The sequence below is a fragment of the Trichoplusia ni genome, chromosome 6, assembly GCF_003590095.1.
Source record: "Trichoplusia ni isolate ovarian cell line Hi5 chromosome 6, tn1, whole genome shotgun sequence".
Lineage (NCBI taxonomy): Eukaryota > Metazoa > Arthropoda > Insecta > Lepidoptera > Noctuidae > Trichoplusia > Trichoplusia ni.
This window is the reverse complement of record NC_039483.1, coordinates 4232649-4304737: the sequence shown is the minus strand read 5'-3', so window position 1 is coordinate 4304737 and position 72089 is coordinate 4232649. Positions and strand designations below refer to the sequence as shown.

Here is a 72089-nt window from a genome sequence, read left to right as displayed (position 1 = left end):
ATTGAAAATGATGCCACGGGTACATAAAGTCGGGATTAAATCCTATGTGTTAATCCAGGTTATATAACTATCTAAGTACCAAGCTTCGTCTAAATTCGTTCAGCGGTTTTTGCGTGACAGAGCAACAAACATCCATACATACAAACTTTCGCGTTTATAATATTACTAGGATTGGCGAGTAAAATCGTGCGAGTAATTGCTGCTTCTAACAGCTCTGTATCAAAAGTGATATAACTACGCCGGCAATGTATTGCAATATTCCCGCATCGTTTAAATAAGCTTAAGAATAGTTTAGATTGAGCTTATCATATAAATCTAGACCTATTATGGTCGCCGATTACTTAATATAGGTACAAGTTTTTTCTTTAATTTTATGTTGGCTATCAAAACATTAATAATGAAAAATGTGTTTTAAATATCTATACATGAATATGCAATTTCTAACGTATATATTTTTCTAGCCCTTTTTGCTCACTAAGGCAAAGAATATTTCAATCTTTTTTTGTTATTTTTACGTTTAACTCAAAAACAAACAAGTTCTTATCAATGGCTTGTAATATAAAATAAATAAGTGCTTATCAAAAATTAATATCGTATGGTTTTAACTCTCACATTATTATATACGTTATGACGTCATACTTTACCTGAATTCGTGGACTTTGAAATCAAAATAAAACTTAGTATTTTTCTATCAAACAAATACAAATATAGAAAACCAACTGTCTCTTATAACGTCTTTATTTAACTTCAATAGCTCGTTTCCTGACTTTGGCAAGGATGAAGATGTCTGTTTTGACGCTTTGTAAATTATGTGTATTGATATTAAGATTAACATAGTTTTAAAAGCGTTAATATTAAGTTTTGTATTATTGTAAAAAATATAAAAAACTAAATCAACTTTATCACAAATCTAACTTATCATTTGACTTAAACAAACAAAGGCACACACTATCAAAGACTAGGAAACCAGACACACAACAACGCCTTCCCAACACGAAACAAATATAAATAACATTACTAGGGGCACATAAATCATAGATGCATGAGAAAGGTCAACCGTTAGTTCTAAATTCCGAACCTGCCACGGGTAATCGCGACTGCTCAGATACGAGTGACTGTAATAAGCCATTATCGAAGTACTAACCTTTGATGAATCGTTTAGCGGTACCCATGTAAGCTAGCCGCCTATGTAGGGTTGGGACCCGTTAAACATAGATCTAGTGATGTGTGCGGAGGTTTGTTTTTGTATCGATTGTTTTGGTTGGTGATTTTTTTGGGCTGTGTTTTTGGAAATAAATTGAGACGTTGGTTAAGGGTTAGTGTTTATTTTGGAAGTAAGTAAAAGTTAAACTTACTAATAGACAATTGATAAATACAAAACAAAGAAATACTTTATATGTAGTTGCTAGTTTTTTTTACTTTTACAAACGCTCCTCAAGGTTGTAGTAGTATACAGTACACTACGTCAGAAAATAAAAAGAAAACATAAATATCAAACTAAAAACAAAACAACCAAAATCAAAACAGATCAATACTAAATTACTCTCAACCAAAAAAAAACATCAAAAAATCGTAATCGATAATACTACAAGTATCGATAATCGATATCCGCGTAGCCCAGCCCGCGACAGGATCAGGGATACGCGGCCAGTGGCGCAGTGGGTCGCCGGCCGCTCGGAATGCGGAAGGCCGTCATCTGCGCTACACCCCGCGCGACCATGGGATTTGTCGAACCCACGATAACTGTACCGGCGATCATTAGATAGCCCTTTGTAGTTCATGCTGCCCTGGTACCGAGTGCGCGCTCAACTACATCAGATTTGATAGGTTTATTCATGTACTTCAGGTATTTTTCCATTTTAAATGAAATCTTTTGTGTTTTTTTAACGCTATGTTATTGACTATTTTAATGTATTAAAGAATAATGGTCTTGCTTATAATGATCATTTTTTTTAAGACAAGTGAAAGGATTTTAAAACAAATACAATTAATGTAATGTTATGCGTAAAACAAGTGCACTTTTTAATTATACAGGAGTCAAGCTGTGTAACTTTTGAATATCGAATAAATTATATACCATGCTCTTTTTTTAAGCCACAAAAAAACGGCCAGTATGATAATTTTAGCTCTCATTAATCGATTATAAACAAAAGATAAATTAAAGTTCTCGATTCAACATTCGATTCGAGTTCAAAAGGTGAAGTTCGAGACCTTTGACCGTCTTGTTAAGATCTTAATGCACAGTAGTCTGCAATAATTACTTTCCGTTAAGTTTTATTAACTATATTTGGTAAAATCGTGATTTAATGTCAGTTGGGTTGAATGCCGCGGCCACTAACAGGTGCCACTTGACCTTTCATTGTTGAACAACATTTCACCGAGACATTGATTTTATGTATTCTTGAATTTGGGCCAAACTTTTGTTAAGGCATTTTTGTATTGTGTTACTTCCTTACAGATTAAACGGAGTTGGCTGGCAGAGAATTGTGATTTTTCGAAGTTAGGAAAATCAATTTTTGTATTATCCAATTTGAATCTTGACCTCATAGTTCAGTAAACTGGCAAATTAACTATTACTTATCATACCTCTAAAAACGAAACGAACTAATCCTAGAAATAAAACTAGCTACATCCAACCTATTTACCAAAAACCTCCTTTTGACCTTCACATTTCTAATCCATTCACACTTCAATCTCAAGACACATCTCATAGCTTCGTTCCCGTGTGTACCGGTATTTAACGGTACCTATATAAAATCATTCGTAGGGCAGCCGATAAAAAATGGAGCCTGTCGGTCCTATCACCCAAAAAACTATAGTCCTGTTACGAAGGGTTAGTGACCTTCAAGGGTGGAACGACCTATTTAGATCGAGCTGTCATTATGGGATGGACAGGACAAGCAAGGTATATCTATTTAGATATATTTCAAATGAATTTTTTTGTTTGGTGTGGAATTTTGTTGCTTTTTCTAATTTGATTTGCTTTGATTTATTTTGATTTGAAATGCTGGTTTAATAACAGTTGAAAGTCACAACGATTATAACTGATGTTTGTGAATTGCATGTTTTGATTCTAGATAATTCTACTTATCAACTACGAATAATGTTCAAAATGCAATTAATATGGGAATCTTTAAAAATAACGTAACAAACGAAGCGAGATAGAAATATTAAAATAAATTTCTTAGCTTCTAAATGGACGATACAATTCATATACATGTCAATTGATGTAAGGCTTTAAATAACCACTGCCTAAATAAAACAAATCTAATTAAAATCTACAATATTCATTATTCTTCAAATGACATTAAGATTAAATTAAAAATTAAGTAAAACAATGCAATAATTACAAAACATATTTCCCCAGTGCCTTATCTATGAAGCTATTAAACTTCTTGGTATGTGTATTATTAAAATCTAGTAAACCAAAGAAATAATGAATTCACAAGACCGATATTGTAGCAGTAATGTAATATTGACGACTATCGCCTTAGCACAATCTTAATTAAACAATCAAAATATTAAATAAACCGTTTACGAAAGGACTAGAACAAACGAACGATTTTTATAAAATACTATTCGGTATTTTGACAAATATTTCGTCAATTCCGATGCTTTTATATCGAATGAAATTTTCTTCAAATCGATATTGGTTATCGATAAGGAGTAGTGATGATTGTAAGAATCGATTGTTAGATTAAATCTTATGTAGGTTAGTGCCAGCAAGTGACAAGGATACATTTAATGCTCTATAAAATGAATGTAACCTTCAGGACATTTCTTGAACGAAGTATTTTAACGTGTTTGATACAGGATGCTCGAATGACATAACGTAACGAAACAACATTTTTGTATACTTGAGCGTTATTTATTGAAGTAGACAATTGAGTACCTAATCAATATTTTTCAAAACGAATTAAAATATTTTTTAGTTAAATGCCCTAATGTAGTAATATCACTTGGCTACAGAGGCTGTTCCCTTATTAACATATAACAGATACATAATTATACGAAACAATTACCCATCACTCTCGATTGCAAAGCGAGTACAAACGTAATCGATATAATTATTAATTCAACGAAAATGATAGCAATTACTTATACCTTTTATAAAGTCGCATACAATGTGTAATTCTGGTACTGGCTTTATGTAACAAAAATAACCACCACCTGCCCTTTAAAAGTCGAGTTATGTAAGATAAAGATATTTTATCGATGGTCCGTACTTTTTATCTGCAACTAATTTCAGCTTTAGCTCTGTTCTATACCAAGGATGTAATTTAATATGGCTGGAGGCTTAACACTAACTCTTAAAGCGAGATCCTTGTATTTGTTAGAAAGAGACACCGCTCTACTTCATATACCTCTGTCCCGCTTCAACAACTGCGTTAATTATACTTCGAGATTCAGTGTTGTTGTTATCTTTACTCGGCTAGCAAACCCAAACGACATTAAACATCTTAACAAATGAAACGAATTAAAAATGGCAATTAGCAGAGACAAATGTAGAGTTGATCCATAGACGTGACGTATTGACTTCAGGTGACAATTTGAGAGGGAAATAAATTGTCTTTGGACGTTCCAAATTTTTATTATCTGTATTTAAAGTCGGTTTGACGTAATTGGGTTGGAGAGGAAAAAATAAATAAAGAAGGCTGTATGCTGTAGAGTTTTATACAGGTGCAATTGAGTTCTTAAATAGTGTTCATTTTAAGTCCTATTTTAATCTCTTGAAGCGTGTCTGGTATCTCGTTGTGTGTATAAAAAGCGGGAAATATATTCACTTATCATTTCGTTCATGAGTACCTAGAATACTTAGTAGTTATGTGTTGATTTCCTTTAGCCGTTTATTTAAATTAGTGCTCTGTTTTCAAGATAAAGTTTTGTGGTTTAATTTTGTAGAGACTGTGTATTTTGAAGTTGCATTGTTACATTTTGTCGTAAAAACTATTTAATAATGATATACAACGGTTTTAAACTAACACTATAGAAAAATCTTTATCAGCATATGTCAATATATTTGTTAAGGATTTGTTGATTCCTCAAAAGAGGTATATATATTTCTACACGTTTTATGTAAACGATAAATAGGGTACTAGGTAGGAGTCAGCAGTAGCAAGAAATAAGTAAGCCTCTTATAAAAGAATGGCTTAAATTATTCTTTTATTTTCTCGTTCCATTGCATAAAATACTTTTAGAAGACCATAAATATAAAACCTTAGTGCAAAGTCTAGTCTAAAACCAAACTTAATTAGTTATAATTAAGAGGACTTAACAATCATTTAAACTTTAATTGTGTAGCGTAGGCTTGTAGTGCATTTTTTATGCTAATTCCGTTTTTATATCTCAATTTAGACTTGATCAGAAAATACCATTCATAAAAACTACGTTTTAGTGTTTGTAGGAAAAATAAAGGTGAAGGTAGTTCAATATTTTGTGTCTCTACCCCGCGTCCTTAAAACTCGAAGTCCGAAGTCCTTTAAGAAATCAAAACAGAGTCGAGTACATTCATTCTGGTAACCAAACAACTCGCTTATGAGAAACACATACAACGTTGTACCCGTGCTCGTCTAATGTTCCCGAAATAATACCGTGGAGCGCCTCGCGTTCGATCAAACGCTTTTAGTCCTTTACCGGTCCAATAAAAACTCCTATTAATTGCGTAAGCACATGTAATAAACTTTTGGATTGGTTAAAAATAACCGAGTCAGGCGCACCACCGATCGCCACAGTATAAATTCTTAAAAAACATAAACTTCACAAGCGTGTACAGCCAAACGGTTATAAATGACATCTACAACATTCGAATCTCGAACTATTTCCCGTCGAATACGAATCAAATTGGAATTATTTGAAATTTTGACATATGACTTTTTGAAGCTAAAACTGTTCCTGAAATCTATGATTCGATTTCGATTCTAATACACAAAAAATAGAGTTTAGTATAGTTGTGATGGTTTCGTGTAGTTGCATCGTTACAGCGCGAGTGCGGTGCGGCTAGGATATAGGTCATTGCTCCCCTAAACCTGTGGAGTAGTCAGGGCAGTTCACCTCCATGTTTAAACTGCCCAACTTGTATGTGCTCTCTGTACAGGATACCCGGCATTACGCGGCCTCGGACGAGTGACCATCCTGCGTGTGATAACATCTAGTTATAGGAACATTGCTCGGTCAAATGAGGGCTATATTTCTTGGAAACATTATGTCTTGGAGCACACGCAACATATTTTTATGTTTACAACCTTTTTTAGTCAAATTGTTGTTAGTGTTAAATCACGAATTTATGATCTGTGTATGACAGAGTGATTATCACATTTTAAAAATTGCTTATCTATTAGTTCATGGTAATACGAGAATTCTTCATTTGAAATCAGTCAGATAAACTTTTTTTAATTTGAACAACAACAATAAAAAAAAAAATCTTTGAATATCAGTAATGACAATTAGATTTTAAGCCATTATTATTGCCTAAAACAAGAACTACACAACAACAGTGGCTTTGCACTAAGGTTTTTTTTAAAAGCTTAATAAAAATTTTAGACGTAATTATGTAATAAGATTGTTCTAAAACTATTTGATAACCTTTTCGTACTATATTATGTCAATATTCTAGGTTACAGATCGTTGTAGTTTCAATTTATAAGGTTCAGCTGTTTTCTTAAAAAAAAACAATTTAGAGCATTATATTCAACTTGAGTCTATTGACAAACGGATTATAAGCTAATCCCTACTAATATTATAAATTTATGAAAGTAACTCTGTCTGTCTGTCTGTCTGTCTGTTACGGTTTCACGTCTAAACCACTGAAATGATTTTAATGAAATTTGGTACAGAGATGGAGTTGACCTTGAGAAAGAACATAGGATAGTTTTTATCCCGGACTTTTGAAGAATTCTCTTGGAAACGCGATATAACCGACATCGACGTGGGTGAAGCCGCGGGCGAAAAGCTAGTATTTTATAATCATTAAGAACTTGGCGGATTTTTAAAAGTTAAGGACTAGCTTTATTGTGTTAAGTCTCTTTAGCAGGTATGCTTATGTAAGATACATTAAAATGATGATTCATTTTGAATTTACGATTTCCATGTCTCAAACATTCTTTAAAAAAATACAATGTAATTAGCTCTTAATTTGTAACAATTTATACAGTATTCAATTATAACAAGATCAATTCTATAGTCTAAACTATAGACAATCTTAGTAGGCATTGACCATAAACTAACATCTTTTGTCAAGTATTAGGCATAGAAAGACGCTATAGAAACGTTAAATTACTGATCTAATGAGTCTACTTGTACCAACACGATATTCCCATGAAGGCGAACCAGCAAGGAACTCTATAGATCACTCTACAATTACCTCTTTAAGCAAGATTGTCGCATAATACGACGTCCTGAAAGCAATAGTTTTGATCAACCTCTGAGATACTAAGTATCAGACTGTTAACACGTCTATTTGAGTCCATGCCTTGTTAAATGAGTAGTGACTTACCTAATTCCGTACTTACATTAAAAATATTTACAATGCAGAATGATTAAAATGCATATTTACAATGCACAATGCACTATTTTAGCAGAACAAAAATACCTGTCATTTCTGTTTGTTTTTTTTCACTTGGCAACCTAAACTCAAAGTGACATTCGATTTTTTAATTCAAAGTCAAGAAGGTTTGACGCAAAAAGTTTAGATATGTTTCCGGGTGTGAAATGTGGTCGGACCATTTGGTTTCCAACGCATTTGGCGATAGAAACAAAAAATGGGATAAGTCCGAAGCGGTTTGAATTATATTTTTGGGATTCCGTCTATAAAATCAAGAGTTTTATTTAATAACTAGCTGAAGTTCGCATTTTCTCGATTTATACATATATAATTATCGAATATCAAGATAGGTTGCCATTTGAGTATTTATTACAAGAGATCAGTGACATTCAGTAAATCTTTGAACAACGCCATCTATTGGTAGATGCAGTAGAAAATCTCCAACAAAAATTATAAGATCTTAGATCTTATGCAATATACCTCAAAAAATTAACCTTTATGCTGTTTATATATATGTGCTAACTGCAAAACTTTGTGAATTACGAAGTGCTAATGATAATAAGAATCTGATCCATCAGACCAAAGAGATTTAAACCACTCCGACTCCACTACACCACCCTTTAAATGATTGGCAGATGTTAAATAGTTGCACCATTCCGTGGCCAAAAAAAATCAATTTTCAAAAACACAAGCCCCTTTTCCCCGTCACTAAGGTATAATTACTCGTGTAATAGTTCGAATCATTAAACAAGTGTTAATGCATCACCTTATGCAACACAGGCTGCGTCTGTAAACAATGGCTGGTGTTTACACTTCCGAATACAGGGCCGTCAAATACTAAACTAGATTTCATACAACAAATGTGATTTCACACAACAAATGTATGTTACGCAATGCTGTGGACCCGTGGATGTTGATGATGGATTATAATCTATTCGTGGACATTGAAGCGGGACTGTCTTAAAACTTAAATCTACGCAACACTACATCTTAAAACAAGATCAAATTAAAAAACCTCAAAAGGTTAACACTTTCCGACCCCACAACTTTTAAACGACCCTACAGATGTTGTCAAACACGTCTAAGAATACTTGCACATAAATCACTTATAATACAAAATGAAATAAATTGATATCGCTCAAAATGTTCGGGATTTGATGCCACGGTAAGTCAGACAGACCGACAGGCAGATAGACAGACAGACAGACCCGCCAAACTTATAACACTCCTTTTTCTGCTTCTGGGGCCAATAAGAACTTTCTAAGTTTCTCCTATGCTTAAACAATTGCCGATCATTTCATAGTTTACCACAAAAGAGAAACGAAAAAAAACAGCCACAAGAATACATACAAATTCAGAAAAACATTTTGAAATCAGATCTCATAGACAACAAATCTATAACCTCATTCCAAGATACCGTCGAGAGCATTCTATTTTTATATTCCCGCCAAGATTTCCGTCAACTCGCGCGCAACCCTAAAGCCGTTTCGTAATCATAAACGTTTCCTTGTACCATAGCTGTTTTTGCTACAAGTATCACGTGTGTTAGAAACGCGTGAGAAATGCATCTTGTATTCTAATAAGCCAGTCGCTTCCTCTAGCTTCTAGCATATAACGTTACATATCTATGTTGCAATATGCAAAAACATGTCTAAGTTCACAGACTCTTATTCACAAGGTTGTGGACCCTAAACAATATGTCTGGCTTTTTATTACCCGTTGTTTAATTAGTGCTTATTAAGAAAGTGGTGTCTAACCTTATAATTACAGTTGGGGTCAGCTTCCCGTCTCACCGGATACAGCTGAATCTTTGTTTTAAATAAAGCGTCAGTCTTAATGATCTGTACATGTATTTTACTTAGGGTTTACTCACGGGTATTTATCGGGATTGCCCGACTAGTTTCGGACCCAACCGGAGTCCTTAATCATGAGCTGACGCGCGTTTACGGTGCAGTATGACTAAATAAAGTCAGATGGACACGAAATATACTATACTAACATTAAAAATTGTTTAAATACGTTTCAGATGTAAAATATCCTAAAAGTATAATCGCAATATCAAAACTTAATCTGTTGTCACGTTTCGTTCGTAAAATCATTTTTTATTTACAAAAAACATCATCTGCTGCGTGAATCGTTAATCATGGCGTTTTTAAACGAATCCCGAAAAAAAAGATAAACATCTTGTCTATGGGTAACGCGAAAAATTAAAAGGAACGTGCGTGTCCGTTATAAATGATTTATTGAATGCGAACATTTGATCGTGTTAGATAAAAGGTAAACTTTATACTTCTCAAACTTTTGGGTTAAAAAGGTATTATAAAATGTAAAGGTCAAAAATAAAAACACATGATAAAGAAAATTAAAATTAATAATAACAAGAGTTAGTTCAAGTGACATTACTTTGAAAGCTTAGACGCATAGATCATATGAATTATTAATATTTTAAATACAAAATATTCTTCAAGGATTAAAAGGATTATGTGACATATTTATATAGGAGTATACAAACAAAATACCAGCGTACATAGGTACGTCCCTATGTTGGTCAAAGAACAAAAAGCTTACACAAATATTTACATTATAAAATATTACGACACGAAATAATTTAATGAGAAGATTCCTATCAACACTAAATACAGGATAAAGAAAATAGAATACCAAGGAAAGAATAATGCCTAGCTGTTAATCTAGATCGGATCTAGACTTCCTAGGTATGTGTGTAACACTGACTAGAATCAAACAAGCTGCAAATACCAAACTAATGTATTTACATTATGTTTCCAATTTTAAAAAGCTGTCAATTATTTTTTTTTAATTTATGTGCTTGGCTTCATGGTATATACTTATTCTACCTTTTTTTAGATTAATAATGTGCATACAAGGTTTGTTGGTAAGGTTGAATTATACATGGGTACATTTAAAAAATCCATAGACTGTACAGTGTGGAAGTATGCAAGGCCTCGCCCTACGGTTGGACAGTAATGGCTGAACAAGAAAAAATAAAATATTTAACAAATATTTAAAAGCATTGACCGAGCGTCTTTAATATATTAAAACTACTTATGTTTTTACGTAAGAATGTACAATAAAAATAATAAGCCATCAAGTTTTAAAGTTTCTAACCGGTCAGGAGCGAGTCGAACTCACGATAGTAAGGGTTTCGTACGAGAAATCGAGAAGTAACCGTCAAATTCATGACGTTAACGACGAATTCAAAGTCATAACGTAAACGGTACTTAACCTCCATTTTATTGTTAGAAAATCTAACTATCACGGTTCATGAGATACTGTCGGGTGCCAGACGAACTTACAGATAGAGATGCCTCAGAACATGGAACTCCGACTTAACCCTTTAGGTGCGGAATCCTAAAAACAAAATTCATTTTTACAAATATATTTGCAACTGGTTCAAACACGCCTTTTTTTAAAATACGGTAATTAATATTTATTTAACCTTTTATAAAATTATCCATAATATTATAATCACGCTATTTCCCCATCAAGGGGAACAAAACTTCAAGAAAATTTAATACAATCATTAAATATATTATTAATCTTTATTATATTGTGTAGAGTCCATTAAATGCAATTGACCTTTTAAATATACCAAATTTAAAATGGGTGAAAACATTTCCTTGCCATTCTTGAAAAAAAAATCTATTTAATCTACCGAAAATATTGACAGACTATTAGTAATATCTATATTCGATTAATCTCTTTTTTTTTTGTTTAACATTTAGTTTTTGACGGCTTTTTTTAACGAAGTTTTTGGGCAAAAGCTCACCAAGATTATTTAACCTTTTTTAAGTACCTAAACAAATGGAGTTTAGCTACGTAAACCCATTTTAAACTCGGATTAAGGTGTATTAACTAAACTCCGAAGTACCAGGATCACATAGCTGTTAAGAGTTGTGACGTAACCACGTCGCGTATTAGGAAAAACGATAACATTTTCTTGTGTCATAATGGCTATTGCTATTAGGCCAGAAATCATTGTTATGACACTTTAATATTTACTTATAAATATATATGGAGGTGTATATTATAATAGGTGGTAAATACGACAGTTTATTTACCTTGCAAACGAGGGGTCAGTTTGAAGTAACGCACTATTTATTATTTATAAACAGAAACACTCGACTTCACATGACTACATAAAAACCTAAATATACCTCTAATTGTATTTATATAATCATGTAAAAATGTTTAGATTGTATCTAATACTGTTTATATGATTATTTATTTACATAATAATATACAATAAGCTCTCCTTAAGACATATAAAATAATGTTTTATTTTCTCTAAAGCTAACAATTTCAAATAACACCTATAATAGTAAATATTTCTATAGTATTCAAAAGAATGTAATTTACAAGAATATACATATTTTTTAATATTATACAAAACAATTATAAAGATTTTATAATATTTGCAATAGAACAACATTCCACGGCGTATTCTATCTATGGACAGGCACATACTGCCAACATTATACATATTACGTAATATTCTTATGTTGGTAATGTAACAGTCATCACATTTCCATAGACGTAGCAAGGTGCGTAAATAAAAAAACTATAGATTCCCTTACAACTAATGGCGAACGATTAGTACCGATTACGTATGTTTTAAAGATTAGAAATTAAAAACAGAATAACAGGTGTATTAGGCACAGGTGGCAATACTTTGCACTTGTAGACTGATTTAAAAAAATAAGGGATGTACTAGAACAAAATTATATGGAGACGTTGGATAAAAAAATCACCTGTCAACTCAATAGTTTGTGGAATAAAAATATTAAATAAATAAGTTTTAGTTTAATATGTTTTTGTGTGTCTGAAATTCACTTAATTATTCTGAATCGTATATGTTTTCAAATAATTCCAACAGCAAAAGCATTTATTATTTTCAATTAAAATTGTAAATAGGTTTCCTGGCAGTAAAATTTAATTCAAATTAGAAATTTCATTATTTCTCGCATTATTTTTCATCGAAGTAGAACTTAATTGTACTATTAGTAAATTATGACTTATATGAAAACTACAGATGTCAAGAGGAAAATGTGTTGCCATAATTGCGATTCTGTATGGATGTATCTGAATACTACATAGTACTACATTTTGCAAAACAAGCTGTCACAAAGATTATAGCTTAATTAACGCTTGAGACTGGAATCGGGTAATTATAAAACACTAATCTATACTAATATATAAAGCTGAAGAGTTTGTTTGTTTGTTTGTTTGAACGCGCTAATCTCAGGAACCACTGGACCAAATTGAAAAAATATTTTTGTGTTGAATAGACCATTCATCGAGGAAGGCTTTAGGCTATAAACCATCACGCTGCGACTAATAGGAGCGAAGATACAATGGAAAATGTGAAAAAAGCGGGGCATTTATAAATCATAACTTATATCTTCTACCCACGGGGACGAAGTCGCGAGCAACAGCTAGTACTGAAATAAAAGAATGATTCGGTTAGTTCTTATTAAAAGTATATAAAACGTGAAATTTTGTGTTATTTAACCAAGCTGTCTTTTCTGCACTCTTTTTTAGATTTAGCTTGCTTTGAGCTTTACCGACTTTTTTTTAATTATTCACAATTCAAATTAAATAAAACTGCACTTAATATTTTTTTATTAAAAAGAAACAGAATAAACTCCAATTTACAAAAAGACGTATCGCCAAATAGACCTGACTGACGCACAGCCAAAAAAAACAAAAAAGATCAGAATTTAAAATAAGAACAATACTTGACGTCCGCTCCTGTTCCAGCCAGTGGCACGTGCTTACAAGCATATGTTCTACTATAATTGCAGAACTACCTGCAACTCACACATTACTTTACACATCCCATAACCCTTATTTCAATTCTCTACGGTTCATATTCGCTTGATTGGCTGTTCAGTAAATTTGTTACTACTTAAACTAGATACTAGATCACCTGTACAAATTAATGTTTGAATGTTGTGTCTTATGATGCCTTGGTATTAGTGGGAGGCATTTGCATACCTAATCGACTTAATAATGAGAACTCTTGGAATTCACACTGCGAGTAAAATAGCTAAACTTCTTGAAATATTTTTTGTAACAACTAATTAAGTATGTGTGGTAGAGTAGAACTAAAAGAATGATATTTTTTCTCTTTATTTATTTAGGGACTTTTGTACAAAGATACATGGCAGTCCCATTGCACCCGATAGAAAACAATGATGTTTCTATTTTTGCTTTTAAGTCGGTTATGATTGATTTATTCAAAAATAGAAATATAATATTAATAATAACAACCATTTACTGTCCCACTTCTGGGTGAAGGACTCTTTCTATTTAGAGGGAAAATGAATAAAAAAATGATTGCTGTAACACTAATAATGATGTATGTTATAAACATGTCATTGCTGCAAAACGAACGTAACAGATTTGATGAAACTTACACAGATATCACATGTACACACAGAACAATTGACTTCTTTAAGAAAACATTAGAACCACACAATTAAAAAATAATGAACGTTAATGAATAAACGTTTAATCGTAATATTCATAACAGGGTGATACAGGCGGCCATGACATTTGCGCGCGTTTAACAGGCGTCGTCGAGTACAGCCCAATGTATCCATAACCTTATTTTAAAGTAATGTCGCTGACAGCGGCGATTCGCTGAAAAAAAAAACATTTAATATTCTATTCCCACGATTTTATACACTCACTTTTCTTGTTTGTTTGTTTGTCATTCCGGCTGGATTCTTGCAACTCAATTTTGAGGCACTTGCCGATAAGCTAGCATGCTGAAATTTTCAGGTTAGCTCCAAACCCGATGACAGTGCAATTTACAAATATAAACGATTAACACAAAAAATGTGGGATTTAGATATTTTTGAACTATTAATTAATTATTGTTTTTAAATTAAATTAATCTACAATGAACTTTCTTTCTTTTTAATTTAATTAAAACCTTTGCAGTCACACATAAAATCAATCGGTTTTATGAAACTGGGTTTTAAAACGCGAGATCAAGATGTTTAATTTAATTCGGTTTTAATCTTGATTTTCTTTATTTATTAATTATTTTAGTATGTTAATCGATAATTTATCGGTTTTTATTCTCTTAAAGTCTGTTAAACTGTTATTAAAGTAATTATAACAGTGTGCAATCGTCTGAAAACAGTACTTAATGTTTTATTATGGAGATAAAAAGCATTGGACATTCGTTAAAACTTTGGATGGCCTTCCACCACTTCTTAAGTGACACTGTTGCATGTGTGTGAGCGAATCGGCGTACTACACGACGTAGAGTGCCATCTCTCTTTAGTAACTGCAAGACTTATATTTAAAGATTATGGTAATAAGTCCCTAAATTGATTGAATTAATTAAAAAAATGATATTTTCCAAGTTTTTTATTTTCAGTGCTCTGCAAGCATTGACTCTGTCAAATGTTATCTATCTTCTAAGTACGATCTATAATTGAAACAACTAAATAGTAAATAGTATGAATATTGATACTCAAGCTAAGGAATCCGGTTATATAATCCCAAAAAACTATAAAAATCAGGTTCTAATGCAAATGTAAGCCCCTGGATAATGTTAGAGTATTAGTATTTTAAACCTGTGTAACAATCTAAGTACCTGGGGAAAAGTGGGGTTATCATGAGTTCACTAATAATTAACAAATTGAATACATTTTAACTCTCGGTCAGTGACTTAGGTGTGTTAGTTGGTAAAGCGACTAGCGCTTTAAGCTAGATGCAGGTTCGAGTCCTATCTGGTTTTTTTTCGCCACATTTTTTTTGTATTTACGATTTTTTTTACAATATTACAATTTAAACGTACATTTCTGTATATCGAATCAATATTTACCCTTTCCACAAAATACAAAGCTTTCTATTGATACAAAAACATCAAAATCGATACATTCTTTCAAGTGATTACTTCCTACAACGTAATAAACTCACAAACAAGATTACAATATCATTCAAAATAATACAAAATTACAGCCAAAATCAATCTTCATTTCAAATAACTCCATTTTATTTAAAAAGATTTCAAATTAAAACTGGTTAAACTTGTAATTAAATTAACTTCGTTACCCTTTAATATAATTTAGCCTTTATCAGAATAACAAAACGTCGCAAACAAGTGTTAACAATGCATTGTAACAAGTCAATGAACCGATTTTAAATAGTTTTTTCTTTTCGATTTATTTACCCGTTCCTACTTGATTGTCGGCTATTCAACTCTACACACAACGTGTTAGATAAGGAACAAAACGGTTTACTTATCATTACTTTACATATAAAACGCTTTTAATTATTTACAAGGCAATATTGTTTTAATATTTGACTGAAAATTGTAAGAGTGATAAATTATATGAAGGAACTGAAATGATTTTATATTAATGATGACTAATCTTTCCCACATGTACATAAAACTGAATTAAAATCGCTCAATCCGTCCAGGAGCTATGATCCCACAAACGGACAGACAGACTCGTCAAACTTATAACACTCTTCTTTGCGCGTCAGGGGTTAAAAATTATCAACTTTCAAGGGCCCTTGTACCTCTTATAAGATATCAAAATTACCATAAAAATATATGCAAGTTATTGTAAGTTATTCAATCCATCACAGATTAAAAAAAAAAGAAATAAACAAAAACCAATATGGCCGCGACTATACTAGGAAACGCGAATTTAAATCAAGACAAGTCAATGCTAAACTCGATATAACTTTGTTAAATGAAGCAATACACTACAGCTACTGTAGTTAAACTAAAATACAATGTGACAATAATTATAACCTAATAAATAATTGTCGACCACATTTTACAACACTTTATTTATGTTGTTATTTTTGTAACAGTTGAAAAACTCACATACCTACACATTTCAATGCTTATACTTATTTCGTTATTGGGGTTCAGTATCCAAATGGCAAAAATGGACTCCTTTATTAAGGCTCTGATGTCCGTGCGTCCGTCACTAGGCTGTATCTCATGAACCGTGATAACTAGAATCTTGCAATTTTTACTGAAGCTAATACAAGTTGTTACGGTCATAAATTTATTGTTGAGTGACAAATAAACTTGGGTACCCATTAATTTATTTGCCATCCAACCGATGTTTTTATCTTTAGCCTAGCCCTATGCGTCGGAAGTCACACTCGCACTTGGCCGATTCTTCATAGTATTTAAATTCCTCTGAACTTATTTTATCGTGTTTGTAATTTCGGTAATGTTCTTATATTTAGGTTTAACAAAAGGTCTACTTGATATAACATATCTTTTCTTTTAAGTTGTCATGGGGAAAGCACACTAGAGCTCAGCAAAAAAAAACAATCTTTAAATTCACAAATGCCCTTTTAGAACTTTATCTTATATTCTTAAAATCTGTTTGAGAATTATTTTTAATTGTATTACAAGCTCAGTACACTTGTAAGCCAAGAAGCTAAAAACAATTTTAAACGAATTCCTTTTATCATTCAAATAACCGATTGTTTTATCTTAATGTAATTCGTAGTCCTTTTAGTAAAAAAGGTGTTACCCATTTTGAAACAGCTGTTAAATAACACCTTACGATAATAGTTTGAGCAAACTTTGAGAATAAGATGCATAAACGCTGGAGTTCAAAGCAAACAGTCTTAATATCAAATTTAAGAAGAAAACAGCCTTCGAAATACAAAAACTGATCAAAACCATCGTACGTTCGATCGGCGATACCGACCAGAAAACCAAGACATCCACCAAACAAACACGCAACGATTTTTAACCTTAAGGCGAAAAAAATAAGGAACATAGACATTCTTTGTGGTAAGGAGCAGGGGTCAAGGTGACTGGTAATTCTTTACTATGGCACGCGACGTAAATTCTATCTTGAGGGTTACCTTGTATGGAGATGAAAGGGAAAGCCCTCGGCTCCGGAATAAACGTTTCGGTATTTTTGCGTTCCAGAAAAACATCTCGCTTCCAAGGGATTTGTAGTAATTAGGAATTTTAGTGGAATACAATGTGCTTTACGATGAAAAGGAACTTTACAAATTAAGATTAACGATTATTCAATAATTTTGAATAAATGTGAATTGTCTCCTATTAAAAATGAACGAGTTTCAAAACTATTTTTAATTTAAATTTCACACTCGAAAGACTCTTCTCAAAATAAAAACAAGCAAAAAAACTTAATAAACCACGACCACATAGAAACTGAATAAAATCTTCAATATACATTTCAAATCCCTATTGTATTTTAAGCGGGTCTGTCTCAAAATAAAGGTATGTAGCAAGGAGTCCTGACGTCGCCGTGTCGTGCGTTCAAAAACGCACTGGCTGTATGCGAAGAATCTTTGCCTTAGCCTTATTTAGACGAGCTTAGACCAACAAGTCCGGCCGAACGATGTGCAAAATCGATTAAGTATACGAATTAATCGGTTAATTCGAATCGATGGCTCTTTAGAATTATTTGAATTTGGAAGAGTATGTTAATTTTTGTTTTCTTTATTGGCTTTGGAAAGTGTTATGTACCCGCGCTTTTTTGTTTAAAATTTCATTAGTAGCTATTATATTAATAACTAGATTGCCGCCTAATACGTCACAAACTTCACATATTTAAACAATGACGTAACAAAATACTCAAATTTATTCCTATTGTTATATCATTATTGGTCATTTATTTCCCAAGAATTTAAAGAATTGTTATTCTACGGGTCTTATTAATTAAAGGACATACCTAAAGCTTACCGTTGGAAAGTCTAAATAAAATAGTGCAATGACTCTACAAAACGTTGCATAATTATACAAAAACAGCTTCCAGAATCAATCAATAACCATAGATCAAGCAGACAGGCAGACGTGTTCAAAATCTAGTATTAGGTAAAATGACGTAATATAGGTATAGGTAGAAAGCTAAAAAAACATTAGTCTTACCTAGATTGAATCCTAATGAAGCATGGCGGCAAGCGATTATGGATTAGTCTGCAAAAACCATCAGACATAGACGTTATATGACGAATTTTTTAGGACATAGTATAATAATAATTTGAAGTCGTTTTGCCATATTATGTAGGTAAAAGAATAAAAAAATTGCAATTTCTTGTAAAGCACTCTATCTTTATGCACTAAAATATAGGCATAGTTTAGAAGCCAAAAAACAATTTAAGATATAAAAGAAATAACAAGACTAGTCTTCCCTTATGCAAATGATCAGAAAAATTTTCGTGTATTTCTTATTAGCAAGAAACTGTTACGTATATAATTATAACAGTACCTATGTATATTTTTCTTGATTAAATTTGTCCCTGCCTAGACGGTTCTAGGGGGTAAATATGATACTTATTTATTACTAACAAACTCTGCGCCATGTCATACACAAAGTGATTCAACTGATAACTCATTATTTATTGAGGACCACACTTTTACACAAGCCATCATCTCTCGAATTTAATATAATATTTAATAGCTTCCCAAAGATTACCTACAGCAGATACATTTTACGACAAAATAAGGAGAATTCATATTTCTGAAAAATGCTAGTTTTACAATAAAATGCGTGAGACTTGGTCAATTATAACGACATTCCATCAATATGATATTAAATGAACAGTGACATAAAGGCTGATACGCTTCCACTACAATTACTCAACACCTGCATACATTTGCTTAATTAACAAGAATTTAAGACAAAACACATTTTAACAAAGTATTAAAAATGCGGAGTAAAACCTTATTTATAATAACTGGAACATAATAATTTGATGGCTCGCTAAATGATTGCTAAACGAAGAAAAAACCGTACATCCTCTTCCGTTTAAGCAAAAAAGCAATTACTTTGGACAAAATAGCTGTTTAACACATCAAACTAATGATCTCACAAAATAACTCTTTAGTTATAATAATGGCGAAATTTGACAGTCGATCCATAACGGACCAGATCCATTGTCTACAGCCGATGGGTCTGCTATTTTTTATAAAAAAAAACACATATCAAACCCTTTCTATTTGTGGACATCTGCCGAAATCAATTTTGCATTTTTTTCCACAAAAAACAAGCGGGTGCAAAAAGGTACCTACGTAGCGTTCCGATAGTTTTTGTGATCACCAATGTTTGGCAAAACGGCAACCCTTTGATCAAATATGGTGGTGTAATCAGATTTCGGCATGTGCTATCTTTTTTTCTCGATTTTTTTCCAAGAAACTCGATCTTGAGTGTGGAGTGTGCCATTCTTTTGTGGCTGTACAATGTTTGCTTTCGCCTATCGTCTTCCGCATAGAAAAAAACGGCACGAGTCTATTGTAGGCAGTCACTCAAGCTCCTCAACATGTGATGTAATAAAGGGTTTATTTTTTTTAAGAATTCGCTATCCTTGAATTGAATCATTTAAAAAATCCAATTAATAATTGCGCGAACACCTTTCGTACGTATTATTAAATGCGGACAAGCTATCAGTTATTAAAAAAGAAGAAACGAGATATGTATAGTTGGTTGTTTCCATATTTTTATTCTTTTAAAATAGGTAATAAATGCAGGTGTAAGTTACTCGAAAACGAAGATGATGAAGATCTTTTAGCGAGACTTTTACATAAATTAGGGCCATTTCGAACCTCCTTGGTGTAAGTTTATTCTATTTTACGATGTAGCGTGTTGAGATATGGCAAACGACTATAAATTATAACTGGTGTTGGTAAAAGGGATGTAACGCATTATACTAATCTAAAAGCTCTCTAGACTCAATTGGCCCATTATAGTCAGGGCTCCGAAACTAGTTGTGTCAGGTTAGTATTAAGAGCGATGTGTTCAGGATTGAAACAGGTTTTCTAATCACTTTCGGAAACTTATGGTTAGTATTTTTTCTACGGCTAAAATGGATCTAGAAGTTATAATCACTGGCAATAGACAATATCTCACTTTTCTTATGAGTGGCCAGTCAACAGAGATGGTAGTAAGGTTGAGTGCCCAGCCTATACCGGACGTAGGTACTTGGGTTTCATGACTCAAAAGGCTCTGCTTGCAACCTAATAAAATAAAAAATATGCTTAGGTAGAATTTTATATAGGTCGCTTAAATTAACATTTTTTGAACGTTACACTATAAAATATAATTGTCGCATTAAGAAATAATAGTCACGCTTACATGCTTGAAGATACTTGTATGTAGTGCGAAGTTCATCAGAGATCCTATCTCCTTTTCGATCCTATATCTTTACATACTGCAGTTTTTGAAAAGAGATGGCGCTCTACACTTTGTATAGCGGTGTCCCGTTTCCACTACTACCAAAATATACTTTCAGACGTAGCGGTAGGTAGTAGGCCCTGCTACTGTGGTCCAATAGAGCCTTAATATTATGTTCTGTGTCCGAGTAAAAATTACGAATATCTATGAATTCAGAAATATTTTAATTTGTTTATCTATCTAGTACTACAAAATAAAGGTTTGTTTAGTTAGAGATTACATTAATACTCCTCATTGAAAAGGGTTAAAACTTAAAACAAAAAGTCAATATTAAAAACACACAATACTTTTTGCAAACGGTTGTGATCGGTCTGTATGACCGTTGCAAATCAAACATGACTCGTAAGCGGATTAAGGGTTAATAAAAATCCGGTCAAGTACGAATCGTAAACGTGGCAATAAGGATTCAGTACTATTAATATAATATTGATCGCCAAAACAATATATTTTTACTTAAATGTTGCTTAAATTTGGTTTTTATTCGATTTATGTGTTATTATATATATTATATTATATAGTGGCAACGGAAAAACATATTCTGTTGGAATCACTACTATCCAACTATTACGGTTTACGAGATACAGTCGGGTGTAAGACGGACGGACTGACAGCGAAGCATCGGCTATAGGGATCCGTTTTCACCCTTGCAGTAAGGATCCTTAAAAAAGTTATTATTATATTAGGTAGCATTTACCTAAATAGATATAAGTTCACATTACCATTATGCCCTTATTAATAAAGGCTTTTTGTAATTTAGAAGGTTCATAAAATACTATGTATTTTTTATATTTTAAAATGTGCTATGAAACCTTACTAATCTTTAGTAAACATTAATTTAATTTTACGACTAGCTTTTGTTTGTGGTTCCGCCTGCATGGACGTCGGTTATGGCGACAAAAAGCTGCTTACGACATTTCTCGGCGTCAAAGCGTATCCTATACCTAATAAAAATAATTTTAAATCGGTTAAGAGGTTTACGGTGAAAACGTCACAAACAGGCAGATACATAGACTCACTCAAAATGCAAAATCTGAAGCAAAAAAGCTAGAAATGATCTAAGATTTTAACTCAATTTAAGAAATCTTCCGATCAGTTCTGTATCTTTAACATCCAAATCCACCCAAAAATATCCTATCCTAGCTTCAAATTCAAGCAATTTCCAACAAAAATATATGAAAAAAACTCTTCGTGTAGCTTCAAAAGCTTATCTCGAACGTCTTTAGAACATTCTCGAAACAATTACACCTAAAATATGTATAAAGTGCGTGTATTCAGCTGCCCAACCATATCGGTGCACTAACCAGTAACAGGTGACTTACAATACCGCCAAAAGCATTGACATTGTACCATAACTAGTTTATTGAAGTCAGGAAGCGGGATAGAGTGATATAGAGCGTAGAGCGGCATCTCTTTCGCACAGCTGAGGTGGTGCTATGTGCAGGGTGGGAGGGATTCTGGGCTGTTTTAACTATAATAGGAGTAATTATAAGTATAAGCTATAATAAATATAAGTTATTTTATAACATCACGTGAAGTTATGAATTTTTGTTGGACAGTGTTGGTCAATATTTTTTTGTGATTTGTGTATTTATAAACATAAACAGGATTAATTAATGTGGGTTACTTTTCTATTTATAAACATAAACAAAATTAATTAAAGTGAGTTACCTAGTTTAATGAAAACTTTTTGAACCATGTTAACAGATACCGTACAGTATTTGTAATAGCATTAAGTAGTAGAAATAATATAATTTCGAATTTCGAGGGAAATATTCGAGCAATTTGTGATTAATTCGCACTTTGTTACATTGGCCATTTTTCTTTTAATAACTTAGTCATCCCAAGTGGCGTCTTAGGCGTCCCTATCAAAAATATAATTACTATCCCAATTTGGATAGAACAGTCGCTTCAGATGAAAGTCGCGAAAGTATCTAAAATCGTCGCTTTTTGCTAGCTGTTCTCTACACGTTGACGATAAATCATTTACTCATTGCACCAAGAAAACATTTAATATTAAAAAATACAGCAGTAAGTGTCGTCTCGAGCTACTGTATAACAATTTCAATAATGATTCCGAAGATACTAACTTTAAATTCACCGCACACCATATAAGTCTTAACAACGATATCAACGAACAAAAACTATATAAAAAACAGATGGACAAACAGACAACTCGACCTAAATACACTTACAAATGCCCTACTTTCCACAAAAGCTATAGAAAACTAAGCGTATTTCAAATATAGGTCTTGTAATGATAGATCATCGTATGCAGGCTCCATTAATGGGTTATTTCAATATACTGTTGGTCACCTGGTTCTTGACCCCCCTTCCCCTTCAACCCCCCTCGCCCCCTAGTCAGGTGTGCCTTCACCTGTACAGCAGTCTTGTTTTGACAGGTGGACTAGCATTGTCACATGGGATTAAAGCGTGCAAGTCTGCGAAACTGTTAAAAGTTTTTTTCCTTGCTCTGTTTAAGTGGTAGTTTTCGTATTGTGTTTTTTTTTTGTACTTGCAACACCGCTGCTCTATGCAAAATAGGAAATTATTTGCAGTAGAATTTATTGGCTGTAAATTAGGTTAAAGTGCTTTTTAACAGATGAAATGTTAAGTTTTTAAGTGTGTTAGCAGGTTAGTTGACACGACTTTTCAATTTAATTCGCATAAGGGTCATTTAACCATAAAAACGTAGCTAAATACCAACTAGTAACTATTATATACGTAAATACCTGAGTCAGTAAAGTCCCGAAACCAAAAGTTTATTACACAAAGGTTTAATATGCTATGAGTCCTTCAAAAATACCAAAAGCATGTATCGTTTGTGACTCATGAACTCTGAATCATGTGAGGTCAAACTGTTTACCTTTTTTAAATCTCAAGTTATTAGTAGGTACTAGATACTTTATTTATTAGCTATATCGCTGCATTAACAGCTATAAAAAAAAACAGAAAGGCCAAGTCCTCAAGAATAGAAATTATGTTAGCCCAAGTCAGTACGTTCAACGTTGTGGTTATTGAAAGATAATATAATCTATCTATTTCACAGACATATTATTCACAGACATATATATATATTTACTTAAAAAGGTTTAAAAAATGCTTTATTAAGAGTTTGCTTCCTATACACAAATTTTTAAAAAAGAAATACATTTAAGGATATATTTAATTGCTTTACACACATTCTTCAAATAAAGGACAACCTTTTAGTACTTGTGTTTAGGTTGATAGTCTCACGTTGTTACTAAGTTTTTCTGATCTGAAGATCTTGAAGATCTTTAAGAAATATTACTATGGTTGTGGAAAAGTGACAGCGCTATACAACGTATAGAACGGCATCTCTCTTCCACACCTGCAAGCATATTAGTTTAAGATTGGGTAAACTCCAAAATTAGGATATGAAATATTCATCGTCTTGGTTATAATCGTATACCAATTGAAACTGCAAACTGAAGTACGCTATTCATGAACACACATTCTTAGCATACTGGATACTTAGAGCTGAAAATTCCAAGTTGTGACTCAGCCCTCACAATCAATTTACACTATTTATAACTAATATACATGTACGTATGTCCCAGGGCCTACAAAGATCAGGTTATGGGACACAATAGCGTCTGCCCTCGACGTCCCCTTAGGAATTCCTTCAAAATCTGGAAGACTCATCAATATACGGACAAAAACCTTAACAAAAAGGGTCCTACCCGATTTTTATTTGATGGAATCCGTCGATCCAAGTATGAGATGTTAAGAGGAAGATCGCTCGCCCGCCAAACGGGCCGCAACGGCAAAAATGTGCATAATTGGCATCGAAATGGAGAAAAAACCTTTCAAAAAGCGACCTCTAAACGTTAGGAAAAAGTGCACGGATACAGGGTGTAGCTAGACTTCTTGTGGTGTGAATTATATTGAGACAGGCGTGCATCCTCTCCCCTGAACCTTGCCCGACAGGGTCCGTACTCTTCTTAATTATAACATATATCTGTTAACATGTATAAGTAGTAGGGAAGCAATAAAGTATTTAGTATTGAGAACTAAATGTGGTCTAAACAAGTACGTAAAGAGGTTTAGGAAACCGAAAAGATTTTTTTTTAATTTATGATGATTACAAGCCACGTATTTTTGTGAGTATAATCGTTATGTTTATTTAAAATACTTTACCTTACAGAATGAATTGCGTCATTGATTCTTCCTTTAATGTTTTTTGATAACGATACTTTTTAGTGCATTTAAAGTTTCATTTAACTTAGCACTTCACTGGTAATAAGTCGAGTAGTTTAATAGATAAAGAAAAAATATATGTAGTAGTATTCACTTGAGAGAACTGATAAACACATAATATTATAGATAAATTACACCCAGATAAAAAGCAAATGACCTTGCTCATCACAAAAATTTGCTCTTGGTGGGTAACGAGCCCACGACCTCCAATTTAGCAGTCAGGGCTTGAAACCACTAGACTAACAGACCAGTCTAAATGCAGCAAAGGAGGTTTAGTCATCATTCAATCCCCCACCTTACAATTCAAGCATCACCTCACAATCTGACATCGCCTGTATATCGATGCATTTCTATAAGGGATTGATTTATTCAAATCAAGAATCTTTTGATTGTCGACCATGCCGCAGGCGGGCACACGACTTATTTGTTTTTGAATAGCAATTATATTTTATTTTATTATAAAAGTATCTCGCATGATCCCTTAGTGTCTAATTTCCGCGAAATTCGTCTCGGTTGCCATTTTGAAACAAAAACCTGGATGAGCAGCGTGCAACGATTTCATAAGATAATTGCGTGATTATGATAAATAAGCGACGCTTACAAGTAACAACTTAGTTGATCGTCAAATGTTTTCGTGTTTTTTTTTCTTTTGTATTTTTGATTATGAAGTTATTAAACAATTAAGCAATTGGCTGAATACATGCAGTTCTTAGCCCTAGCGTTTCTTTTTTAATTTACTTTACGAGGTTGGTTTAATTTTTCACTTGTCTAGTTCCTATTTAATTATGTATTTTTTTCTTGCAACATTATAAAATTTTAACGCATCAATTCTTACTTTGTGTAAATATTCATTACTTTATTAAGAGATATCTTGTATTTCATCTATTCTTGGCGTAAAACGACCTACTTAGGTAAATGTTGAAACATTTGCGCCTGTTAAAATACTCATACGAAACCATAAACGCAAGTTATACCATATTGCCCAAGTATCGGTCTATAGGCGCTATGTTCAAGTACTATTTATATGGCATGTAATATTTATTATTAATAATTTAGTATTTAATTAAAAGTTGAATAAAGCACTGAGAAACTCATCGCTTCGGAACTCTACCTTACAATTTTGCGTGTGCATAAATTTGCATTTGCAGGCCTCATAAATTAAAAGATAGATAATTTTATTTTATTTGTATTTCAATACTTACAATATTAAATATTATAACTCAGTCCGAGCGATCGCAGGCCATTCATCTCGTCCATTCATAACCTATGCAAATTCAACGGAGCAGCTGATAACGCACGCGCGGTTTTTTCACTCATATAGCCTATTAAACAAAAAATATAAATATGCAAACCATCTGCCTTCAAAAAAGTCCGATCTACCGACAAACCACTAAAAATCGCACTAAGAAATAAAAAATTGTCATCTGCATACAACATCTGGTCACTATAAAAACCTTTGTGCCTACAGATAAAAAATACTTGCTAAAAAGCGCGCGGTTTACAAAAAAAGTTTAAATAAAACTATAGGTTTTTTTGGATGGCAATGCTGATGTTTTTTTAAACGCGGCATGTGCCAAACTTCCGCTGTTGCTGTAATGCTTATTTTTTTATTAGTATTTGTTTATTTTGAGCGGTAATGTACACTTCAGTGCGTATTGCTCGTTTTGATTTTAGTTTAATGCATTCTTGACCATCGTTTATCATTTTTTGAAGCGTTGGCAAACGAATTTGAATTTGGAATCAAATATTTCGTTTATTGGCGCCAAATATAGGTTTTTGTTTTATGTTTGCAATACGGACTTTTTTTTTCTTTTTTTGTAGTAAATCGGTAATAATTTAGTAATCAGTCGTTTTAAGGTTAGCAGGCTGTGGTATTGACCATATTACTTAATACCATATTGAACAGTTACTACAGATATAAAACAATGTTACTTCAGTTTATTAAAACATTAGCAATTAGCGGTACGAAATTAACATTTTAATTTAATAATGTCATAAAATGATTATCATTTAAGATAAAAAGCCATATTATTACCTAAATTACAAGTTTTCAAACATTGATGTCTACATAACAACTAACTTTATGAAAATATGAGTGCCATAATATTAATAATTGCTGTTTTGCCCACAGACTGAACGGAACTATACCTTAACGATATTTTAATTATACTTGCAACATTATTAAATAAATGTCATTTAAAATTACTTACATTTATTAAATTAACGTTTTGTAATAATAAAGTAATTATAAATTGTGATGTTGCCGTAAAATGTTCGCCAGAGCACTTTATTTATCTTTAAGTATTATGTAAATAATACATTACTACGTTTTTATTCTTATAAGTTGCTACTTTTCACGAGAACATTCGAAAGAAGGCATTATTGTATGTAAAAACGTTGATTCTTTTTCGACATTGTCAAAAATGTGTCAAACAAATATAGTTATTAATGTCATAGCAATTAGGTGTACATCTTCTGTGGTCACCTTCTCCATGAATAGTGTACTTGTAGATTAGATGCAGTGCTCTATACGAAGTAAACACGCGCCTCTTGTCCTAACTTTATTCCTTACAGTGGCGAAGGCACGAGACTATTAATCATCATCATCATCATCATCAGCCTATCGCAGTCCACTGCTGGACATAGGCCTCTCCAAGTGCACGCCACTGAGATCGATTTTCGGCTTCTCGCATCCAGCTCCTGCCAGCCGACTATTAATACTAATAACTAATTAAATACTTAGGCAGTTGCGTGTCATGATCCTGCAATATTGTAACTTAACATTTATTTATTTCCATTTATTCACAAGTAACAAAAAACTCATATTTTTAGTACCTACACTAAAACCTAAAACCAATTTAGTAACACAGTTGTTTGAAAACCTAAAACGAAAAAGTTATACGATTTTTTTTCGCAATCTAAATATACTGGACCTATAGTGGATGATTTTCCAAATATCCACAATATATATCTTCTATACTAATATACAAAGCTGAAGAGTTTGTTTGTTTGTTTGTTTGTTTGAACGCGCTAATCTCGGGAACTACTGGTTCAAATTGAAAATATATTATTGTATTGAATAGACCATTCATCGAAGAAGGTTTTAGGCTATACACCTTCACGCTACGACTAATAGGAGCGAAGTTACAATGGAAAATGGTGGCAAAAACAGGGCAGGTATAAATCATAACTTATATCTTCTAACAACGCGGACGAAGTCGCGGGCAACAGCTAGTCGTAAATAAAAACCCAACTTTCAATTTTTACATTTCTGAACCTACAGATTCCAATTTTACTTTTTAATACATCTGCCGCAAAGATCTCGTCATTAAACACATGCCGCCATTAATTTCACTACATTGCGCCAAAACACAAAAGAATAAAAAAACAAATGGCATTCGTTTATGGAAAAAATGGTTGAGCACGAGCCACAGAGTGTTTTTTATCTTAGCCTATGAGTGTGTTATTATGATCTGAACAATTGTTGATCAAATTAAGAAAAAAGTTTACAAAATGGCCTATGGTGTGGTTGTCATAGCATGGATAAGACCATCTAAGCTTAGTAGGAAATGAGTGAAACTTTTACAAATTGTTTCGCTAAAGTGTCTATTATTGTTTACATTACTGGTTAATTTTTTTAAAGTAGGTGAAGCTCACAACCACTGAGTTTGTTTTACTTAATAAAAAAGTGCCTCTACTGACTGACTAATTTATTGAAGATACCCAAATTCATGAGCTGCACGAATTAAAAACTATACTTGTTTATAATATCTACACAATTAGGATCAAGTTTTGTATACTAATTTTGATTTTATTCACAATCTCCCCATTATGCGTATCTCTATTCGACAGCTAGTAAAAGAGAACATCCACGCTAACCCAACGTCAGTAAACCACGGAAGTAGCCGCATGCCGCCTCTTCCTGTCTTTTTAACTTCCTTGCCAAATTGTACCTTTTTTATCTAACTTTTTTATTTTACTTTTTTTCTGACGACGGCAACAATTAAGACGGATGGAGGTTAGCGCGTGCTCGTCAGCTGCCGGCGTGTACTCTTGCTTTCTTCACGATTTCGCGCTTTTCGCGTAGAAAGTGGTGATCTGTTAAACATCTGTAGTGACAACTGTTGGTTGTCTATGTATATCAAAAACATGCGTTTTTGATACATAATTTTGTGGATGGACTTATGTATGAAACAGGTAATTAAAACCGATCAGGTGCTAGTCAGAGTTGCAACAGTGAGGGACCTACCAAATAGGCATAAGAAAAACAATGTTTGGGTGACAAATAGGGTTTACTGGGTGTACCCACGTGTTAGTCAGTAACAATTTGACGCTACACATTCAATCCCCCAAGGAAGTGGGTGTCAATGAGGACTCCCTCGCTTAAGCAAAAAGTGTACCTACCCGCGCATTTATTTGTCACCTAAAAAATTCATGATCGTAACAGACATTGCTTAACTCTCTATTTATTTCTAGTATTTGTTGTAATAACAAAAAATTCATCATCTTCATCGGCGAAACACGGGCAGACAGTGGAACTTTAGATATGATACGGATGCCTCAACAGAATTCTTCAACTTTGCTTCACAACATATTTCTGCTTCCAGTTCTAAGATAGACAACTGAAAGAAAGTTATTTGGCGAAAACGCACCCAGTAGCATAATTGATTGGTTTGCAATTTACTAATTAAAAAGCATTTTTATACTTTTACTAGCTGTTTACCGCGGTTTCACCTGCGTAACATTTTTTTTTCTTGGCCGCAATTTTTTAATATTTCTCACCGTTTAAACCTTCCCTGGACTGGTACGAATATTTCAAGACTAAAATTAGCCAAATCGGTTCAGCCATTCTCGAGTTTTAGCGAGACTAACGAACAGCAATTCATTTTTATATATAAGAAGAAGAAGAATAATATATTTCCTGCAGTAGTAATAAAATTTCTGTTGCAAATATAAAGGTATGTTATTTGCGAGTGCCCCGAAGAAGTGGGCACGCAAAAATTGCAAAATTTGATGAAATCTTCCAGAAAATTGCAGGCCCAAGTGTATGAGTTGCTTACATTAATAAAACATAAAGCTTCCTTATAAAGTGTACATGCAAAACTACATGACTAAGCAAAAAAGCACACTATAACAAGTTAACCATACTCAAAATAACTCCAGACATTACGAAACCACACAAAACACATTGGTTTTAAAACAACCGCAAATTAATAGAACAAAACTTAAATTAATTCCCCATCGGCATCCATTTCATACGCATCAAATAATAACAACAGATTATATTCGGCACAGATAATGCGACGCACAGCCAAATGGCGCGGAACGCGTAAAAAACAAAATTATAAAAAACTGCGATCTCGTGCCAGATAATTAAGGCTTTTGAGGCATTTATTATGAAAAAATGTTTACCTGAGCTATCTAAATTGTGTGTACAGGTGGCTATGTTTTAAGATAGCGATAACTTGACGTTTGCTAAGAATTTTTAGAATTATTTGTCGTAAAATTTAAAAAAGTTTGTGTTGAATTACAAATTGCAAGATTAGTTAAACAAAGGATGAATTTGTCTCGAATAAATTTGTAAATAAACATCCATGAATTACTAGGCTCTACTTTTTATGACACGTAAATAAATCAGGAATTAAGATTAGATAAAAGCGTTAAAAATCTTGCTAAATAAAGAACTAAATCTTATTTTCTTTGTGGTTCTGCTCTACCTAGGAAATATAGCAATGACATTTTGTAACCGTGCATCTAGAGGGAATATTGTAACGTTTTAAAAGTGCCTGGAAAACGACCTATTTAAAATAAAAAATGATTTTGTCATAAAATTAATTTTTTTAACTTGTCTGAATAACGTAAAAACAACTTTACTTTCTAAACTATTGCTATACTAAAATATCTTACAAAGAAATTAACATTTATGTGTTTCAAGCTAGATTCTTAATTTAAAAATTAAAAAAATAGAGTGTTTATCTTCAAAACGGCATCACGCCGTATAGCTAGCCCGTCACATACGTGCACCGAATCTATCTGATATGCGATCGCTAAAAAACAGCGGAGCCCGCGTTTTTTATCAAAACTTCAAAAGAAATTCTAGAGAAAAAAAATACGATTTCGCAGATGTTGGTTTTATAAATTTCTTGCACGTGTTTTGATGTTTTAGGGTTCTTCAATAACACACATGCATATTGCACAACACTTAAAAATATTATTTTTTAGCGCTCTCTATAGCTCTACTCGTTGGTTTTGCTCTACTTTTCGTTGCAGTCAGCAAAATAAGTTAGGTAAGCAAATAAAAATATAAAAAATACTTAATTCATTATATTGTTTTTATCTAATAAATAGATCATTTGAAAAAATTAACAAACCTTAGAAGCAGGTTGCATTACACCAAGAACTATCCGTTAAAATGTTCAAAATTTAATTCTCTTCATAAACACTTGCATGGGTATCCAACGCCTTCGTACTTACAAATAAGAACATTAAGTTTATCAAATAAAGTCATTAAAAACATTTTTAAAGAATACTTAAATTGTTTTAAATAAAAGAAACATCTGTGTTCTTACATTTTTAATGTCTTACTTAAGGCAGAGTGCATTTGCTATCTGAGACTGTTACGCGAGTTGATAGTGTTCTAAAATGTATCAAATAGTGAGAGAATTGTGAAAAAATGCCGACAAAATACCATTTTATATTAATTTTAAACTTGATACCTAGATTTTTTGTTAAGAAATAATGGTTATTTCTGGCCGACTTGTTAAGGACGAAAAAAGTCTAAGTTGCCCATTAAAAAGTATGCTGTCTGGGCTACTTTAAAAACTGAAGTACCTAGCAGTAGATATTCATACATCCATATATTCATATCCATATATATGTAAGAAGTATAACCTGTTTTTATATTTTATTTATTGAATAACTTAATACCCCGGTTAATATTATAATTCTGTACATTAATGTTTAATTTAACTTGATTCAGTTTAGTTTAGTTTAATTCTTTATTGCACACAGATACTTATAATAATAAAATAACATAAAAAGTGGGTACAAAAGGCAAGCAGGATTAGCTAATGTAAGAAACGGCTTATCATTACTCAGTGTGCGGAACCCAGTGGTCAAAACGATCGTACTTAACCGTTCCGAACTCAAGTGTGCGGTCCAAAATTTTATGAAATGGACCAAAAACATAAAATCGGCTTAATTAAAGAAAACTTATAGCAATGATGGCGAAACATTGTTTATAGTTTACTTAATTGAGTTTTAAAACGTTTGCCATAGATAAAATACTTTAGATGGGTGAACGTTTTCGTTTTTGAACATTAGTAACTAGTTACGAAGAGGTATAATTTAGTTTTTTATGTAGGTTTTTATTTAGCGACTATTTATTGATTAGTTCTTTGTAATTAGTTTTAGCGCAGGCTTTAACTGCTTACTACTTATACTACGTATACGCAGACCTCACATCTGAACTGAAAATAATAAACATATTAACTTTAGGTATAGCTGAGATATTAAAGAATAATAATTACCAAAACTAAAAATCAATTTATGTTTTTAATAATTTAAAATGTTTTTCGTAGGTAATATTGTTACGTTAAATCCTATCAGAATAAGCAACTATTAAAGCAAAGGAAACTAATCAAAAAAATAATTTATTATCTATTTAAGTGTAATTAACAAACAGAAAAAAAAAGAAAAGCTCTGACTTAAACGTTAACATACTTAAAATGCAATAAGATTTCTAAAAAATCAACGCAAGAAAAATTTGCCACAGAGACATCTATGTAAGAAACATAGAACTAATTCCAACGTGAGTACTGAGAATGATAAGAGATGTCGGTACTGTTCCTCTTCTCTGATTGGCAATGTTGCATATAATTCAGTCATAAAATTATAGATGGCGCTGTTATAAGTTTCACACGTTCTTAAAGAAGCGGTAGTATATTTGAGTTACGAGTACTGTCACTACTAAAAACTTTATTTCCCATTTTATTTATTTTATATCATGTTGTAAAACATAAAAGTAAATGTCTCACTTTCCAGTCTCGCCACGAAAAACGGAAGCAGAAAGAAAAATATGCCTCACAAGTTACATATGACTTAGTTTTATAACTCGTCTCAAGCGTACTCTGGCAGTAGGTTTTCTCCATTATCATTATATTTATTTAAGTTCCGTGATTTGACCACAAGATCTTTTTTGTACTTTTAATTTCATGATACGCGTCAATATAATTTTCATTAGCGTTCGATTGTCGATTGCATGTAAATTCATTCCAAGTCACACAAACAGGATCTTTTCCATTGTACTTCGCACTGTTGTATTCAATTCCTAGTCTTTTCACTTCTCGGAGCAAGTCCATGAGGCAGGCACATTGCCAAGGATTAGGGTCGAAAAGGAACTTCTTCAATTGACCTCCGGAATTCATTAACTCGAGGCAAAAATTATCTTGTAGATATGTTATTTTATTATTCGATAGATTCAGATTCTTCAATGGGGATCCTCTAAAGGCATTCACAGGTACATCTTCAATCAGATTCCCGAACAAATCTATTGTTATTAACTTCGGGATGTTCCGGAATAGGTCATTAGGTATTGTTTTAATTTTGTTACTTCTCAAGACAATTTTTTGTAGCTTCTTGAGTGGTGCTAGGATATCACCATTAATGTGCTCTATTAAATTGTAGGATAAGTCCAAGATCTCCAAGTTGTCCAGATTAACGAAAATCGCTGAATTGTCTAGATTCGATATTTGGTTCGTTGAAAGAATGAGATGCCTCATTGTTCTGAGGTTGGACTTGATTGCGAACGCAGGCACTTCGGTAAGGAAGCATCTGTCAAGGTTCAGGAATTGTAACGAATCAAGTGCATGCAACAGATTCTGAGGGGCATTGTTCATGTCGTTTCGTGAATAGTCTAACCAGATAATGTGTGTGCTCTGGTCGAAGACGTAAGGTTTGAGATCTCTCCCCACAAGATTATTACTGGACAAATCCAAAACTTTCAAACCGTGCAACGAATCGAAAACTCCCAACTCGAGATTGCTGATTTTATTTCCTTTTAAATCCAGATGGGTTATACGAGTTACTTGGTCGAAGAGGCCGAGAGGGAACCCAGTGAGTTGGTTGTACGATAAATTCAGATGCGTGAGTTGTGTCGGTTCATCAATAACACCGAGTTTTAGTTTTTGTATTTTGTTTACAGACAAATCTAGGTGTTTTAGGGAGGTCAGGTTATTGAAAGACTCGTAATCCACATCTATTATCCTACATCCTTTTAATTTGACAACTGTAGTGTGGGTGTTATCGGAGACCAGTCCTCTCACCAGTTTGTAGTCCGTTTTGCTGGCGGTACACACGACTACAGTTCCAGTTGTGGTACATTTCGGTCTTGCTTCAATAAGGATCAGTAGAGTCAGCAAAATGAAGGATGACCAGGATGCAGACATTTCTGGAAGTGATAAAGAATTCATTAAGAGAGGTGCTCTAAATCTGAGCTTTAGATTATACATATTTCAGAGCTAAAGATGGCTGGGTTGTAATTTCTAAATCTGCTGAACCGATATTGAAAAGTGATTAACATTTAGAAACTATTTCGTTTGTGTGTCGTTTGCTATACTTATTTTAAACTAAAATATAACGCCCAACAAACTAGATTTTATATATTTGTGAGTTGATACCAAAAATTTATTTGAATTTAAAGAAATAACCCATGGGGAGCAATCCATAATCACATTTAAAACCATTTTGGTGAAAATCTTTATTGTTTAATCCCATTATTATTTCTTAAACACTCAATTAAGAATACAATAGGTTACCCATCAAATCAAAACAAGTGTCAAAATAACAAACTTAACCTAAACAAACTCTGACACATAATAATAAATAATAATAAATAATAAATAAATGCGGACAACATCACATACATTGTTCTGAACCCAAAGTAAGTTGCTAAAGCACTTGTGTTATGGAATTCAGATACAACGAAGGTACCACAAACACCCAGACCCGAGACAATGTACAAATGTGAATTTTTACATTGACCCGACCGGGGATCGAACCCGGGACCTCAGAGCTAGCGACACCTTGAAACCGGTGCGTACGCCACTCGACCACGGAGGTCGTAATAAGTTAGATACAAACGTACACACAACAAAAAAAGCAATAATTTACCTAATAAGTCTCTCAATCCAGAGCAAATAAAAACTTTTCACCAAATAATCACCATTAATTAATATCACAACTGGCAGGTTATCATTTTTCGAACTTATTTAAACGACCCTCGTGAAATATAAAAACAATTGACACAAGATTTTATCAGCCGGTCGTTTCGCGAGAGTAGTCTCTCTGTGACTGCAAAAGTAAGATAGGAGCAAGAACGAATGAAGTTTAAACTCTTATGGACTCATTCAAACGATGCGAGGAATATTGTACAAGTAGATATACATTGCCGACGACTTAAGTTCACTTTTGTTGCAAGAGTTGTGCGGCCAGGCAATGAATAGCAATTCGCACTTGTTTTCCGCGACGTCTAAATGCGCCTTTAGTTATAATTGTAAATATAGCGTATTGTATGTATAGTCTGTGGTAACTTGTTTTGACTTCGTAGCGACTCGGGTTTTCCCGGCAAACAACATATTTGACGAAAGGATCTCAGAATCTCAGTGTATCGCTCAATTGCTTGATACATGCTTGCCTGTTTGTATGAAGGGCCCTGATACAGCCAAATTGTTGACTCATAGTGCTTGCTATGTAAGCATAAGGCTATTCAAAAATGCGTTGACCTGTGCAATTAAATTTTCTATAAATGGTGTGTTTATTGATTTAATAGTTCCAACAAACTTACTGACATTATTAACGTATCTACATTATTAATAACGTAACGTATTAATCTATCCATAATAGATTTTATTTTCTGAAATCGGTCCTTTTTTTCTAAGTTAAAGTTTTATTTATCCATTTCATTATTCATAAATAAGAAAGTAATAAATTTTTCAAAACCCAATTTAAAAAGGAGAGATTCTCAATTCAGCCTTTATTGTATATTCCCTAATCTCCTTGCTTTGCCATCCCTACTAATTATCAGGATCCAATTAAAAGCCTTTGGATTTACACAATTTCAAATAAAACAATTACTTAAAGTAGTTATTTATTATTTACATATCGGTCACTTATAACAATAGTAAGTTTAGGTACAATTCTCATTCTCTTACAATATTATGTCAACATAGCAGTGTCTCATGATATCACAACAATAGGCTTAGTCTTAGGCAGGGCGCACATGTGGACACTAGTCGTTCAAGGCAACAAACTACCGATTAATAATCGAAAAGCTACAGAAAAACAAAATTCTACAGAACTTGGTGTGTCTTTTTCTCGATTCCCACCCACAACAAATGTTTTTGTAAAAAGCACGATTATTTTTTATATCATCATCATCCACAGCCTTTGTCCTCCCACGACTGGGCACAGATGAATATTAGAAAAAACTAGAAAAACACAAAATTCGACAGAACTTGGTGTGTTTTTTTGTAAAAAGAAACTCGGTTTAAAAATGAAAGTGTCTAAATCCGATTTAAAACAGAATAAAGAAGTCAAAACAATCATTACCAAATAAAATATTGGACTTCAACATAACAGTCCTTCAATTATTCAATAAATGTTTTAAATGGTTATCTAAATCAAGATTATTAACAATTTTTACGTATAAATAAGGCTGATCTTCTATATATTAATCAGCAACCACAATTCCGTATAATGGCGTGCCTTGGCAACAAAAAGTATCTACGTTTGAACACCGCCTTACTATAAATGTGTTATTAAAACAATAACATTCCAACTTATCAATTATTTTTAATTCTAGTATGTAAGAAATGTGAAAATATTTTGAACAGTACTACGATATAGGAATGTAAGTGAAGAGATTTTTTGACGCATGAATAACACTGTCACACAATCGTTTATTTGAAAGAAGGAAGGTGCAGGTTATCCTATGAACCAAGTAGATCTGAATCAGGGATTTACTATACTCAGGGTCCCGATTCTGCTATTTACAATGGCCGATGAATGAATGGCAATTGGATTAAATTAGCATTCGTATTATTATAAGCATTTTTCTAACACAATAATTGGAAATTTAGAACGGGGAGGAACACTCATGGTCAATACTATGTATTTGAAATTATTGTGTTGGCAAAAAACTTAAGAGTATGGTCATCCTCAAATTTAATCTAACTGCCATTAATTCATCAGACGTTGTAAATAGCAGAATCGGTGCCCTGGTCTATATACGATACAATGGTCTCTCTCACGGTCCAGGGCATAATAATTTATTTGACGACAAAATTAAACGCTCCGGCTATCCTCACGCTAGAGAGCCTCTAGAAACACACTTGCTATATTTTAACCTACATTTAATGCTCAACAGCTTATAACTTTCGGCAATCTTTCATTAACCTGGGTACCTCAAAGATACCATGTAATCAGAGAAATCAGTACAAAAAGAGCGACACAACATAAATAAAAGATTTCATTGATCAAGTGTCGAGTTAATGTTTGTCAAACATGTCAAATGAGCTACGTAAACAATCAAGCATGATTCAAATTACGTGTCAAATACATAGTTTTAGGTCAAACATGTTGTAGCGTCTCACAGGTATTAGAATCAATCAGTTTTATAAACTGAAGACTTCTATTTCTAGTTCGGCGACCGAATACTTTGGCATACAATTCGTCGCTATGAGTACACAGTCCGTTCTGAATCCTTTATATTAGTCGTGAAAATGACAGACACGTTGCCGATCCGATTTCAACTCCAGCCTACTTTAAAATATCGCATAACACCGTATCAAAAGATTAATTTTTGAATACGCAGAATATTGTAATGTTATTACAAGTTGTAGTCCAAAGCTCCGCCCTCGTAAACACCATCCACCGTACGGTCTTATCTAAGAGGAAAATGAATATTCTGTGCTAAATTGCTCATACAATACAAACTAGTTGTGTCACTTACATTCGAGTCCTTGCTTTATTATAGTATACTTATAATTCAATAACAAATAAACACCAGTTGCTCCACACTTCTATGGTATAGCTAACCATATCACATTGTAATGTAATCAACTTCTAACACCTGGGCATCTTGTTTAAAGAAAATCCAAATTTAAATATATATGTACAAGAAAATAGGATCACTGACTGCACTATCTTCAATCACACAATTGTACCAGCCATTTGAGATACTATGGTGCACAAGCATGTACACAAACAATGTGTGATCAATACTCAAATCTCCCCGTAACAAAAAGAGGCCTGTGCCTAGCAGTGGGATGTATATAGGCTAATGTTATAAGAGCTATCGCTATTCATCATCTTATAACATTGCAGTTGAACCCATAAGTTGTCTGTACGTATTCACATACATATCGATCACATTTGGGTTTCTTTTACAAATAAATTCTGTAGACGTCACACAGACTAGTTCTTTTCTTTCATACTTTGCACTGTTGTATTCGATACCTAATATTTTCACTTCTGTGAGAAATTCCATTAGACACGCACATTGCCAAGGATTTGAGTCGAACAGAAACTTCTTTAATTTGCTTCCAGAGTTCATTAAATCCAGACAAAAGTTGTCTTGTAAATATGTGATCTTGTTGTTCGACAGATTCAGATCTTTCAGTGGGCTTCCCTTAAATGCATTTAGAGGTACTTCTTCAATCTTATTTACACTTAAATCGATTTTCGTTAGTTTGGGAATGTTCCGGAATAGAGTTTCAGGTATTATCTTAACTTTTCTATTATTTTGTAGAATGGTTTTCAATCTTCTTAACGGCTGAAAAATTTCTCCATCGACATTCTTCTTCCTTTTCTTCTTCTTCTTGTGTTTAATTTTCAGGAATTTTCCAATTATATTGTGGGATAAATCTAAGTGCTCTAAATTCTCCAAATGTACAAATAAGGACTCGTTTTGTAAATTCGATATTTGGTTATTGGATAAGACAAGTTGTTTTAATGGTCTCAGATTTGGTTTGATTGCAAAAGCAGGAATTTCGTTTAGGAAGCATCCGTTAAGATTTAGGACTTGCAAAGATTGGAATGTTTGCAACCAGTTCCCAGGGGCAGCCATCATATCGTTTCTAGAAAAATCTATAAATTTTATAAAAGGTCTATTGTCAAATAAACGGGGATGCAGCTCTCGGCCCATAATGTCATTGTCAGAGAGATCCACATACTCCAATTCTTGTAATTTGTCGAAGATACCAAAGACGACTGTGTTAATTTTATTCACTTTAAGATCTAAATGAGTGAGACGAGTCATCTGATCGAAAATTCCAATAGGTAAATAAGCCAATTGATTGTACGATAAATTTAGAGAAATGAGTAGTTTTGTGTCCTCAAAAACGCCAAAGTTCAATATTTGAATTTTGTTTCGAGATAAATCTAGATATTCTAGAGCAGTTAGATTACTAAAAGCTTCATTTTCCACTTCAGATATCCGGCATGACCTTATTGTGATTATAGTTGTGTATATATTGTCGGAGACTATGCTCCTTGCTAGTACGTTGTCCGTTGTGCCAGCAGTCCATGAAACTAGAGTATCGTTCATCGTTTTACATGTTAAGTATAATACTGTCAGCAAAATAATAAGATGATGTGTAGACATTTCTAAAAACAGACAAAGTAAATATGAAGTTTTTTTTTCAATAAAAATATGAATCGTGAGTATACAATTAGTAGTACGTGTTTGAGTCCAATAATCTGACTATCAAGAAGAGACATTTTGGTACAGATAGAATTGAAATAGATCATTAGCACACAAACTGGGAAAAGAACGTAAAAGTTTTTTTCATTTTAATAAATAAAGATACTCCTATTTACTAAAACTTTATACGCTATCAAAAAATCTTTAGATACTTTAAAAACCAGAAGTAAAACAATCCTGACTGAGCATTACTATACAAATCAACCATTTACCTTATATACATAGACACTACAAAACATACAGAAAATAATTATTAATAATCACTGTCATGATATCACAGCTTATCACCAAGCACATATTAAGATATTTATAGGTCTTCCAAAGTTTGAAAACACAACATTGTCAACTTGTAGACTGCCGGCAACTATATCTACTTAGAGTAGATACAGTTATAGGAAGTAATGTAAATGTAATGTCATGAACTATGGAGATAATGAGAAAAAATAAACTGATCGCTTGGAGCTGTGATTGGTAAACACTTCACGGTACTTATCTCCCGAACTACTGAACAAATATTAGTGAATTTTGCACTATTTGCTTGTGGGCAAGAGGATAGGTTATTTGGATTTATTAATTTGGGGACTTTGGGAATTACATCTTGTAATGTTAGGTGTGCAGAAAAGCACAAAAGTGGTATTATAGTGACAATCTGTCAACAATTTTTTATAACAATGTTTAAACTAATTACTTGTCAATGTAGAAACTTCTACTTTGTTATATCTGAGGCTGGCTGCTGCACTCACTTTTGTTTCTGCTTTTGTCCTTTTCTTCTGATCAAAAACATCATTTACAGATTACCTCGCTTTTTTCACGAATTGTTTAATATAATCCTAATTCTTATCAGAATTAAACAAACACATCTACTATCTAAAAGAGCTTTATCGATTTAGTTCAAGCCACAAGCTAAGTCGAAGTAGTCATCATTAAACGCGCTAGATGGCGCTTTTTTAAGTTTACGTAGTTAATTATGAGTCAATATTGGTTGCTGCTGCACTTACATCATAGTGAGTTAATACCGGCGTTAAATATACACCTACAGCCACCTACTCGACTAATATTCATTAGTATTTATCAACCTTGACCGACAACTCATTTGAGTACAGAAAAAACTTGTAACCTGTCTTATAGGATCTTAATCATTTAGGAGTCTAAACTTCCTTTTGCGATCCATAATAAGGAAGAAAAATTTGTACTTTTTATAGCCTTCATCATTTTCTTGGCTCTGTACCTAACGACAATATCCTTGAGTAAATAACTATCCTGCATATTAATGAATCACGTACGACAATTAGTGCGAATAGGCAATCGTTATATATTTTTATTTCTAGCTTACTTACGTAGATATCTACGAAAAAAAACACGAAAAAAGAGAACATGTATTTATTTTATGACTAATTGTATTTAAATTTCAATGAGAACATTAATATTACTCATCTTTAATTACATCACTGTGTGAACTCTCATCTTCAAGTCGCGGCGTATTACGTTCCGAGGTTTCTCGTTCATCAACGATATTACTTTTATCAGTTTCGGGATCTTGCATCTCATATGTATTGAAATCTATTGAAGTATCTTTCAAACTAGTACTACTACTACTCTCTTCAACATTCTTACTAACATTTCTCGTAATATCTAACTCACTTTTCAGCCTCTGTATAGCTTGAACCACTTCATTTTGAAAGTTCATGTTTAGTTTGTAGAGTTGTTCTGAATGTTCCTTCTCCCTTCGCGTTTCATTCCTCATGTGCGTGTCTTTGTATTTTTCGAACTCAGTCATTATTCTCACTTTTGACTCGTACGTGTGTTGTACCATCGAGACGAGTGCAAATAGTTTCTCGATCACTTTATCTTTTACATCTTTTGATATGTTTGCGTCTGATTCTAAGTCGGATTTCGCGTCGAGAGCTAAATCGTTAGCGGACGATGGGAACCCGAGTAAAGACTTTGATCCATTCGATCCGTTTGTTTTCGGGGGAGTCGGGCTTTTAACTTTCGGTGTACTGATGTTAGTGCAGGTCTTCGTATTTGTTTTAGATGTGAATGCGCCGTGAGTGACGACCTCGGTAAACACACCTGAGCTGGGTTTATTGGACTGATATTCCGCGGCCTTCTTATTTACCTTTTGAATGAGTTCACTTTGCTTCTCCTTCTGCTTCTCAAACGTGCTCTTCTCGATGACTTCTTCGTGCACAACCTTTTCGGGAGACTCCTTGGCCTTTTGGAAAGGGCTTCCAGTTCGTTTACTGAAGTTTGTGACGGTCAACTTAGACATGTTTATGGTGTCTATATTTGGTGTTGTGTTAAATAAGGCGATGAAAATTCGTATCACTGAACTAGAATTTTACACGGACGCTAGTGTCACCGGTGATGACGCTCATGGCACTAAGCGGCCGGTCATACGGCGCTGGAACGGTTGGCCTCAGCGCGCCAAGTGTGGGCTTCGCTCCTTACTTTTGGTTTGCTTGCGCTTCCTAGGCGTGGCAATGAATTTATTATAAGCTGAATTGATTGGCTGGCGTGGGTCTTAATGCAGTTTGCATTGTAATGTTGACATTACTACGCTTGTAAAGGAGATAAACGGTAACGGTGTTTTATAACCTGCTGATAGCTGGCGGACGAGCTTTGGATCATTTTTGACTTAATTTATGATAGCAATATTGGACGCTCCAATCATTTGTACTGACTTAAACATGAATTATGCTTGGTACAGTTACAATTGTGTTAAAATCAGGGAATGACGATGAAAGCGTTTTGTTTCATAGGATTACTGGATTATACTTCAATAGTTTAAGCATTATTTAGTATCTAATTATCACTACAAAGACTTTTATAGACAGACAGCTGCATCTATCATAGTTCATAATAATTGTAACAATGGTGGGAAAATTAGCATTTTTATTACATTCCTCATTTATTATTATAAGATGAAGTGCAGACCAGTAATATTACAATAACTTTCTTAAGGCAGATTCATAACTATTTATTTAACAAATGGAATGCTTCAGTTATATGATGAATGTCAACAGTGATCTAACTAAGTAAACATGGTACGGAATTCATTAAACCTACTTTAGTTCAAGGCAAGTAATGAATCGTGAAAATCTAATAAATACTACTAATACTAATCTGTTGGTCGAGTGGTTAGTGGCCCTGACTGCTAAACCAGAGGTCGTTGGTTCGATTCCCACCCAGGAAAAATGTTTGTATGATGAGTATAGCATTTGTTCTGTGTATGGGTATAAGTTTTTTATACTTACTAGATTTGTATGTATTAGAACTGTATATGTAGGTATGTTTATCAGTTGTCAAGCACTCATAAAAGCTTTGCTTAGTTTGAGGCTAGATGGCGCTGTGTGAAAGTTGTGGAGTATTATGTTATAAGTAATGAACATCGTTGATTGAGTCGCTCCAACTTATGGAAGTATCAAGCATGGGGCCCCGTTACGGTAACCAAAACTACTGGATATCCGCTATACACATAAACCACTATACACATTTCGAATCATTTCGGATAGGAAAAGATTAAACAGAACACTTGTTGACGGATATAATGACGTCACATTTCAATTATGACATCAACATACAGTTATGCCAACCTAAATACGTCACAACTTAGTAATTTTTTCATTCCATACAAGATGTATGGAGTTATTCAAAATATTAGAACATTGTATATTAAAGTGGGTGTATAGTCGTTTCGCACCGTGACCGATTCGAACCGCGGTATGAATCGCCCAAGAGCTCTTTTTGAATGTGTCCTTTCGCACCGCGGTTCGAATCGCCCAAGAACTTTTGGTAATGGGTTGATTCGGACCACAATATAGGGAAAAAACATTTCTAATTTTGGATAGGTGAAGTCGGACAGAAGAGATGTAGTTTTTATTGTACATTTCGTTCTGTACAACCAGGCACAAAATGATAAAAGATATCGTATGATGTTGATCAAACTGTGATTTTAAACTATTACCGTCTAACAAAAAAAATATAGCTAATATTAATATACACTTGTTATACCATTTGATTATACATATTTAACTAGTTATAAGTAAATTACAATGTAAATCATAATCTGTGATAAGCAAGTCTGCTTTAGGCTAATTATGTTGATGAAACTGACTGTACATATATTTTTTATTATTTTATTTTATTATTATTTATTTATTTATTATTTATATTTTTTTACAATTACCACTTTTCTAATCGTCTGTCCAAATGATTAGAAATCTTTAATTATTTCTATGAGTTGAAATCAAGATACACGATATGATTATTAAGTACTTTCGCTCAGTGGTCCGAATCGACCCATTCCAAAAGATACCTTGGGCTATTCGCACCGCTGCAACCACTGTGGTGTGAATCGACCTATTCAAAAATAGTACTTGGGCGATTCGGACCGCGGTTCGAATAACTCGTGGTGCGAAACGCCCCAAGACCCATTAAAGTTTGCGTAGGTAGCTGTTGGTAGTGACCTACAAAAATGTATTTATCACCTACTCAATGAAATCTTTATAATTTTAAAAATATGGCCGTAGTTATGTATGGCATGGGTGACATCTATCTTTCGTTTTTCGGTGGTATTTTTCGATTTTCCTCAAGATGCTGGCTTACACGAATGAAGGGAAGGCGAGGCGGTCTTGTCTCACTAAAAAAAGGCGTTAGGAATACACTTGGAAACATTACAAAAGTCATGTTTCGATACAAAAATAATACAGGTAATTATTAGTCTTTATTTAACATGAAAGACTTCTTGTGTCCTTGAGAAAGCAAAAGCAGCTCAAAGCAGATAGCTTATGGCCACGTTTAAAAGTAATATTAAGTACTGCAGTTGTGGGAACGAGACGCCGCTCTACATATAGGCCTCCATGGATGGCACTACAACTGTGGAGACAAGTGCCAGATGGACACTGAATGTAGGCTCCCAGAAAACCGTGAAATCTTTATAATCATCTAAGGAAACCTCCTTAGAAAATGAGTGAATCCCTTAAATAATGATTTAAACGGAAGAAAGAACGAAATTATGATATCTTCGATTTTAATGATTGCTCTTATCACCTAGCCTAGGGATATAGGTCTGTCGGTAATAACGTCAATGACCACAGAGGATCAAACGCCCTTTCAGAGAGTTAAAATCCTAAGTGGACGACCATAGCGCGGACTAATCGAAGCAAGCAAATACATTACTCCTTACTATGCGTGCTAATTACTTCGATGTATACTGGTGTGTTCAGCGCCAAAATCATAACTTTCAAAGGGGCTCAAGAATAAGTTAATGATAACAATATTAAAAATTCAAAAAGGAGGTCGTTAGCGAAAAGTCAAGCGGTAAAGCGTTCACAACTTGAACCAACATACCAGCACCAACTGGCTACCAACCTACAAAATCCAAAGCTTTTATTCCTAAACCGGCGAATCGAAATTCGAGGCTCATTAATATAATTAATAGTGTTGCCATCACTTTCACCGTGGCGGAACTATGGGACACAAATGGTAACCCCATTAGTATTCCATAAGGTTGTTGGACGCCGGATCAATAATAATTGGATATCAACCCGTTACCTTATAGTCAAGAATTTGTGTCAGTTATTGGATTACATTTAAAGGTGGGTAAAAGTTTTTAGAATTGATCGAAGAAAGGTTAAGCTATCGTTGCTTAGGTTTGGATTTTGATGGGTGGTCGCTTAAGATCATGAAAATATGAAACTGCCGTTCATAAAGGGCGTTACATATGTTGAAGATAACGTCCAGTCTCACTGATTCAGTTCAAAACTGTTTATCACACACCATGCCTGTCTGGAAACAGTATTACATAGTAACACTATGTACTGTAAATAAAATAGATAGTATAATATAATGGATAGTAGTTATTGGGCAAAACACCTACGTATTTTGTGCAGAGGATGAGAATCATCTAATGACTCCTACCGCTTTAGCTTAAGCGGAACCGAGTGATCTGACACTCGGTTTTACTGATAATATAAACCCTAATATTTTCGGACAATTCCGTTGGTTATGCAGACGCCTGGTTTGCATAACCATCTGACGCTGGTTTAGATAATTATGAAATTTTTATAGCTTTAAGCAGACACTTTGGAATTCGCGTGGTAAGAATATGGTCAGATTATGAGGCTTACCTACTAAGTATGAAATAAATACAACAAAATACAACTTAGATGAATATTTCCTTTTTGCCTGACGAAATGATAAGTCCATCCAATTTTAAGGAATATAATTTTCTGTTGAATATTCCGTACTATGAAGTAAAAGTTAAAAATCACTCACCCTGTAGTGCAGGAAATCAAATGACTACAGCACCATGAAAAGGAAATAAATAAGTATATTAATATAAGAATTTGAATTATTAACGTAAAGTTCATTCAGCTTTACGCTAGGTTTTGATATTAAAGTGTTTTATGTAAATATTCCAAACTTCCTTTATTTTTTAGTAATTATTAAATAATAATTGTACTAAAATGTGCACATGTTTAGCTTATAAGCAGTTCAAGATTAATTTAACAGTAATCTTAAATGATTCTGTATTAAAAAAAATAAGAAATTGTTATATGAACGTCGTCAATGCAAAAAAGGAGACATTATCTTTTGCTAAGCTCGGGCCTCATAAAGACGTTACACCTTGTAATAACACCAATAAAGTACATGGAAGATGGACTTAGTATCTTGATTTATAAAATTCTCTTCCGGTTCATGTTAACGCTAATCAAAATGAGGACATGACATGAGAATGGGTCAAAGTGACTAAAATTCAAAGTGACAAATACTTAATAATTAAGCATGATTTAAACTTACCCGACTTAATTTATTAGCTGATCTATTTTCTTTGTGGTCTGACATTTTCAATAGAATCAATCTGACCAAATCTCAAGCACTCACACACATACACTAATAAGTAAATAATTTCGATTACTTTTTTAATAAATCGACCCCGCACTAACGATTTGAATCCTTGCGGGCGGAGGATTTTAACAAACATTTACGTCACATCCTCAACGACTCCACATATTTGATGGCAAATTTACGTTAATACAAACTATATAGTGACAATAATGAATAATTGAATTTTAGTATGTATATACTTGCAAGTACGTTCGAATTACTTTCTAGCCTGCTCCTGTTCTTCAGCCTCGAAGAGTTCATGTCCTATTGCTTATGAGAATTACAGATTAAGTGCGAGTTGGACGTGCTTAAAAGAGGGTTCCATATATTACATATAGCTGAAGAAAAACATATTTGCAAAATTGCCACAGTTTCAAAAACTATGACTACCCAGCCTAGATTTTCTTTTTTAATATTTTATGTTATAGTAGCAATACAAATTCCGCGTCTGTTAATATTAAACTGTTTACTTGTCACGGTTCTTGAGATACAGCTTGGTTTGACAGACATCGTTGCCGCACTAATAGGGTATTAGGCAAAAATAAATAAATTATTCTATATCCCCCTGATTGTTTTTACACCTCTTCATTTCAGACACTTCAGTTGGGGATCAGGAAAAAATAGTTACTTATTGATTTTTTCCATGCTCTTTACAGTTTTAGTTCTCTAACTGATACCTTGTCAAGCTAATCTAATATCTTTGGACTCGATAACTTATTCTTAAATACTGAAATGCCTGTTTAAAAAGTGACCTTATCCACTAAATAATTAAGGGGTATTTGTCCTGTCAATCCTCGAAATTAGATTATTTAAGACCAGGTTCATCTTAAAGCGCCTTTAAGATCTTGATAATCTTATTCTAAGTTATTGGCCCATAAGTATGCAACCATTCAAATTATGTGCCCCTTAGTCTCATTATCAAGAGGAATGCCCTAAAATCTTAGGGCATATACCATATCTTCATAAACTACTACATATTTAGTTTAGACCCCTTGACAAAAACCCTTTGAGAAAAATAAAATTTGAACATCTTTCCGAAAACTGATCTTCTGACATTGGCCTACTGCTTGTTCTTGACATTTTTCTCCTAATTTCTAAAGTTCATACACATGACAATGAAACTTTAATCCATTAATGACGTTATCTCCGCGACGGACAAGTTCAATGATATGAACTTAAACACGATTACGTATGCAAAGAGGTGCGCACGCGCATCTCCTCCTCCATATCAAACACCTCACTACTTCACCCGTCAAACCTCTCACTCACACTTCCCTTACCACCCATAAGGCAGACAGGGACACATGAACTGGATCATGGTTCTTCAAATCAGGGTACGGTGTCACAAACAACAGAAAAGGCGCTTAATACAACTGATTCTAAAACGAACGATAAGTGACTGACAATGTTAGAACATAGGACGTTTTGTATTCCATAACTAAAGAAGGATTCGTATCAGATAGCTTTCCCTTACACTTGGGTCCCCTCCGTGCCAGAAGGTCGCATGTGCACGTTCGACTCGTACGTTGAAAGACAATGCCTACCGGAACTGCAGACTACGTGCTGAATTTGAAATAGCTGTATAAAAACCGCGGGGTCCTTGTCGAAACTATCACAAACAATTCAACCATCGTCCGGTGAACAACAGGAGCTGAGCAAAATGGTGTCCAGTAAAGTAGTGTGCTTGTTGGCTCTGGCCCTGTTCGGGAGCGCGGCTGCTCAGCCGGCGAAGGATGCCTTCTGGAAGGGCACGCCCATGGACGGCATGGTGGAGGAGATGCGCTCCGGATGCGCTGAGGGCGCCGACCCCACCGCCTGCATCAAGTACAAGGTCATGTCGCTATTGGACTCCATTTTCAAGAAGGACACCTTCCAGGTATCCGACTTTCTCCACACCAACAAACGAATCGTCTCTTCACTTTCAACTATCAATTTCAAATTTGATTTTCTCCTCAGATCTCTGACGCCGTTGAGGTGACGAAGAATGGTGCTGCCAACGACGTGACTGGCCGCTCATCTGGCGACTTCTTCGACAGCATCGAGGGCTTCATCCAGTCCCACGACGTGACCTTCAAGCTGCCCATCGCCGACACCCAGATCACCGTCAGCCCCAGGAACTTGGACAATGATGAGCTGTCTCTGAACGTTAAGTTCAACAAGGAAGGTGCCCGCTCAGTCGGTGAGGCTCGCAAGGCCAAGCTCAAGAAGATCATCGTCCCCATCCTCGTGTTCGTGCTCCTCAAGGCCATGACCCTCATCCCTCTGGCCATCGGTGTCCTCGGTCTGAAGGCCTGGAACGCGCTGCAGCTGTCCTTCTTCTCCTTCGTGGTGTCCGTCGCCCTGGCCATCTTCCAGCTTTGCAAGAAGGTGAGTTAATCCTCTAATTTGCAAAACAAAAACACGCTTGTTATTTAACAATTGAAATCCTTTGATATCATTGATTGATAAAGCACCAAACCTTTTGCACACAACTTTTAATAAGCACTGAACCTTGAGCACAATAAACATGAGCACTTTAACACAATACTTGTATACTAACTACCTTTCTGGACTCGACTATCCATAAGCCTAACATTGTAGTTTACCCAGATCGCGGCCGACAACTCGCACCCCCAGATCGCCGCGCACGGTCCCTGGGACGCCGCCTACGCTGCCACCCGCCGCCGAAGAGACGCTGAACCCCAGGAGCTCGCTCAAGAACTCGCCTACAACGCTTACCTCTAAACCCGACCACCAACGACCATCGAAGCCTATTTACAACTACAACAGCTGCTAAATAGGCCAACATAGACCAAATAAAACGATTCCGTTCAGAAATCGTGACCGTGTAAATACTATGTAATGCGACTATTTATTGAAATAATGTGCTTGAGAGCGTGTGATTGTGATGTATGACTGATGTTATTTATTTATATTTTTAATAAATCCTTGAAGAATAATAAGTATTTTATTTGTTTACCCTTTATTATATTAAACACATAAATTAATCAGTAAGCGATGACAGCTTATTCAAAGACTAAGCAAGAAATAAGACTACATTAATATATAGACAGTAAATAAACAATTAAATATTAATAATATTTACATCCCTACACTCAGATTAATAAAAAAACAACAATAGCCCATCAAACAGTACTTTATTCCTCTTCATCGCCTGTAATTCATTCATTTCATTACTCTGTAATAAATTCCATCAAGTCTGAATCCGCCTCAAAAAAAAGTTGACACAAAACAGACCCTCCATAAATGACAAAATAGGTCATGATACCAGGGAAATTTAGCTCACCACATAGTTGCCTGCAGACGTAATCAAATAACTTTCTATAAAGGAAGGAAAACGCTACGCGATGGCATTCTCGTCACACTAAGTTTCCGATGCGGTGCCAATCGCTTTCTACCAGCTCATCCGCTATGGGCAACACGTAGGAGATGCCGTCGACATCACGTGCCACATTTAACTTAGATAAAGTGACAAGCGACACTTTTGAATTCAGCGATTTTGATCGATTTCATTGATTTGTTGAAGCTTTATTTCTAATTCACTCAATGTTCAATGATAAGTAATATGATTTATGGAAAATGAAAATTTCAACATTTTTTATCTTTTCTTATTTTTTGACAGAAGATATTGATTATGTTATCATTTACTTTTTATCCACTACTGAGTTGAAACTTCTTTATGTTAATGGTCTCCGTGACGATTGCAGTAGCCCATATTCTGCTGCTGCAATATCTGTTCAGGATCTGAAAGATGCTTGAAGATACGTTGATAGGCGCACCAAATGTTTGAATTTTTTTACAAGCCATGTAATTAATAAGTGTGGTGAAGTTTCCCTGACTAATAGAAAGAGGATGTTTGTTACCAATTGTAACATCGATATTATTTAAAGAAGTTATTCAAATTACTTCGAGAATTCGGTCATTCCATGTTCACCGCTAATTTTCATAGATAAATTTGCAGTGTAACTTTTTTTGTTACAAGACTACTCCGGCAAGGAGTTTAATCCTTGTGTAGCGGTGGAATTTACAAACATTAAATTCGTAAATTCCACCGTGTGTCAGATACAAAGATACCCAGACTTAGAAAGAGGATTCGGTGGCAACACAAATACATGTCCTACACGGGGACCGAACCAGCGACACGTCGCGAACATTAGTTTTGGCGTGGTGACCTATACCACTGGGCTACCCGCGCAATCATACTTTAAATTCCTTAGAAAACAAGAGTATAAGAAATGCTTTACGTGCGCAACATAATTTGAATGTTAGAGATGTAATACATAACGTGAATAACGGATATTGAAACAAAACTATTTACTAAAACTCTACAACACGATAGAATGCCCTAAGGACTTAGGTACAGTTCCATAAAAAAAAAGAAAATCACTTTTCTTTCTGTGAATCGTGGGAAAACAGGGTCAACGCTCGGTCAGTGTTTAATTAAACAGCCAATCTGCCTGTCACTGATGCATAGCAACGTTAAATGAATACAACTAATTAGCCAGATGTAATTACTACTGGCTGTTGACACAGTTTAATTAACTGATTCATCTTCTCTTCATTCAGTTTTCTCAGCGCTTTGCGCAGATGTGACTTTACTGAGAAATATTTTTTTATCTAACTAATAATTATTATTTTTCACATTTTAGATTAAAGTTCTCAGCGACGCTTGCATGTTTGCCCTGTGCCTCAGGTACGCCTTAAAAAAGGAGCGAATCTCTTATTGCATGAAGTCGCCCCTCTTTCTGGACCTGAAAGATACCATGGACCCTGAGTTAGTCCCTAAGTAGTAGCTAGTTAGACAACGTCAAACTCTGAATAACCTGAAAAAAAATTTATATCACCTAAAGTCATTATGAAACGCCAAAATTACAGCAATTCTCGGCCTAATTCGGGGGGCCTACTGGGGAGCCCTGCGGTACTCCTCATTATAATGCGGCGTCCCCACTCAGGATACGTCCAGCGAGCGACCAGCATACCTGCCTTACCCTCCTGACCCACTCGGCACACATTAGCACGGATTCAGAACCATAACTCAACTATTTTTAGGTTCCTATAACATGACCACCTTATCGAATGCTTATGACAAATCTTAATGCAATTATACAAAATGTAATTTTTGTTATCTCAATGGAATAAGATTTAGAATCGCTTGATTGTTGTTTGTGCAGTGGTAAAGGTTAATTTGTCTATTTGTATGTAGAAGTAGATGATGGGTTTGGGGCGAGTTTGCATGGACGTCACGTGCGGTTGTAGCAGTAAGTAGACAGTGTTATGTGATGACTGTTACCTAATATGGCGTGAATTGTTTACTTTCTTATTGCGAATAAATAATAAATTATTTTTTAAGTGGTCGTTTGTGAATACTAGCAAATGATAATTAATTAACACTTCTAATTTAAATTATGTGTAGGTATAGTATTTGCTATACAGGCAGTTAAATAAGAAGTGTGTTTAATTTATTTCAATAGAAGTCTTTCTCATATTTTTACCACCCTTTGTTTGTACATCAAATTAATTAGATAGTTACTTAAAAGAGTTTATTCATTTAATAACACGAAGTACTATCTTTTAAATCTTTATTAAATTTGCTATTTATCATCTTGCATTATTAGCAACATGATCATAGAAAATAAGCGTAAAAGCTTTATTCATCATATTTTGCTTTTTGTGATCCAAAAATATTTATGTTTGTATTGCGTTATTTTGATGTAAATTTCTAACCTTTTATTAAATACAATAATATTCACGTTTGGCCACTGGTTAAATATTGTTAATAATTATAATCGAAGCGATTAAAAAATCGTTTAAAAAAAAGTAAGTCAGAATAATTAACTGAACTTTTAGTTAGTGACCTATATCGATCCGCACAGCTACAAAATACCATTCAAAGTGTCAATGAAATGCAACTAAGACTAAATTTATGGTCAGTATTAGCGTAACGGAAGTGAAACAGCAATTTCACAATCCGGACATGGCGTCTATGGTAATGTGCGCGCGCGCAGCATCGTGATGTCAAGCAACCCTTATTGCATAATTTGCACGAAGAACAATCGGAGCAGTTTCACTTTTGTTTGTAAAACTACAATTTATATTTACGTAATATGTTCTGTGTATACTTGTAGAAGTTGTGGATGGTTCATGTTTCTGGAATTTACTTGAAAGAAAATAGATATACATAAAAAATGTGGGTAAAATTAATTTTATTGTAAGAAGAGATATATCATTAAATAGTCATCCGTGATACTTAAATACTATCTTTAACAGACAATGTAATGATCAAACTATTCTGGAGAAATTATATTTATGAACAAGCAGATTGTTTTAAACAACTATAAGATAATCTTTTGTTAATCTTTCATGTACCACAATTGCTCATTAAAGTTTAAATAAATAATCGGTTAAAACAAGTTTAAATATTTCCTTTAAAAAAATATTTATTGACTACTTATCCTATTCAAATACGTTATTTAACAAAGCCAAAAATCATAAAAAAATTACTTCATCATTTTCTTTTTTTACCATCAAACAATGAACTTAATTAGAACTTGAAAAAATCGTGCCATCCAGTCTGACGTTGTACAGATTTAGAATTGTAAACAAAATGCATTACAAAAGCGTTGAAACTGTTTAGTATGTGCGAGCGGGCGGTGAGAGCATAGCACTCAACACTGCATGACAATTTACGAGTTGATTAACATTGTAGCTTGAGATATGGCCGTCATGTAACCACTACGGGCCGTAGTGGCTATTTTGAACTGAATTACTGGACACTAGCTGTTGCCTGCGACCCCGTCCGCATGGACTTCAGTCTACAGCGCGCAGTGGGTCCTATTTCCGTGGAAAATGTACCCTTGTCTCCACCCCTTACCTCAATCCACCTAAAATCAATATACCCAAAAATCGCTATACACATATTTAAATACTTTCGCATTTATAATATTAATAGTATGGATTAAACGATGCCCCTGTCTTATTACGTCATGTTTAGCACCTAAAGGTTAAGTTAGTTCACTGAGATATCAAAATATGTACTACACGATAACACTGGATCGTCAATCGATCTTGGTTTGATTCAATAAAACCATTTCAGGACGTAATCGACGGTATCATCCTAGCCTAAAAGCAAACTTGTGGCTGATTTCGAGTCTAACTGGTGTTTTGCTAGGACTAAGGAGCGAATGCTTATCTGACCTTCTCAACCCAGTTAACTAGACATCACAATACTCCTTAGTCAGACTGGTATCTAGCTTCTAACTACGTCAATGATGTGTTATTAACAACCGGGACCCACAACTCAATGTGCCTTCCAAAACACGGACGAACTCGTTATGACATAGATGATCATTACCATACATTTGAAGTTTTCTATTCGTGACTAAGCTAATGCGAGGCAATTTTGTCTAGACTCTACACCACATACAGTTAAATATTTCCCGTAAGGAACTTTCATTGATCAAAACACATGAATGCATGTCTTCCTCACTGAGAGTTACCTTTAGTTAAGGCTTGCACTTTATTTACTATTAATAAGTAGCTCTTAATGCCCATACTGCAGGACAAAGGAATTCCTTCTATCCTAGTTATTTGGCTGGTAGAAACATTTTGACGAAAAGGAATCAAGCCTGTCCCGCCGTCTCCTTCCAAGAATATTTTCTTCATCGTCAATAACCAGCCAGTGTTTTGTTTACTTAGCCCAAAAACTATTCGACAGATGTGACAAGCCCAGCTCCACGTTAGGCTATGGCAGTCACTTGGGTTTTGGAGAACAGGGAATAACGTTTTCATTTAAAGAACCAATATCAATAACTAGCTGTTGCCCGCGACTTCGTCCCCGTGGGTAGAAGAGATAAGTTATGATTTACATATACCTGCCCTGTTTTTTTTTCACATTTTCCATTGTATCTTCGCTCCCATTAGTCGCAGCGTGATGGTTTATAGCCTAAAGCCTTCCTCGTTGAATAGTCTATTCAACACAAAAAGACTTTTTCAATTTGGACCAGTAGTTCCTGAGATTAGCGCGTTCAAACAAACAAACAAACTCTTCAGCTTTATATATTAGTATAGATATAACAACTTCATATCTCTTCATAGGTTTTGTATAAATCCAAGCATTACTAATCCAAGGTTGTATTGGATAAGTAATGTCACATTGAATAACAAAAGTTGTATAGGCTATACACCAGGTACAGAAATGGTTGGTATGGTGTAAACCTCAATAAATTAGCCATGCTTTTGATGTACATGCTTAATTATTATTGTATGCCACTTAACCATGCTGAAGTATCACAGCCACCATAGGTACTACGAATTGTCTACGCCGTAGCGTTGTAGTACCGCGATAACTAATAATAGTTGTTTAAGGGCAAAATGTAAATCACTATGAACATTGCAGAGAGCCGTAGTATTCCAAAACCATGGAAAGCGGTTTATTCAGGAAATTATCAAATCTTTTGTAAAATATTAAAGTCCATTGGACTTAAAGTGAATTATTGGCTTTACAAAATTGTATCAATCAACTTAACAATGGTTATTGCAAAGATATACGAATACGAAGAAAACGCGATTATCCTTGTTTACTTTGTATATATTTTGTGTCTTTCTTTTGTTCGTAGTTTAATAGTTAGCCTGTGCGTAGGCTTTGGCTACTTTTACGACGCGCGTTAAGGTCATTAGATGACACTAAATATTCTAGAGTTGTAGCACTTCTTTGTATCGTAAGATTGGTCGCATATATCGATACCGCAAATGACGTAATATAAACCTTATATTTATACGTAAAAGACCAAATAGAGTTATCAAAGATTATGGAAAAGAGAATTTGTATTTTTTGGTAAACATTACTTTAAAACAACAAAAAATTGTTTAATGAATATTAATAATTTTAATATGATCGCCAAAATATCGTCACTCTCACCAGCAGGACTTTCTTTAAATGAAAATATATAGTTTGCCAAGTATGAAAGCGCTTTGCATTCTGGACACGCGCGCTTACCGCGTGCCTTGCCGCCCAAAGGATCACGTATAAATACCAAGCCCATTGAAAAATTAAATCATTGTTGCTCCATTAACCGGCCGGGCCGAACGTCTAATTAATCAAATCTAATGACAAAGTGATATAAATAAAAATGAAGTGTGTGTGCTTACTTCTGGCTTCCGTAGCGCTCGTGAGCGGATACAGCATCAGGGACAATGAGATTGAGACGGCGCGCTTACGGACAAGTGATGAGTTGCTCCAGAGTGTGATCAGTGATTGTTTCGAAGCCGCATCCCCCATGTCCTGCCTCAAAGTGAAAGTTCTGTCCTTCTTCGACACTAAGCTTGGCGTCAGCTCCGAGTCTGCGAGGGCTCTCGATGACAAGAACATCGATAAAGTGATCTTCGACCGCGTCGGCAAGTACCTCAGCAACAATGAGGTCAGGTTCCAGCTGCCGGAGTTCCTCTTCGAAGGTGCCGAGGTGTCCTACAGAGCAGACAGGGGCTTGGATGTGGAGTTCCCCAAGACTGACAGTGAAAACGGTGAAGGTAAATATTGAAACTTGCGAACAAACTTCAAAATGGAAGAAATTTTTAAGGTCTTGAAAATAATTGTTCATTTTGTTATAGCTCGAGGCATCTTGAAGAAGAAGCTGCTGCTGCCCGTCCTTCTGCTGCTGAAGCTCAAAATGAAGGCGCTGATGCCCATCCTGGTGGCCATCATCGGTATCAAGGCCATCAAGGCTCTGATCCTCAGCAAGCTCGCCATCACCCTCGTCCTCGGATTCCTCATCTACAACTTGATAATGAAGAAAGGAGGTTAGATATCAAGGCTGAAATACATCACATAGCAATCAGTTCATTCAGTATTTTTAATTGTATTTTTTTCTTTTGCCAGCCATGCCCATGATGATGATGCCGCCTACGGAAGCCGCTCCTCCCGCTCCCCAATACGGTCCCCCGGCCTCTCAGTACGGACCCCCCTCGACCTCTGCTCCCTCCGCCCCCCAGGACTCGTACGGGCCTGCCTGGGAGCCAGCGAGCAGCGGCCCCTACGCCCGTGTGTGGGACCCCTCGCAGCTGGCCTACAGCTCGTACTACCCCAGTGACTCCAGCTCCTCAGCTACCTCCAACCAGTCTCCGAGCTACTCCAGCGTGTCATCCGTCTCATCGTCCATCTCATCATCATCATCAGCCACACACTAAACGAATTACCTCATGTAAATAGCACGGGAAACGCATTGTACATAGTGTTTTGACGCACGCACCAATGAAACGGCTAGGGTCTAGAAGAGTTATTTATTGACGATATTTATTTTTTATTTATTGAGAACAATAAAGAAACTGTCGTTTTACTGATGGTAAATGATTGTCTTTTAATGCTCCGGAAACTGGTATACCAGACACCACAAAACTCCTTACATAGAAAAGGAATGCAATAATGAACTTAAACCATAAACAAGGTTCTATGAAATGACAATGGTCCTATTGTCCCACAGAAATTCCCTAGGGCTTTAGTGGAGCAGGTACATATAACAGTCCTCGAAACCTATTTAAATGTGAAATGCATTCCTTTAAACTTTCACCATTACCTATTACGACACGGTTCAATAAATTGTCCTGCTTTTCCTGCCCGGTATGTATCGGGCTAAGCATATAATTTGTATGTGGATATGTAGGTATGAGACGTATGATCATTCAATGATATAGATATGACACACATAATCCAGTGGGGTCATATTTAAAACACTTTCGTTTGTAAGTGGTGACTATAACCCATAGAATATACTACATACCACAATACTATTTCAATTTCTTACGTCAAAGAATGCTTAAAAACAAAAAGACTGATGAGTAAATCATTTTGTGCCTATTGTGCCTAGAGTGGGCAAACACATAATTATTAAGTACTTAAGTAGATAGTGTGCACTCCAAGTAGTTAGTCTAAAGCCAACGCCTTATCTATATTTAGTAGCTAGACTTTCGCTTATGTTAAAACCCCGGATACGAGAACCTGCCTACTATTAGTGTACTAAGTTAATAAAACGCGCGATATCAATAATCAATTTCCTTTATTCCGTATATTAACTCGATTAGCACAATTTCAGGTGACAAGTGGAAGTTTTAAATTCTATAAAATACATAGTAATGTGGAAAAGTGAAAAAATAATTAGGTTAGGTCACAAAGATGTTTATAAGTTCGTTATTATTGTCACGTAAGTATGGTTTTGTTACTACATCAGATAAATTCATATAATTTCTTTATTCGATCTAAATATAATATAGTCAGACAGATTTTCTTGAAAAATTTGGAACAAGATTATAATATTAAAAAGGTTTTGTTGTATACTTATATTAATTGCTACTTGGAGGAAGAATATAGTTAGGTTGTAATGTTATAAATATCATTATTTATTTTAAACTATTGAGAAATTAAACGTAAACAACTTTACATCAATATTGCCACATGTAAAAATAAACCTAGAAGTTACGTTCTTCAACGGATCTATGCATGATTAGACCTACTGATCTGCAGAGATGTGAATGTTAAGGGGAAGTTTAAAAATTGCACTGGTAACTGGAAACTACGTGGGAACCGGCTGTTATGGCATGAGCATGTTAAGCGGGGATCATGTGGTGAGGAAGGTTTTGAACTTGGATGTGGATGGATATAGGGGAAAAGGACGACCAAAGAAATGATTGACGGAGTGTGTAAGACGATATAGCTGCAAAGAGTGTTACTTGTGAGATGACGTCAGATATAAAGATATGAAGAAGAAGACATTACGCCGACCCCAAATAAAAAATTGGGATAAGAGCTGGGGAATAATGATTTCTCCAACTGCTTTTACGGACAAGTGACATTTATAACATTACAATCTCCGAAAATGGGTCTCTAGCAATGACAAGTACGAAATCGTTAGAAAACAGTTGTGCAGCTAACTACAGTATACAAATACAGTATAAATGCACTATTTACAGGGACGCTAAAGTATAACACTAACTATACAATTGAAGAGGGTAAAAATTACTTGATCATTCAACAAATAAATATTTTGTACTTGTAACACAGGTGAACAATGAAGTAGGAGGGTACAGCTATTCAGATGAAAAATTACATTTATTTATACAGGGTTTGTTAACTACACGGTGTTTTGGCTCATGCGGTCCACTGTTACTTAAAGTTATACTGTTGCAGCTTGCAGCTTAGGAAGTACCTTGTAATACGGCGTTTCATATTTACAACTGCAAAAGTATAACTACTTAAAATATTAATTTTTTGACCACCGATATTTCATATTTCATACATTTATACATTCAAGTGTAGTCACGAAGAGTTTTGGGTGTATATTATCATGTATCATAACTTGTGTCGATTTTCCTTTGACTACTACTAGCGACTTTTTAATGCCGTTGTATTTGATGAGGTGTGACAGCGCAATACACGGCCCATAGCGGCATCTCTCTCACACGGCTAACATAGTCTATTTTTAAGATAGTGGAAGCTAACCAGAGGGACTTCTACCACTTCTTACAGTTATTGCTATTTTGAAAGAGAGAGCTTGCTATACGTCATCTAAAGCACTGTCATGCTTGCCGGCTACAATATCATTTTATTTTATCATGAAATATTGCACTCTACATACACTTACATAATTATATAGGTATATACATAAGAATGCATTTTCATCTGAACAGAAATTGTGCTTGTGATATAGAGTCTACAAAGGGAAGGTTAAAGCTATTATTTCACAGCCTTCGACTAAGGAGTGCGATAGGTACTCATTTATAATTAATTAGCAATACATATGTAGATCAAATGTTCGAGTATATAGTACATAGATAATTTATAATTTGCGAGTATTATATATTTAGGGATGCGTTCACACTAGCTATTGTCGAACGCAGCGCTAAATATAATTCTTCGGAAACGTTCCTCAAACGCCTACGGTGGACAAAGGCTACTGTGAAGGCGTCCCAAGTAAGTTTAACTATCGTATAAGTACAGTTATTATTATAATACACTTGACTGGCGATCGCTACTTTTTCTTTAGACCGCCATATTTGTTATATGCGGAATGCGGATAGCTGTCACAGCGCGGGAGTAATTGAATCAGAACTGATATTTGATAGCAAATGTCAAATCATTTTTTTTATCGTTGCAAATTATTGATCTTAGTTTCGAAGCAACAGCCAATTCAGTGTAATATAATAGATTTAATTAAATACACACGACCAAACCTCAGTCATACAAAAAGATTAACAATATATCCCTTACTTTAAGGAAAACAAAAGTTGTAAAAATTCTTGTAATTCCATTAACGTCCGGTCGTATGTATTTACTCTACGTAGATAATATTTATATTCATCAATAACTTTCTTAACAATTGTAAACTAAAATATTTAAATCAACAAGTTAGGTACACACGTATTCAGTGCTTTCAAATACAGCTCGATATATTAGGCTGGCCAATTTATTCATCTCAAATACTAGTATTCCATTATATTCTTAAATGAAAATTGCATTTTGATAAACACTCTTACATTAAAATTATTAAATAATATGCACCTGCAGTTAACTCTTTTTTCGACGTCTAAACAACGAATCATTTTCCGTTTTCTTTAAAATCCACAGCTCCAAAGGCACGCACATTAAAAATAAAGCCAGCGTTTCAAAAGTAATATTTTACGCGCGCATTTTTCTATGTTGACTGTCGTTTCTGTTTTGTTTGACACTGGTGGTAATGATCACCATAGCTAGTCTGCGTTTTCTTGTCTCTTAGTTTCTTCAAGCGTAGCTAATATTTTTATATTGGAACATTTGAAATCAGCCTAATATAAACGAGCTGAAAACGATTTTCAATATAAGTATTTGTAAATAGTCTATATTCTTAGTTTATATGAAGTTGAGTGTTTTATTGCGAGTAGAAGTGTATTTAATACGAAGCTATATCAAAAGTTTGAATAAGAGATCATGAGGATAGGTTTTAGTAAAAGTGGAATTATTACATGTGCGATGTGCAAGATAATATATATTGCTTAATTAAATTCACCACTAAAGACGCTCATTATCATCTAGTCTCTAAATTAATTTCCAAGTATTTGATTACGTCTAAAATGGTGAAATTAACCATGTATTTTTATAATATATTTTTATTTACTATTAAATATTTCTCTGTAATTTTACTAACTCTATATGGCAATTTTCAATAATCTCTTTATTGTCATCAGTTTATTTTGCGTACACTAGAGAAATAATGTTTATACGCTGTGTAACAATAACGCTGTCATGAAATAAATGTTTAAATACCTTATCTGGGCCTGCTACAGGGTGTTCCATTTTTATATCAGATGTTATCAAATTCAAAATTTTAATTTATAGAAGTTTTATATGCTGATACAAAGTAATAGCAAACATATAAATCAAAACTTTCATTGTTATGGAAAAAAAATCTTGTCTTGACTTAATTTTAGAATATCGGCTCTCATAACAGCGTTATTTGCTACACAAAAATTCATGCAACACTGATATCAAATGGACTGACAACCATCAATTCCTCGGTACAACTAAATAAATATATAATCTGTATTTGCAAATAATAATCTCCGCTTACACTACATGGAAAACCAATGGAAGATGGATAAGGCACCTGGGTCATATAACACCGTTCTAAGCGTTTTGTCAAGCAAACATACTTCCATCATGTAAAGCACGACAAAATTATATTTGCCGGTGACGAAAATCGGAACTAAAATTTGTCTGAACACGTTTGACAGCTTCTCAGGTAATGACAGCGCTACTAGCGCCGCTGTCGCCGGCAAGGATAAGTTTGTAGTACTATTTGTCATACTAACCTTTGTGTAAATATAGTTCATGAGCTGTATAAACATTTATTAATACCCCAAAAAGCGTTTTCATTGCTTTCTGAATCATACCGACATGAGTAGGCTTTAATAAAATGCACAGCTCACCAACAAATTCCACTCATTCAATGCAATGAACCTCCATATCTAATCGAATACTTCTACGAATATATCTATATACCTCTAATTATCTATTTACAAGGGACAAGGTGAAAACAAAATAAAAAACTGAAAATTTAAAAAATAACATTTTACTTTCAAATAAATAGCGACTAACAATGGTCATGCTAGGATGGGAAACATAAAGGTCATAAAACCAGGATATAATGCTACGAAATTTTGAAGTTTTTGGTTTCTGCAATGAACACACAAAAGTAAAAATTAACCTGAGACATAAAACCCGTTAATGTCGGCTACTTCAAGTAGCACAAAGTATCGCTTAAAATATTGTCACAAAAACTGTTAACGCACTACAAATCACGCGTAACTTAATAAAAACTCACACATTTGCATAAAAACGCTAGATACAGACTAAACGGTTACCTAGGGACATTTATAACAATATGCTAAGTCTTATGATAACTTAAATTCAAATGATAGCTTACATCAATGTTAGTGGTTCAGTCTGTAAAACATACATAATTATATTATTAACATTAATTATAATAAATTACAAGAATGAGATTGGAGAGGAAAGTTAATTACAACAAAAGGATTTAAAGGGAAAATTATGGTCATTGTATGTACCTATCAGTAATATATATTATGTTAGGTAGGAAGTATTAAAATCGTCATCCATTAAAACAATCAAAAGAAAAAATGGAGAGCTACAACATCTGTATGTCAATATCTATTTTACTGAAAAAACATGATTCAAAAATTTCAAATCATACAATTTGTGCATAGACAAAATAACTTGTAATTAACTTAAATTACTTGAAATATAGAAAGAACTTTGGATTAATGTTTTGCAGTCCTAATGCAACAATTTTCATTAAATAAGGATAGTATAAGATACTACACAGCTATGTTTCAAATTAGGTCACATAAGTAGTCTAAATAATATCAATTATTGATCATAAGGAAATAAATTTTCAAACATACAGCTTCTAAAAGGCTAATCAATTTAAATGTATCAATTATGGTGATATGTCAATGAAAATGGCTGTGCACACAAAAAACACTGATTTTGACTGCATGGTTAAGGGGTTAAGGTCACCACACCAAACCCACTGCATGCAATGTGTCACAGGTTCGGTCCTAGCTTATGACAAGCATCTGAGTGAACCATGAATGCTTGTAAAGAGTCTGAGTGTCTTTAAAGCATGTGATTTGAATGATTGTGGACTACTCGCGACACAAGGATTAAATCACCTAGTGCAGGAGAAGTTTTTAAAAGGAAAAACAAGCAGTTTATGACATAAAAGTTGACATATGATTAACAGATTTTAATATTGATAGCCTCTCAGAAATTGAGGGTGTGGATATGAATGTACAAGATAAGATTCAAAACATTATAAAGTAACTAACAGCAAATAATGAGCAACAAAAACCCAACTTGTACTACCCATTAATATTATATATCTTCAACACACTTACAAACTTTAAACTATACATATATAACTTTATATAGCGACATTATATGTTAAATTTAGTATACAATATACATATACATTTTATATAACAATTTTAACTCTATTTGAAAGTTCTTGCCACATTTATGTTGTAAAAACATGCTTTTTATGCTTTGTATAAAGCCATTGTGTCAACTTATCGGAAGGTTTCAATTCTAAGCAACAAAAGAATAGATATCACTTTACTTAAGCTATTCACATATTTACTTATTCTGTATAGTCTCGGTTTAATTTTGTTCAGGAAAACATATTAAAAATACACCTCTGTACATAATTACTTAGCCTCACCGGGAGTTAACAGCAAAATTAATATATTATTCTTAATAAGCACCAAACTTATCATAATTCATAATTTGTAAGTCAATTAACTCAAGTTAATGATATATTATCTCTTCGATTGAAATAACTAAATATTTGGTGTTAACTTAGATTACTAGCATTCAAATCTGAACAGGACATCTAGTAAATGCATGACTATCTTACAAACTTTATAGATGTTAAGCACATGGGTTACTAGATTACTGTCAAAAAGCCCTCACTGGACCACAGATTATGTTGTCAACTTCTGAAGTCAGTAGTTTTTGTAATAATGGAGGCCCATATGCCAAAAGTCTTACTATCTTTGTCTTCTTAAAATACATAACGGCAAGGTCCAACAATCTTACAGCAGTGCTACAAACAAAGGCACAGTCAACACTGATACTATTACTTTTTGGCAATCTGTATCTCAACTTACAAATGCATTCACAACATAAATTATATATTTCGCATATATAGCTATAGAACACATTGTTGTCACTCTTAATATCATATACAAAAGTCTTCATACCTTTCGAGAGACTTGACGCTTGATTTCTCAAATATTGATAATTTGATATCTAATGAGGTCACTTATGATTGTATTAAAGACAAGTTACCTACATGAGTAACTTTATTAACACAGGGTGCATGTCCTGTCCCATACAGTCACTTTTGCTTGAGGTCTCACCACAAAATTACACTTGTCTTGATCTTTTACACACTACACAACATCTGTGTACTTTTTACACAATTAGATTCACTTTTGCACACTTTGTGAGCTCTGTGGACTCACATGTCGTTGTAATGCACTATTTTTCATTTGTGAGAAACTTTAAAGTAAGCACTTGGTCAAGGTGAGCCGTTTAGGTACCACTAGCGATTTGTTTACTGGAGGCCACATGCGTCCGCTCAGTGCGCCAGCCCCCGCGCCAGCACGCCCCAGGCGGCGGCCAGGTAGTGGGCCGCGCGCTACATGCCGCGCCACAGCTCCATGGTGACGATGATGGGGCACAGGCGCGTGAACGTGATGCCCATCATGATGCCCGTCACCAGCATGGCCGCGCCGATCATACCCGCCGTCGCAGAGTGCTCCGGGGCCACGCCGCTGCCAATACCAGATACAGTGGTCAGATTGTTTGAATGCGTCAATTATGTTCATACGTTGCCAAACTACAAGCCCATTTAGAGGATGCGAGGAATATCGTGCAAGTTGAAATACATTGCTGGTGATCATATATGTTACTTTAGATAGCTGAGGTGCGCGGCTGCACAATGTATTGCAGCTTACACGATATTTCTAGCATTGTCTAAATGGGCCATACTACAAATTACATAAAAACGATACACTTTTTAACTTATAATTAATGTTTGCAGACAAAATTTATGGTCAAGTAACACAACATTAATTAATTTCAAGTTCCTGTTGTGTCTCATGCTAACTTTATATAGTTGATAGACATTTAGAAAAAACGCAATATCTAACTAGATAATAATTGAATGTAATAAATATTATATCGACACTCACCCTCCAACATACATCATGCCTAGCGAGCTGCCATGGCCAGAGGTCCAACCTAGCAGCATAGCGCCGATCCAGTACACCCAGTCATTGGTGATCAGCACCGGCAGTGTGCGGACGTCTGGCTTGTAGTTGCACAGCAGGAAGAACGGGATGAAGGCCACGCGGAGGGTCGTGAACACCCACAACCAGCGACGGGTTGGCTAAAATCAATTATGCATATGTTAGAAGGATATAACGGTGTGACTGCTAGTAAATACCGACGAAAAGCTACTGCTAGTAAATGACGACTTCGAACCAATTTTTTTTTCTTTTAAAACTCCAACTCAAATGCACAAAGACACCCAGACTCAGAACAAGCATCCGAGATCACACAAATGCTTTTCCTACGCGGGGATCGGACCCAGGACACGACGCGCACAGTGGGTTTGGCGTGGTGACCTCAACCACTAGGCTATCCGTGTAGTCATGAAATTAGTTTACGGTAACAGTTTCCGAGAATTAGTCTTATAATAAATTGTTGTCTTTTTTACTTATTTTAGTGATAAGTTTCCACAAAATAAATAAAAGTTTTAAATAACTGAAGATGTCTCTTCTTCAATAATTTGGTTTGGGTGTACTCACGTATTGGAACAAGCTGGCTGAGATGTTTCCCAACATGGCGGTGAGATTGAACGTCAAGAAGCAAGTGAGGCGAGTGAAGTTCGTACCAAGGAATCCGGGCATGTTCGGAAGAATATCTGGAAATATTAATGTTTATTGTTTATTATTATAAAATAATATTTTTTTTTAGTATGTATCCTAGACTATGACCATCTACGAGACATAATATTTGAAAAAAAAATACGCGGAGAAACCAATTTAACAGTTTTTACGAATACATAACATACATTTAAGTATAAGAGACACCAAAAGCAAAAGAGCAACTGAACTGAATAAATAAAACTGAACGGATACCCGAGACAATCAATTACCAATGAATTTGTATAGTAACATCTTTAGTGATTACCTGAATTAACAGAAGGGTAGACAGCTAGCGAGACGAAGAAAGTGAAGAACACGTTGTACAGTTGTACGGCAGTTTTCCTGAATATAGCGCCGTAGGGGATGTGCTCCTTAGCGGCGCCGTTGGTCGCGGCGAGCGCGGGGTTCGCTTGCATGGTACGCTGTTGTAGGGTATCGTGGTAGCGGTAGAACCTCTGGAAATACAAGGTTAGGTTAGGTTAGGAAAATTAAAAAAAAAATGGTTTGGTTTGAAATACCGAGCCCTGAACGTAAATGGCAAGTAACTGTAACTGTTTTCTGTCATATTCACTTATCTAATTAGAAACCAATGATAAAAAGTAAGAAATCTACGAGAATAGTTACTAATATTGGAATTTCTTAATTTTACTCATATGGAGATTGACATTGCTATTAGTCAGTAGTGGGATCTTCATCTTTTTGTTTCGATGGTCACCATATTAGGTTTAACTAGCCCAGAAACTAAACAAACTATTCCAAGTCTTCCTGTGTGGCGATCCCTAAGTATTTAGGACATTACAGGCCAGTATTATTCCAAACTAGATTAAATCAAATAATTGACAAAACAACTCACATTTAATGGTAAAGCGAAGTACGTATCGAAGCAGATGAGCAGAACGAACATGCCTCCTATGAAGTAATAGATGGCGGCTGTTCTGACGCTCTCGAAGAATTCTGACGACCAGTTGAGGAAGACCACGAGGGTGCCGCAGATGTTGGAGCCGAGGACCACGGCGCCCGTGTAGCTGGGGGGCAGACGCGCTGCTACGCCGTACACAGAGTTCTGGAAGATCGCGTTGAAACCTGTAATGAAATTATAGATAAGTTTTAGTTATGAATTACTATGTTTTATTTCATTCGTGGACGGTACAGACCAAGAAAGAAAAAAAGACTCAAGAAAAACAAATGGGCTATCAAAAGTATGTGACCATTGACGTTATTGACGTATACGTTTGGCAAAGGCCCTTGTTGGGCACAGGCCTTTTCCCCTATAAGAGGGATTTGAGAACTGCCGGTAATACAAACGATTTCAAATTCCAATATTTAGAATCCAAGGCTCCTTGCGATGTTTTCGTTCACCGTTTGACAGAGGTGTCTTAGTGTGATTCAGTAAGTACACAGTAAAACGTTGAAAAAGTCGCATTGGTACTTTGCCTGCGAACATTCGAGTTTGCATCGAACTTGCACTACATGCTTACAAAACCAGGCATATAATCGTAAGGACACCACGATAAAAACAAAGCCTACTAAATTATTACTTAGGTGTATAAAATTTGCTTTTCTGATGAAGTTACAATTAAAATTTGATTTTGTAGTATGAATTGCGTTCTTAAACCCTGGAATACCTAATCATTTAACCATCTACAACCTACAAAAGCACAAATCTAAACTAACTGAACCAATCTGGTAATTAAATAATAATGTCTGAAGTAATCTAGTACATATTCATTGACGTTAAAATTTAATGTCAGTATAAGTGTTTAAAAAGCTAAAACTGATATAATCCATTGGAATAGTTGACCTAAAGAGCAGACAAACGAAACTGTGTCAATAGATCTGTAAATACATAAATAGTTTTACAGAAACGTTCAATAATCGTTAAACGTATACATTATTCGCGACTACTTGCCACGGCCGGCGTATAAATAACACTAATGAGTATGTTTTAGAAAATATATAGAGTAATAACTGACCTGTGTCGACGTCGTTAAGAGCTATATTCCGATTTATTTAAGCCTGTATGACAGTCATTAAAAAACGTCGCTTACTATTTGGTTTTCAGTATACCCTGAGAAACACCGTCTCAAATTCACTTTAGCTCTGTATAATATTAGTATAGCTATAGAGCATAATAATTAGAAATTTTATAATCTTTTTTATATTCTTACGCAAGACCAAAACCTACGTTTTCACGTGTATAAAAATAACACAAAATCTTGATTAGTTTTCTTTTTTATCTGAGTTATTAGCAATTTTAATAATCCTTTCGTCTTGATTATAGTCTAGATTGAAGTTATTTCTAATTTCCACGCTACATATAAATTTTAAATAGCACTTGTATTAGACGTGCACGCATTTTAGAAAATTAATCATTTTTATTAGATGAAATGTATGTTCGTCTGCATAGTAACTTAAGAAAATACCTTCAAAAAAAGTTTAGTATAAGTCAAAACAGCCAACGACTGTTAATCGACAAAATAATCTTCTATAAAAATATGCCACTTGATAGCTTCTTTGATAAATTAAGACAAAAACAATGTAATGATAAACGCCCTAATATATCAATGTAATAACTTACAAATCCCTTTCAATCATACTGATGGTATTAATTAAATAGACCGCTTGAAGGCACAAGCATTTCAATTCAGTTGTCGCAGTGAATCATTGGAATCCGAGTCCATGAGAATTATGAACTGTTATAGCTGTCATCATTCTGTTGTGAATGAGATAATGATACATGTATCTCTGTCATTGGTACTAGTATATGAGCCCTTCGTATATAAGATATACCGACTATAATGCTATATAGGCCGTTGTCAGTAAGAGACTCGACGTTTTCAATCTCTTAGCGACAACTGACGTATAATTTTAAAATGTGTCATTTAGTGAGGGCCTTATTAACTGCCACAGACCAATTAAAATACAGATGTATACACGGCGAATTACATAAACGTTGGTATATAATTTCTTGCTACTGAGATAATTTATTTAAAATACGTATATATTGTGTCTTCATACATACACGATCTATTGCTTTTGTGGTCTGCAGTATAATGATAAAAGAAATGTATACTAATGAGCGGTCGATGACCTTACGCTAGGTAGTTTTGGGATAGGGACCGAGTGAGACCGGTTCAATTGAACACGAATTAAAGACACTTGAATTTTGTTCTTTTATAAGATGGCTGCTATATAGAACTTATGCCCTTGACTTTTAAGGTCAATTGATTTTTTTCTGGACATCCTGAACTTGTTTTTGTTTAACCATTTATTTGATACATTCCTATAGGTAGTTTTAAGTTTTAATTATTTAAAAAAACATTGCAACAAGATTTCTAAAGGGCTAAATATTTTTATATATCACTTAATGTGTGTGTCCAAAGTTCATACACTGTGTTATTGTGTAAACAGATGATATTTGAAAAGCCGCTCCTGATACCGCGAAGAAAAAAAAATCGCATAGATTGATCGAAAAAAGGCATCCAGTCCAAAACTTGATCAGCAAATGTCTTGTTATAGACACCCCAACATTCCTTCAAACATTAAATGTAGTAATATAAAAAAAACACACCTATTCTCACTGAACACATTAGTATATGTGAAAGCATTACTGGTAAACTTACCGTTTATAAAGAAAACGAGTATCATGGTGAGCCAGAAGAACGCGCCGGGCCATTCGGAGCTGTCGACCATAGCCAGGACAACGGTCGCCACGAAGATCGCCACTTCTATCATCAACGACCACACGATACGCGTTGTTAAGTTACCCCTGGAACAAGTAAAACAAAAAGTTATGTGGTGCTTTGGTAAATGAAAAAAAAACGCAAGAAATATAATATTTACACTCCATTTGTTTAGGTACTTGTAAAGGTAAAAACTAAGAACAGAGAATCTAAACCTTGGTGTCCTTGGTGTACTTATAAAAACTCCTATAAAAACGGTTTTCTTTTAGAGTATAGGGAATGAAAAGCACTAAATTGTTTATTCGTCTCTTCATTCTACTGGGTATTGACGAGGAAATGACAGCCTTAAAGTGACATTTTGCAGTTTTCGAACTGTTGTTTGTCGTTCTTGCCAACGGCTCTTATTCTAAATAGAAAGTATAAGAATAATACTCTATCAGTTATCAATTATCAAATTTTCTTTTATCAATTTGTTAAATATTGTATCCTTAATTGTATCACATCGTTCAGCGTATTTTTTTGTATCATCCATTCCTCAATGTCGATGTGTTTTGTTTAACGTAAATTATAAAGAGGGTTAAAAGCGTTATGACTATCACTCTATAATTAAAGCTAATGTCATGATATGACTATAAAATTAATTTCCGATATTTTTATTAATAATTCTGTTGCCTACTTGCAATCGGATATGGTAAACGGTATTTTCCCGATAGGACTTCCTATTCCCGGCTAGCTGGGATTAACTCAAGCTGATAACTCGCCTACGCCTTGTTGGTACATCGATTTTGCTAAATCTAGTAACAACGACATAATATCATTTCTTCCTGTTTGCAGTTAGAAAATTACAGGAAGAATTGATTTACCATAGCCGACATTAAGTATGTCGTACTAAGCTCATTTCAATAGAGATTAGTGGGTACAGAGAATTTCTTTCGCTTCATTAGTGATATAGCAAACTTCATAGTGGCTCCCTCAACGGATCAAATACTTTCTATAATATAACATGAACCAATAAACTGGATTTTCCCAAATTGGAAGACACATAGCGGCACCATAAGGTGAAGATGGATGACAACTGGGCATAAAAAGAAAAATTCTAATTAGATCCTCGGTTAGATAATTGAAAAGTATTAAAAAATTTTTGTTCCTTTTTCAGAAAAACTAAAATTGACAGATTAAAGTTTAGTAAAGGGGCGTAACAATATGGTAAAATTTCTACTCAATCGTGACGTCACGCGTAAGTTTTTTTTTTTCTATTCGCAACGAACTCAAACAATAATACTATTACGTCACTGGTCTTGTTCTACCTACACAAGATGTCGTATCGACAGGAAGCCGTCCCAATCAACAGATGACCGCTTTAATTCCTGAACACGTGGATAACGAGCACGAATCATCTCGTGTCGAGTTCCGAGTGGTCTTTGTGTAATCTGGGAAGCACGTTATTTCCTATCCATAAAATTCCAACGTCATACTGGTGTCCTATGTTTTAAAGTTGGTGAGGTCGTAGGGTTAAAAACTGAACCGACTTAAAACATGTCAGTTGTTTTCCCTATAACAACGTTATTCGTGAGTGTAATCTGTAAAATGTTTGCAGCCCAATTAAGTGCAAACAAAAATCTATGCATATTAGACTAAAATTTAAATGGGAAAGGGACGACGCTTGCCGGATAATATCCTGGATGATAGTATGTGCCCTTTGGTTCCATCCAACATGCCCACAACGAATGTGATGGCAGAAAAAAGCAGTAGACCGTATGGAAAAAATTAAAGGAGGCGTTTTTAATACAGTGAGAAAGAAACGACCAAGCAAAAACAAGACTAATTAGACATCATAATTTTCATTATGTCTACCTACTCTCCAAATTCCGTAGTTAGTAAAACCAGGAAACCTTATATAATCGCGTGGGCGGACAGTCGGACGCTGGTACAGACAATTGGACATTCGACCTCGTCTGTTCAACTGTCACAGAAATGTTTAACTTTCTAACCAACATTTAATTGGGAAACTCGATTCGAACTGCTATTATAATCTTGAAATGGTAGAGCAAGTTTCTAGGAAGCTGTCATCGGTGGGGATAACTGGGACATCTTTAACCAAAACAAGTCTGATCTAAAGCCAGCTTATGTTGCTGAAGAATAAACGGTTTTTATGATACGGTAAAGAGTTTTAACTCCAGCAGTAATCAATTTATTGAATGGATGGCGGGGATTTCAGAAAAGATTTTCACAAAGAAGAGCCAGGCTTTAAAAAATGCGTATAAAAGCAATGCTTGTTCCAAGCAGGTATCGAACCCGCAACAGTGGTAATTGTTACTTATATGACTGTTACTTATATTCTTTAGTTTTGCGACGAAGTCTTACAGGTACGTACCATTGAATAAACTAGTCTTTATCAGCTGATCTATAAGAATCATATAACATTCCCCATAAAACTAGACATCCAATCTCCCATCACGACAAACTATCAAATATATGAATTCAAACTGCATTCAATAATAAAGGTATTAATCACCGTGTCGAAATAACCGAGCGAAGCAAACACAACGGTGCAGCCGATAATAATCAAATTAAACAGCAATACCCACGGACTAATATCGCGATGATACGGGTAAAACACAACAACCTATCTGATAATCAACTCTATTACCTCGTGATAAGGACTATCGATGTATGCACAATAGCTGTTCAAATAAGCCATTAGCGTATATAAATTATTGATGGTGGTAACGGTAGGT

General features: G+C 34.4%; 5 protein-coding genes across 9 annotated transcripts in view; 2 read left to right on the top strand and 3 right to left on the bottom strand.

Annotated features, from left to right (window-relative positions):
• Nucleotides 1-32617: 32617 nt before the first annotated feature.
• Nucleotides 32618-39594, bottom strand: LOC113495096 (slit homolog 3 protein-like). The gene is made up of 3 exons (XM_026873692.1): nt 38355-39594; nt 35822-35838; nt 32618-34426 (listed from the first exon to the last, which is right to left on the bottom strand). Exons 1-3 carry the CDS (start codon nt 39581-39583, stop codon nt 33144-33146), a joined length of 2529 nt encoding a protein of 842 aa, XP_026729493.1. The 5' UTR covers nt 39584-39594; the 3' UTR covers nt 32618-33143.
• A 1511-nt stretch (nt 39595-41105) lies between these two features.
• On the bottom strand, nt 41106-42345 carry LOC113495408. Its single transcript, XM_026874114.1, has one exon. The coding sequence runs from the start codon at nt 42009-42011 to the stop codon at nt 41166-41168; it is 846 nt and encodes a 281-aa protein (XP_026729915.1). The 5' UTR covers nt 42012-42345; the 3' UTR covers nt 41106-41165.
• Nucleotides 42346-48205: 5860 nt separating this feature from the next.
• LOC113495019 lies at nt 48206-49462 on the top strand. 4 transcript variants are annotated; one of them, XM_026873579.1, is made up of 3 exons: nt 48206-48506; nt 48587-48997; nt 49211-49462. In XM_026873579.1, exons 1-3 carry the CDS (start codon nt 48291-48293, stop codon nt 49352-49354), a joined length of 771 nt encoding a protein of 256 aa, XP_026729380.1. In that variant the 5' UTR covers nt 48206-48290; the 3' UTR covers nt 49355-49462. The 4 variants fall into 4 exon arrangements, with proteins under 4 accessions (XP_026729380.1, XP_026729382.1, XP_026729381.1 ...); XM_026873581.1 differs by having other exon boundaries at nt 48207-48461; XM_026873580.1 differs by having other exon boundaries at nt 48214-48506; nt 49220-49462.
• Nucleotides 49463-55492: 6030 nt separating this feature from the next.
• On the top strand, nt 55493-56972 carry LOC113495280. The gene is made up of 3 exons (XM_026873945.1): nt 55493-56155; nt 56237-56425; nt 56505-56972. The coding sequence occupies exons 1-3, from the start codon at nt 55759-55761 to the stop codon at nt 56810-56812; spliced, it is 894 nt and encodes a 297-aa protein (XP_026729746.1). The 5' UTR covers nt 55493-55758; the 3' UTR covers nt 56813-56972.
• Nucleotides 56973-61706: 4734 nt separating this feature from the next.
• LOC113494769 (equilibrative nucleoside transporter 1-like) overlaps nt 61707-72089 on the bottom strand; it is a 38540-nt gene continuing 28157 nt past the window's right edge. For both annotated transcript variants that reach the window (XM_026873228.1, XM_026873229.1), the window contains 6 exons: nt 69292-69437; nt 66522-66751; nt 65934-66123; nt 65549-65664; nt 64931-65127; nt 61707-64510 (listed from right to left, as the gene is read on the bottom strand). In XM_026873228.1, coding sequence (XP_026729029.1) covers nt 64375-64510; nt 64931-65127; nt 65549-65664; nt 65934-66123; nt 66522-66751; nt 69292-69437 — 1015 coding nt within the window. In that variant the 3' untranslated portion in view covers nt 61707-64374. The remainder of the gene's footprint in view (nt 64511-64930; nt 65128-65548; nt 65665-65933; nt 66124-66521; nt 66752-69291; nt 69438-72089) is intronic.

What these genes read in the sequence shown, in the direction of transcription:
- LOC113495096 (XM_026873692.1), bottom strand. Translation starts at nt 39,583, where the DNA reads ATGAACGATACTCTAGTTTCATGGACTGCTGGCACAACGGACAACGTA.
- LOC113495408 (XM_026874114.1), bottom strand. Translation starts at nt 42,011, where the DNA reads ATGTCTAAGTTGACCGTCACAAACTTCAGTAAACGAACTGGAAGCCCT.
- LOC113495019 (XM_026873579.1), top strand. Translation starts at nt 48,291, where the DNA reads ATGGTGTCCAGTAAAGTAGTGTGCTTGTTGGCTCTGGCCCTGTTCGGG. An exon ending in TCAAGAAGGACACCTTCCAG is followed by an intron (nt 48,507 to 48,586) that starts GTATCCGACTTT and finishes TTTTCTCCTCAG; the next exon opens with ATCTCTGACGCCGTTGAGGT. An exon ending in TCTTCCAGCTTTGCAAGAAG is followed by an intron (nt 48,998 to 49,210) that starts GTGAGTTAATCC and finishes CTAACATTGTAG; the next exon opens with TTTACCCAGATCGCGGCCGA.
- LOC113495280 (XM_026873945.1), top strand. Translation starts at nt 55,759, where the DNA reads ATGAAGTGTGTGTGCTTACTTCTGGCTTCCGTAGCGCTCGTGAGCGGA. An exon ending in TGACAGTGAAAACGGTGAAG is followed by an intron (nt 56,156 to 56,236) that starts GTAAATATTGAA and finishes ATTTTGTTATAG; the next exon opens with CTCGAGGCATCTTGAAGAAG. An exon ending in CTTGATAATGAAGAAAGGAG is followed by an intron (nt 56,426 to 56,504) that starts GTTAGATATCAA and finishes TTCTTTTGCCAG; the next exon opens with CCATGCCCATGATGATGATG.